Source organism: Anser cygnoides, chromosome 20 (genome assembly GCF_040182565.1).
Source record: "Anser cygnoides isolate HZ-2024a breed goose chromosome 20, Taihu_goose_T2T_genome, whole genome shotgun sequence".
NCBI classification, from domain to species: domain Eukaryota; kingdom Metazoa; phylum Chordata; class Aves; order Anseriformes; family Anatidae; genus Anser; species Anser cygnoides.
In genome coordinates, this window is record NC_089892.1 from 8,191,994 (window position 1) to 8,261,900 (window position 69,907).

Sequence of the window (69,907 nt, forward strand, 5' to 3'; positions counted from 1 at the left end):
ATCAATGTGTAACTTTTCAGTTTAGTTACTTAAACTAAATTGCATCTCATCCCTGGCAAATTAAAAAGGTAGTCGGCAAACCCTCCAAAGAAGAGCCATGATAGAATTCAATTTGTGCCGACTCCAATCTGGCAAGGATTTATGGCCATGCTCAATCCGACACAATGCACTTTATTCTTTTTATAGTGCAGCCTGAATGCAATAGTGTAACAGTCACGTTAGAGGGAGTCAAGCAGAAGCTAAAGAAGAGGAAGAGATTTTATGGGTACAATAAGATTTATGAAGAGAGACGTTTCTCTGGAGCAGGAAGCGAGGGAATTTCCAAAATACCAGAATAGCCCTATTCTTCCCCAGATGTATTCAGTGGTGCGAGGAGTCTACCACATGCTTTTTATCATGAAATAGAAAGGAGCATAAAGTGGGATTCTGGTGCAGGAGGTGTCCAGAGGTCCAGGCACCTTCATTCACCGTAATTACCTATGAGACGTGTAAAGCACTTGGAGACTCTCGGATGTAAATACACGTGGGGTAATGGGCCTCTGCTAACAACTGTACATGAGAGCTCTTCACCCCCTCCAAAAAGCAGAGCAGCCTCGTGAGACCTCCATCACAGTGCGTCAGCACAACCACAAAGCCACCGCTGGTTCAAAGTATGATTCTAATCCTATAGAGAAATCCCAGGTAGCAAGGCATCTTCCATGTCCCCTTGAACAGTCCCGAGGCTCCCAGCCCTATTGTGTGCCCCTCTGAGTGGGCACAGATCCGTTGGGGTGTCTGGGTTGCAGAGGATGTCACACTCCTGTTCATCCCTTACTGTCATGCTCCTTCTCCTGCCACCAGTGCTGCAGCTCCACTGGCTCCAGCTGCGATTAATTGGAAGATCTCCCACTGATTCCTGATTAGCTGCTTTTGATTAGGGTTTAATGACTTCACTCAGCCCCTAATTCACAGGGACGAGCTTCAAAATGCCTGCAAACTGCTCAAACAGAATTACATTTTCTCCCACCCTGGAGTCACCACTTAAACTCTGTACACACAAGCCCTGCTTCCCTGACCCTGCATAACCTGCCTCCTCCTCCTCCTCCTCCTCCTCCTCCTCCTCCTCCTCCTCCTCCTCCTTCTCTTCCACCTTCTCTTTCTCCTCCTCTCTGCAGCACCGGGCAAGCCAGCAGCCAGAGACACTGGCCTGTGACTTGTGGCTCCTGATTGCTAGGGAAGGAGCTGGAGGAAAACTTGTTCCAGAAGTGCAGCTACAGGGATGAAAGCCACCCTGGGACCCAGGGAACCAATAACATTCAGCATTTTGGATGTAGCTAAGGCTCCTGGATCAACATGCCTGGAACACTCAGGCTGGAGTCAGCACCACGAGGCCCTTGGGTGGCTGTCCTAAGGCATACCGGGGTGTTCAGGGACAGCCAGGACAGACCCATGTCGGACTTCAGATCTCACAGAGTTCAAGAACCGGTGTGATGTAGCCCTCAGTGGAGAACAGTGTTGGCACTGCACATTGGGGGCTGGAAATCTCTTTCCTAACTGTGTCCAGGTCCAGGATTTAGGGCTGAGGCAGTCTCAGTGTCTGTACAGTCCTGAATCCTGGAGAGCCTGGGCTTGCCCTCCCTCCCCGACACCACCGCTTCCCTCTTCCACCCCAAAACTCTCATTCAGTGCCCAAAAAAAGCGAGCAGGCGGAGGTGAGAGACTTTGCCCTGGCAGAGAACCGAAGTAAACCCAAATACAGGGTGCCCGACTGCTCCAGCCATGTCCCTGGGAGCTCAGTGCCCACGCTGCTCCTCCTGGGCTCCGGCATCTGCTGCTCAGCCCGACCTTGGAGGCTGCGCCGAAGGTCGTGCCACACCGCCTGCCTTGTCGTCAGCCAGGAGGGGTTGTAAGCACTGGTTTCAGAGGCTGCCGTGCTTTTTGAAGATCTGAAAATGCATTTATCTTCCCGAGACATGCATTAATCTATCAACCACAGGTGAAGATAAGGGGATGAAAAGAGGCTTGGGGAGGGAGGGAAAAATAAAATAAAATAAAATAAAATAAAATAAAATAAAATAAAATAAAATAAAATAAAATAAAATAAAATAAAATAAAATAAAATAAAATAAAATACAGGAGCCATTTTCATCAGTAAGAAGAGGTTCATGGGCTCTTTCACGGTGCCTGAGGCACGATGTCCCATCAAGCAGCTGCCTTATCACAGCTCCCCTCCGCACCAGACTCGCCCTGACGGTGCGAGGTGACAGCTCGCGAAGTGGCCGGGTCCCTCGCAGTGCCCCGAGCCCCACAGCTGATCTCTTTAATCGCCACATCTCAGTGACAAGCTGAAAAAGCAACTCGGCTCCCAGCGAGACAAACCCGAAGCAGGTTGTTTGTTGTCTCGGTGGGCGGCTTGGACTCTGTGCCTGGGCACAACCAGGAGGGGCCAGAGCCTGGAGCTCCAGCAAGCTGCTCCTGGAGGAACCCCTTGGGGCTCTGCAGCCAGACCCCGGGTCCTGCAGGGGGCAGAGGTATTTAATAGAAAATACATCTGGGTTATGATCCCAGCACCAGGCCCAGCCTGCCGAGCTGCACCGAGCAGATCAGCCCCTCTGCTCCAAGCCTCAGTTTCCCCACCTGGAGAGGAACAGAGCTGACACCGTCCTTCATAAAGGAAGTTGTTGATAAATGACATTTTTTTCGGTGGTTTTCTTATTATTCCCTTCAGTCTGTTCCTCCTCTGGCCTCCCTGCTGAATTGCCTGCCCTTCACGGCAAAAGCCTTGTGGATTCAGATGCTAAGGGGCTGCTAGCTAGAGAAAAAAAATCCCATTGCCGGAGGGCACAAAATTACTCATTTTGGAGGAAGGTGCACAAAATGACAGGAGGGGAAGTGGAGCCAGCCAGCCACCTAACCCATGGGAGGGAGTCCCCTAAATTTTCGTGAAGTGGGGAGGAAGGAGGGCTCCTTCACCATGCAGCATGCTGGTGATTTCACCAGCAGCATAAAGCCATTTCGGGGCTGCGTGTTTTGGGGAACATCAGCTTCGTACCGGCAGGCTCGGGGGGTGCCACCACCTCTGCACGCCCAGCCGACGTCTCCACAACCGAGCATCCCTGGGCTGCGGGGCTGCCGGTCTCTGTTGCAGCTGAAGGCTGAGGAGAAATTTGGCGAGGGAAGGGTCGGGGGAAAATGCTGCCGAACTAATAAACAGCTTTGAAGAAGATGGGGAATTGACTCAGGTCCACATTAAAGGGCAATGAAATGAATGCTGAGATGAAGGCGCCTGCTTTTTCAAATGTATCAAGCCGATAAATAAATAAAGTTAAAAGAATGACTTGCAATCACATTTGAAAGGAAAAAAAGTAAATAAATAGAGAGAGCGGGGGGGAGAGCTGTAAAAAAAAAAAAAAACCACAGGCGGCACCGACAAACCCAGCCGCTCTCGAGCATCGCACTTGTCTGCCGGGGCGCTCCTGCCGGGGAGCGAAGCAGCCGCCAGCCAGCGCAGAGCTGCGGGTCCCAGGAAGATCAAGTGAACGTGTTCTTAATGCCGCAATTAAGGTTCACTCTGTTCGGCTTTAAAAAACGATTTAGCCCTGCTAAGCTGCACCAGGTCAGAAGCAGGGATAGATGGCAAGTCTCATTTGAAAGCCAAACACATATGTTCCCATCATTAGCAGTCCCTTCCCATTAATGAGAATAATATTGTTGGCTTATAATGTTGCTTTCATTTAACAACTGGAGAAGAATGAAATCCTTTCCTCTGTGCTTGGTCTGGTGCCAGGAGCTGCCTGTAAAATCCAGATAAGCGTTCTTAGCCCAAACTTCCGATAAGGGAATTACCAGGTAAACTTTAAACTTTGGCAAAGGAGGAGGCGAGGGGGAGAGGGGAAGCGTTTGTTATCTCCTCACAGGTGTCAGCTTGCCAGGCTGAATCTCACTAGACCCGGCTGCCATGCTCCCTGCATCCTCATCCCCATTATCTGTCCATCCTGAGAAATTGGCCTTTTCCATGGCGTGGGCTAAGGCCTCATCTCCTTAAGGATCTTCCTTTTTCCTTTCCTTTCTATTTTCTGTCCTCCCTAGAGGCCACCATCCTTACTATTCCTAACTTAACACTTCTCTTAAGTGGAAATTATTTCCCATCAAATCTTTTGGGGTTCTTTCAGCTAGTTTTTAAAAATAACTTTGCCTAGATCATCCACAATTTCAACCAAAGCTAAAAATTACTGCACTGACTCCAGACCCACCTCCTCTTGCAAATGCTGTTGAGAAGAGCAACCTGTCGTGGTCAGGAGGAGATGCCTGGGAGCTGACCTGGATGAAATGCCCGCTGGGGAAGAAGCCCCTCGCCCAGCCCTGTCCACTTTGCCTGGGATCAAGCTAATGATATACTAAAGCTGATCCACAGGAGGTAAGAAATCCTGGGAAATTGGAAACTTGGAAAAGGAGCATAATAAAGAAATGAGTCAGTTCCTACTAACAGTTCAAGCTGTACATCCAGTGGACATTCGGTTTAGGAGTGATAAATTTCCTTCATCTTTGCTACTGTTTGGCCTGACAGGTTAACTTCTGGGATTTTTCTTCCTGTTCTCCTCTACAACTAGATATTATTCTCATTCCATTCCTGGAGAACCTATGCCCAGGGGAGATTACATGAACAGCTCGTGATCACAGAGCAAATTAAGGTCAGAAGAAGAGCAAAGATCAGAGCATCATGTCATCTCTTTGTCTAGCACCGAATCCTTGGAGTGGCTCCCAGCCAAGTCACTCTGGGCTTAAAAATAAACTGGGGATACAATCAGCTGGTGGGCAAGGAAATTTCTAGGATCTTCCTGACACTGACCGTATTATTTTGCCAGTGCATCCCCACTACCTTCTGGCATTGCAAGAGGAGAGTAAGGCACAGGGGCAGACCCCTTTGCTCCTTCCTGCCTTCAGGTCCCAGCACTTCCCTCCAGTAGCTGCTGCCTGAGCCAAGCAACCCAGCTTTGATAAAGCAAGGGAAAGCTCCAGGCAGCTCAAATAGGAACACCAGAGGTTCTCAGAGGCTAAAAAGAATTTGATTGGTTTGCCTAACATTGCTGTTTCTGGATGTTTATATCCTGAGAGGGAGCACCAAAATAATACGTCAGAGGCCGTTCACAACAAATTTCCTGCCAGTGCTCGAGCAGGCAAGCTGGGAAACCCAGAGCTTTGGTATGAGCAACAGCATTAAGGCACCAGTCTCAGTTTTAGGACTGATTAGGACCTCTAAGTCCTCAAGGAAAGGCTGAAATCATTGTCACCCTTGGATCTAACTCCTCAAGATGTATATTCTCCTTTTTTTGGACTTCTCAGCCTTATATTGTCCCCAGACTTCTGTCCTCTGCACTGCCCGTCATTGTGTACGCTTGTCCAAGAAATTCACTATTTCTGGAACAAGAGCTGGGCAGGAATATCTTGTTAAGACATTTATTTCAGTTTGAAAAAGGCTGATTCATCTCAATTGAAATGCTTCACAGAAAGAGAGCCAGTTTGATGAATTTCTTCTGTCGGGAAAAAAATTGAGATGAAGAAAACCTGTTTTAACTTTTTATTCAAAGTGACTTTGTTTTGAAATTTAAGCTGATTATAATAAAAACATTTTTTAAAATGAAAAAGAGGTCACACATGAAACACTTTGATATCATCAAAATGAGGTATTGCAGGCAGTTTTTGTTTTTTTTTTTTTGTCAGTTCATGAAAGTCTTAGAGATTTTGACTTTTCATCCAGGACAAGGAATTTTAAGCCTCCATGTTTCTTTCTGAGATGAGAAATCATTTATTGCTCATTTCTAATAGAAAAACAGAACCAGTCTTTCAGTTTCTACTTGTGCTTTGAACTGAGACTGAGAGTTAACTAGAGTGATCCAAAGTTGTTAAAAAACAAGAGGAAAGCTTTCATATTTCAGACTTCAATCTTTCTCTGCTCCCAGCGGCCAAAGAAAATGCCATTAGCCTTGGAGGTACTTTTGGTAAATAAAGGAAAGGGGAAAAAGAAAAAAAAATAAAAGAAGACAGACAAGAGAATACTCTTTATCCTTCATTTTTCTCTCGTATATGTATTATAAACCATTTTCTCAAAGCTGTGAAAGTGTCTCGCTTCAGTCCGCAGCCTCAAGGGAGCCGGCGTTTTCAAAGCCACGTTATGAAAGGGGCTGCTGCCTTTAAAGCCCATCTCGAACATAATTTGCTAATACGGGGCCTTTCAGAGGGGTCTGCAAACGCGGTGCTCCCTGCAGAGACCCCTTCAGCTCCTCCTCGTGTGGTTGTGAGAGTCTGCGGGACGCAGCCCGGCTCCGTGCAGGCTGGAGACCTCCGACACTATTTGCACATCAGTACCCGGAAGGAGGGAACAAATCCGTGTTTATCACATCTCCCAGGCTTTGAGCTTCTTTGCTGCTTCGCTGTTTGAAAATATTTGCGAGGAGGGGTTGCTGTCGGGAGGCAGATAGATGCCAGGGCCAGAACGGCTGTCCCACACCAAAGGGATCAGGGATTTGAGGAACTCAGGGGTGGCTTTGGCTCTTACAAAGCCAGAGCTCCTGCCTTTTTCTTAGAGTTTTGCTGTCAAGACCACGGTGAGAGGTGTGGGAACTCTGCAAAAGCTGCTGTTATATGGGAGCTGATTTGGAAAGAGGCGATTTTGGGAAATGTTGCCTGTAAACGAAGTCACGTGAAGAGTCCTCGTTTGACTCTCTAAATTACTCAGGGGCAGGTGAATCAATGCACACAGCTGAGATGAACTTTCACGTTGTACTTTGCCATCTCCCTGCCCCAGGGGCCCGTTTTGGCTCCCCCTCTGAGGTTTCTTTAACCCTGCCCCTTGCCACATCAGGGTTCCCCTTGCTTCCAAACAGGTACCTGCTAAACCCAGAGGAAAAAAAGAAACGACAGCACCAAACAAGGCACAAATCAGCATCAGCTAGACTGCTAGAAAATGCCACTATTTTGGGGTAAGCATGTCGCCAAAGGACGGCAGCGATGACCCTGGTGTCCTTCCCCATGCAACCCAGAGGCTCGGCCATGCTGCAGCACTGCAGGACCAGGACCAGCAGGACCAGAGCTGACAAGGGAATTCAGCACCACGGTGCCAACCTCTGTGCTTCTTCCCGTGAGAATACACCCGAACCTCAGCCTCTGCCGTGAGGCTGCTTGGGTACTCGCATGATTTGGTGTGCCCATGTCTCAGGTCTCTTCAGGACCGAGCCCCTGGTGGACCTCTGATGACGGCATATATTTTTAAATCGGTTTTAAATTTCTGCCAATCATGCTATCCGATCGAACATCAGTCTGAGAAGTGCATTCCCCTTGGGGAAGTACATCCTCCATGACTGTTCTGCTGAACCATCTGCTGCCTAATGTCTGCCTTGATAGGTAATGAAAAGCAGCTCCAGGAGGGATGGGAGCGCGTTTGGGACCTAAGGCATCATGAATCTGGGGAGTGCGTTGCTGACAAATTACACACAAACATACACACCTTGAGGATTTCTGACAATGTTTGTGCACCGTGCCCTTGGAAAGTCATCTGTCTGCCAAAATCAGAAACTCAGTCTCCATGCTGAGGACATGCAAAATCGCACACTGTGTGGGCTGGAGACTAAGAGAAGGAGAGAAAGGGAGAAAGGAGAAAGGGAGAAAGGGAGAAAGGGAGAAAGGGAGAAAGGGAGAGGAGAGGAGAGGAGAGGAGAGGAGAGGAGAGGAGAGGAGAGGAGAGGAGAGGAGAGGAGAGGAGAGGAGAGGAGAGGAGAGGAGAGGAGAGGAGAGGAGAGGAGAGGAGAGGAGAGGAGAGGAGAGGAGAGGAGAGGGAGAGAGGAGAGGAGAGGAGAGGAGAGGAGAGGAGAGGAGAGGAGAGGAGAGGAGAGGAGAGGAGAGGAGAGGAGAGGAGAGGAAGGAAAGGAAAGGAAAGGAAAGGAAAGGAAAGGAAAGGAAAGGAAAGGAAAGGAAAGGAAAGGAAAGGAAAGGAAAGGAAAGGAAAGGAAAGGAAAGGAAAGGAAAGGAAAGGAAAGGAAAGGAAAGGAAAGGAAAGGAAAGGAAAGGAAAGGAAAGGAAAGGAAAGGAAAGGAAAGGAAAGGAAAGGAAAGGAAAGGAAAGGAAAGGAAAGGAAAGGAAAGGAAAGGAAAGGAAAGGAAAGGAAAGGAAAGGAAAGGAAAGGAAAGGAAAGGAAAGGAAAGGAAAGGAAAGGAAAGGAAAGGAAAGGAAAGGAAAGGAAAGGAAAGGAAAGGAAAGGAAAGGAAAGGAAAGGAAAGGAAATTGGAGAAAAAAATTTCTAACAGAAAAAATCTGTTGTGTGAATAATTATGAAATGTGGCAAGTTTTACATTAAAATAAATTTGTTTCCTGAAGTGTAAAAATAAAATGAAAAAACTGATTCTGAGCAGTTTCACCCATTCAATGTTAGTAATTTTTTCCTCTTAACAAAGAAGTTTCTGCAGCAGGTGTCCTGGTCTCCTGCAGGTCCCCCTAGGCGAGACCCACCTGGGCGCACATCTCAGTAGCAGTGATAACTAGGATCCCTCTCCTAGAGCTGGTCACAAGCACGTAAAGTGCCATTAGGTAGCAGCATTGCAGGGACAAGCACGTGTTCTGCTGGAAAGCAACATTCACTGCAAAGGCTGCCGCATTCCCAGCCTGGGAGAACCCCTGGGCCGTGTTTCAAGGGAAGGTCGGAGTCACCCCCTTGTGCCATGATGCAGGGAGCACAGGGCAAGGGGCCAAGGCTGCGTGCTGCGTGGGAGAGCTCAGTAAATGAGCACCACGAGAGAAACATAACAAGATAGTTTGAATGCTTCCAAATAAATGGCTCCCAGAGCGAGGCATCTGCTTCTGGCTCTCCCTGCTGAGTTCCTTAAAATGCTGGCGATGGTACTCGGGTTTGAAGTCACGGGGAGTTTTGCAACCACGCTGAGTACAGCCTGAGGTTCCACCCTTTCTGAGAAGGGGCTTGCAATAGCCAGCCACCGCAGCTGGGAGGACAGCATGGGGGAGAAGGGAAACCACAGGCCATGCTTGCTCAGTGGGGTAGGAAGTCGGTTAATGGTGGGGCTGGTTTTACTGGTTGGAAAATGGATTTGCTTTCAGTGAGCTGCCTGTGGCAGTGCCACCCGAATCCATTTTGGGTTGAAGAAGCAACACAGATATGCTTCTGCTCCGAAAGGAAAAATGCATAAAGAGCATCTCAGTCAGAGCACAACAATTCTACTTCAATTGGCAGAAAAAAGTAAACTTTTTCTTGCCAATATGGCAAAGGTTCCACTGAAAATTATGCTAGTCGTGGTGGTGGAGGCTGTTCACATCACAGGAGACATTTCCTGCTGCCAGGGAAGCATCTGCTGGCAGCTCTAAACCAGCTGGGTCCAGAAACATGACTGTGGCCACCTGGGAGCTGGGTGGCAGAGGCAGGACGGCCCTGTCCCACACCATCCATGCACTGCATCCACTTCCTTGGTTTTCCTATGAGCCTCCATAACAGAGCTGCCGCAAAACACTGCTGATTTTGAGCCCACAGGGAGCCGCAGCCCCTTTCATGAGCAAAGACAACCTGCACGGAGGCAAGGCAGCTCTGGTGCTAGCAAGGCTCCTGCAGTGCAGTGCTCGGGTGGTATTTCTGCAGATATTTACAGTTGCTCTCCCAGGGTGTCTAATAGTCCCATCTGGAAACATCAAAGCTCAGAGGGGGCTCGGAGTGGTTGTGGCAATTCCAAGCAGCAGGAGATGGATGTATGGGGCTTCATAAAAGCCATTGCGAGGATATGACACAGGCAGCCCTCATCTCCTGCAGCACTGGAAGGAGGGAAAGGACACAGCATGGCTCCTGGAAGGGCACGCAAGCCTGGATTGCCTGCAGTGTGCTTTAGATTTGGTGTGTGCACCTCCCCTGCACGTGCGTGTGCACACCTATGTGTGCGTGCAGGCCCTGGGCAGAGCAGCTCCATCTGATTCTCCTGAGTCCCTGCAAGGGACTGGAAGCAGCCTGCAGGTCTCCTATTTGCTGGGCAGGTTCAGGTTTAGGGAACAAGCTCAGAAATCCCTAGCACAGCAGTGCACCTCAGGCATCGCAGGGGTTGCCTTCCTGCTGCTGGTGCCAAGGGGAGGTGAAGGACGTGTTCGTTCCTGCTGCTGTGGGCTCCAGGAGGCTTCAAACTTTGCTGTTATCCCCTGGGAGAGGCACAGGAATGGGGTGGCAATGCCGCAACCGCTCTGCTCTGCTTCCTAAGGAGCTCCTACTTACATCAGGGTGACCCTTGCTACATCGATCAAGTATTTCACATCCCTGTCAAGCAAAACCGTCTCTGTCAGCAGCCTCTCCCATCATATCCAAGAGTACCTGTGTTATCATGCAGCCTCACATCCTCGTTATGCACAAGTGGATACCTCGGTACCTCGAGGCAGATTTAACAGACAGTCTCAGCTGTTTAACTTCCACCACAAGCCACTGCCCGACTCTTTGCTCGTACCCTTGTACCACAACCAGAGCACATGATGGTCTCTGGAAACCTCAAGTGCATTTTGCAGCACAAGAAGGGTGACTCTGCCCATGCCCAGCCAGATCTCACCTTCCTGGGACTTGCCAGATCAGATCGACCTTGCAGCCATCCTCTGAGGGGTCAGGGTGACTCATGCACAATTCGCAGAATTTTGCTGGGATGGATGGAAAAAAGGAAAGCCAGCTTTCTGCAGAACTGGCAGCCATCCTAAGACACAGGTTTTATCATCTGTGTTGGAGAGGGTCTAGTCCTTGCTGCTGTGCAGACACCAAAGCTGTGACCATGGGGCTCTGTCAGGGCTCTCTTGCACAAACTAGCGCAGAAACTTGTAAAGTAAGGGCTGGTGGGCACAGGCAGCTCCCTGCTCTGAGAAACAGGCTTAGGGGGTTTGAAGTTTTAGGAGTACCACGAGACGAGTCTGAGCTGAAAAATTCCACCACCCTTTCATCTCCTTATTTTGCTTTGCAATCAGTCTAATCCGGAGGCAAATTATAATTAATAAAAGGAAGGGAGATGAAGGTGGCCTTTGCTTTTAGGCAGAGTATGTGATAGGGAGCACCCTGGTGAGCATGCTTAGGAGAAAGAAGAAGCTGTGCTTCCCAGGGAGAAAATTGCAAGTGTTCGTTTAGGATAAGACAGCCAAGCAAAGCACAGACTCCAAGTGGTCAGTGCTCCATCATGTTACCCCAGGAAGCTTACTCTTTGTGGGGTCCTTGCCATGTGATTTCAGAGAGCAAAGGAGACAGAACCCCCGAGACAGAGGACGGGGGGCAAGGACTCTGCCCTTGTGCTTCAGTTTCCCCAGTCCTGTTGTTATCAGCCAAGGATATTGCAAGGATATTGTGAAGGTGAATGCAATATTAGCTAAGAAAGGTTCCTTGGAGGGAAAGGAATATGGACAAAAATAATACCAAAAAAAAAAAAAAAAAAAAAGAGCAGAAATAGCATTATTATGAGCAAAGCAAAACAGGCCATGCTATTCTGGGCTGTGCATGCAAACGTCCTGCACTGCCAAGCTGGGCACTGTGTGTCTGTGTTTGGGACGCAGCAGCAAGAGTGGGAGCAGTAGCATCCTTCCCCTGCAAGAAGGACGGAGGTCCTGCAGGTGGAAAGTCACAGGGGTACAGCTCTGAGAGTCAGGGGAAAGAGCCTGGTGCTGCTGTGGCCACACGGATAGAAGTGTGAGACTCGTACAGCTCATCTGCATTGCAAAGGACTGTCAGGATAGCAGTGCTGATAACCTCGTCTGGCAGGGACAAAAAAACCTGGCAAAAAAAAAAAAAAAAAAGCTCAATTTGGTGAAATGCATGATGCATCACCTGTCCTCCATATCTGGCAGTAGTGAAAGCAATGAAAGAGCCTTCCTCTCCTGCCAGCCACCCGTGCTGCTTCTTGCCTTCCCCATCCAGCACCTGCAGCCAGTCCCAGCACTGCCAGGACTTTGGCTCCTCTCGCAGAGCACCTGCCAGCACCAGAGCCTCCTTAGGAGCTGGGAGCATCCAAGACCCATTGTGTTATGAAGCAGCTTGGACAGTGAACTTAAGACACCTGGAAATCTTCTCTTTCTGTCACCCAAAGCAGTCAGCTGGGAAGGGATGCAAATTTTGTGCTAGCAAAGGATAAAGGGAGGCCACACAGCCCTTGCTAGCAGAGCTGGGCTGCTCTATCAGGAGGTGGCTCGCTCCCTTCCAGCACCAGTGATGCTCACCAGGCTGAGCCAGAGCCAAGCAGGGGTGATCCCCAGGGAAAACCTGCAGCCCCACACTGCCTTTGGTAGCTCCGAAAAGCACTCGGGACTTGTGGCTTGTTTCTCGATGCAAAATAAAATTAAAAAAAAAAATTGTCAGCAAATTGGAGGGGCTCCAGGAAAAGGAGATAAAGATGATTAAGGGTTTAGAAGGATTGACCTATGAGGAAAGATTAAAGGAACTAATTATGTACAGCTCAGATAAAGGATGAGTAAAGAGGTGATTTAATAACGGCCTGCAAATACTCAGGAAGGTGTCAACAGTAAGGAAGGGGGAGGAATTATTTAGAGTCCTTCACTGAGGAACAACACGAGTGATGGAATGAAAGGGGAAGGTTACATGAGACAACAGCACAATGCAGACAAAAAGATTTCCTCAGGGAGCAGCAAACAAGTTAGGAGCACAGACCACTGGAAACATCTTGGCTTTTCACCCCTGCGTGACCTAAGAAAGCATTTCCAAATGTATTTAGGTGCTTAAAGGCATGGGGAAGAGCTTTAATAACATTTTCAGGCACATCTAAGCAGGTTATGCACCAGATTTTGACGGGAGTCAGGCATCAGTTTCATCAGATGCTTACATCTTTGCAAAAATCAGCCTGAAGTTTTGGCTCCAGGTCTCCCCAGAAATTCCCCGGCAGGAGGAGATCACAGCTGAATCCCCTGGTGCCGGGGCAGCGCAGAAGTGGATGGGCTGATGTGCAGGAGGACGTTCTGTAGGAAACCGTCTTGCCTTGTCAGGGCATTATGCATTGATCTGCACAGTCGATTTGAAAGTCAATGAGATTTAGACTCCCATGCCCATTAAAATAAAAATTTAAAAATGCCTTTGGCACTCAAGCACCTTGGTCAGTTAAGTAGGTCTTTGATGCAGAGCATCTCTGGGTTACCAGTGCCCAAGGTGAAGGCAGTCACAGGGAAGAGGTCTCCCCAGAGCAGCACGTTCTCCCCTGAGCTCCACTTGAGTGGGTCACCAGGACTCCAGGGAAATGTTTCTCCGTGCCGCAGGTAAGTCACCTGCTGGTGTCCTGGGGATAGGGGACATGCTTCCCCTAGTAAGGGGTAGGAACACTCGGCTGTCCTTTGGGATGGAGGCGGGTGGGAAGATGTTAAAGAACAAGCAGCACTGGCAACGCAAATTGAAAGCCAAGAGGTTGCCAGGATGAACCCCCCAACAGATAATAAAGAGCTACAAGACCTACGGAACCTATAGAGAGGAAATGGTAAGTGTGGACTTCAAAGAGGATTTCTACTGCAAGCTTTCTTCTTGGTGCCCCATGCAGACCTTACCCAAGACTTCAAGACCAAGAAGATCTCTAAGGAGCTCCGCCAGCGCAGCCTCCTCAGCGGGGCTCCAGTGTCACTGACATGACCGGTGCATGGAGGTTCACCATTTTACCTGTGGCTATCCACTTGGCCTTATGGCACCTGCCTAAGGTGCAAGGTCTCCCAGGGGTTACTGCGCCCCCACCACACACCCTGCAGTTGCCTGGTGGGAACCCAGCCCTGAGCTGAGGACACAGTGAACTCCACATCTCTGCCCCGAGCCCAGAAGCACAGAAAGTTGTGAAGCACACTTGCTTTCTCACTGTTCCCAAATACACATGCAAATTTTTTTTTAAAGAGGAAAAAAAAAAAAAGAAACAGAATTACCAAAGTGCAAGCCTACCCGATAACCAGCTATTTGACTGTCACAGCTATCACAGCAAGTTTAGATGCTGTATGAAAATTTTGAACACAGTAATAATAGAAGGCAGGGTGAGAGGAGAGAGGTTGTGACTTGTTCGTGTTATCACCCTGAAGGATTCTTCAGGGCAAATATTCCAGAGACAGTTTTCATTAAACCACAAACTTGGCAATTTAGCCTAAAATATATATGTGTATTTTCAAGTAATTGCTTAAAAAAGGAGAGATATTTCAGAGGCCAGTTTAACCCTTTCACAGCACTCGAGTCCACTTGAAATGATATGAAAGAGGAAAGTTAAATACAAAGATAAATGTATAAATGGCCAGAGTTGCTATGGAAATGTAAGAGGATGGAAATTGAAAGTCAATAGAGGACTAACTTACTGTTCAATTTTAAAAATAGTCTTTCTATACAGAAATGGAACATTTTTCAAATCTCTGTTGGCCTGTATTATACAAAATGGGAAGTGGTTTTGTGGCTGGGTACATCTATTTAATGCTGCGTGCTCAATCTGCAGACTGTATGGCCAATGGCACACGCTAAGCAGGACCCATTCCTGGGTTATTGCAAATCTCCACCACGGCCCTGGTGATAAATGTCAGCCCTGAAAAGCACAGGTATGTGGGTCAAAGTCTGGGGGATATAATGTCAAATAATTTGCAGGGATTCCAGGTCAGCTCTGTTTACTTTTTTAAGGCAGTTTCCCAAGGAAACCAGGCTTATGGGATTGGGCTAGCTGGCCCACAGGAACTGCATAAAAGTTTTCTAAACCTGCTGGCCTGCGATCAGAGGTGATGAAAGAATAGAGGTCTTAGAGGAATAAAGTTCCAGCGTACTTCGCAAGGAAGGGTGGACTCAAATTAGCAATTCTTCCCATCATCCTCCCACTTCTCACCCCATTCCCAGGCTGTGTTAGGGGCTCAGCCACCCTATCCAACACCAGAGACCCCACATGGGAGACGACCGTAGGAAAGCAGGCTTCCTGTTCCACTGCTCGCAGGATGATGTGTTTTATTAAGATAAATGTAATGCACTTCTCTGGTTGCATTAGGAGAGGGAGAGAGAATTATGTTTGAATAGCATAAAGCTCTGTCCATGAGCAGCATACCAAGTGGGAAGGGGGCTTTGGCCTACACCGCCTGCACACGTCCTCCCTCTCCATTGCTGGTGGATTTGTTCTCCTACAAAATGCCCCAAACTCAAGGTCATCACGTCTCACTTCTCAAGGGCATGACTCTTTGAGCCTTGTTGCCTTCTCTGTCCATTTGCTGTGGTTTTCCCACCTCTTTCTCAGCCGGCCCAATGCAGAGCCCTGGGCAGGAGAGCAGAGCTGCTCCAGGACCCCCTTCCTGCCCACATTGCCCGTGGAACAAGCCCTGGCATCCCTTTTGCAGCCAAAGCACGAGTTTCCAACAGCTGGAGGCATCTCACTGACTTAAGCACAGAGAAGCGGAAAAAAAAAAAAAGCAGACACAGGAGTTGCTGAAATTCAGCTTTGCAGGCGAAGAGCTGGCTCAAGTTTCAGGCTTGGCAAAATAATTCTGTTGCTTCCTTTTTCAGCCGCATTCCCCAAGTCTAGCTCCGTCTTCTACAAGGAGTTTGAAAGCAATCCATGGCACCAGCAGGATTCTCACCAGCCCCATCTCCCAGCCCGCTAGAAACAGGCCTTTAAAAATAGTTGCGTGTCACTGGGTGGGATTTTCTTCTGCAGGTGCTGTGCAATACAGAGCGAGATGAGATTCTAATCATAGCTCTCTCACAGAGGGAAGGGTTCAGAGTTTAGCTGCGCGGCAGCAGCCTCATTTTCACAGCAATATCACTATATTCCCTGGGTGTCAGGGGAGCACATATTGCTGTCATTTCCCCACGCTGTGTTTGGATATCAGATGCAAAGAGCAGCAACGACGCGCGCAGCTATCCCCAGCCCATCGCGCCATGCCGGAGGAGAGCAGCCCGTGTGTTGGACCCGAGCACCTGCTCTGAGCTCGGCTCCAGCAGTGCTGGCCAGGTGGGTGCTGCTGGAGGAGGGGGTGACAGAGGTGTCCCCACTGTCCCCCTGGGGCTGGGCAGGAAAGCTGGGGCTCGAGGCTGTGGTCCCCAGCGCACACATCCCACCATGCACCACACAGCTCAGCACTCACCACCGAGGGGTGTGTTTCTTCCTCTCTTTCAGCAACGTGCTGGCCTGTTAGAAATTCCCCATGCTGTAAGACACACGGTTTTCCCCCATATTAGTCAGAACCACCACATTTCTCCATACAGCAAGTCACCACTGGCCTGCTCAAGGTGTGCGACCTGCTTGGCTTGAGTGCTTGTTTTCTCTAGCTGGCTGCATCGCAGGGAGCCGGCAGCTGTTCCCAGTGGACAGGCTCTGCCCCTCCTGCCAGGTCCCTTCACAAAACTGCTGACAGTCCCTGGGAGCACAGGGCCCCCCTGGAGCCTCAGCACCTGGATCATCTCCTCCTGGGAGCCTCGAGACGTGGGGGGGTTCTGACAAGGTCTCCCAGCCTGGTCCAGCGACCGTGCCCACCATCTGCTAAGGTTCAGTGGCAGAAGTGCAGGTGGGAATTGCACCGCCACCACACAGCACAGACCATAGCTCCTTCTCCTTTTTTCCTCTTTATTTGGCACTGTCTCCACCAAGCCATGCCTGCTGGCTCGTGCAGGCTCATATAGGCAGGGCTGCGGTAGCTCTGCAGTAGTGCTGTCGTCCCTATTTCTCCGTTGCTGTGTTTTCAGAAGTTTGAGTCTAGCCACCTACGGTACCCTTGAGGTGCACAAGGCATCACCAGCTTATTTATGGTTAAAGAATATTTTCTGATGGAGATCCAAGCCAAAAGACCACTCCAAGGACTCGGTCTGCCACAAACAAACCCTGGGGGAATCCTGAGCTGTCCTTCTGGCCCAGCATTCATCTTCTTTGGGTGTTGTCCTGTTGTTCCTCCCTCTCTGATGTACAGTCCCTTCTTATATCCCAGATTTTATCAGGATGTTTAATTTTTAGACATTTCCTGCAATATTAAAGTAAATAGGCTCTATGCTTTGCTTTAAATACAGGGAAGAAGACAGCGGGAATCAGCCTGGGTGGAGTGTGCTTGCCTTCGATCCAGAAGCCTGGCATGACCTCGGGAAGGATGTGAGCATTTGGGGCTGCCCAGACCCATTCCCGTTCAGCTTGGAGCACCCCTCCAGCCAGCACTTGCCCTGGGGGCCCGGCGAAGCTACTCAGGTGAATATTTGCCAGCTCACTGCAGAGCCCCGTAGATCAAAATCATGGTGGCAGAGGTGATGTTCGTCACCTGGACTCGAGCAGTCACAGCCTCACCCCCGAAGGGAAGTTCTCAGAAGCAAACACAGATTACTGACTGCATAACTATACCCACAGCCCCATGTTACCCATATCTTATCCACAGCCAGAAAACCATAGATGACAGCAAAGTCACCCTGGCATGACCACAGTGCTGGGACCTACCCTTAGACACACACCTCCGCACAGACAGATATTAAATCAGATGTACGGCAGGGCTGGCAAATACCAGCAGCGAAGCTATTAAACCCTCTTTGCAGCCCCATATGCATTCGCTTCATGCATTTAATCCTGACAGCCCTAGTAAATTCCTCCTGAAAAGAAAAGAAAACCCTTGTTTCCCCTCCCCCTGAGCTACCACTTCTTGTTAAATGTCATTAAAAGTAGAACCCACAATAACATCAGTCCTTGCTGAAGGTTGAAACTACCTTGACTGCAATCCTGGTGTGGCACTGAAGGAAAAAAACAAATAAATAAAGGAAAAAAAACCAGATACTTCCTTCCACTTCTCTGCCAGCTCCACTTTGCATCAAAATCTCCTTTGTATGTCACACAGTTATTAAAGTTGTGGATTGCGGCTTGCAGCGTGTGTGCGTGAATGCGAGTGTGTCTGTGCCTGTGTCTCAGAAACTGGGTCACCCGGAGAGCGCTCCATGAAAACTCTGCCCTGACAAACCCAGGCTGGCAACACTCAAAGATACCCCTTACAATGTTTTTTTTATGCCTCCCATCATGCTTTGAAAGGAGAAAATAATACTACTTTCTGCTGTATTTTTGTATCTTTTATTCAGCAGCTTCCTGAAGGTAAATAACCTCTGGCAGGCAAATCTAAGGGGATGCTCCTATCTCGCTCGCCGTCTCCTCACACCAAAATCATGATATGCTTTGCTTTCATGAGGCTCTTTATAAAACATTCAATTTTTCCATGAGAAGCAGCTATCACGGAGGGTAAGCAGCTCCCCAGGTCTGGCTGTAGCTCCACTCCCAGCAGCTTCGCCCCCCCTCATAGCCCCAAACTCCCAGGGAAGGAGAAAGCGGGGCCCCTGGGGCAGCTCCCGAAGGGTGTCCCTGTCCCGTGCTAACATGCCCAGCTCTAACATGCCCAGCTCGTGCAGTTTCTGCCTGAGGCTGTGTCGATTCATGCCACCCCCCTGCCACAGCTGCTGAGGTTTGGGGACCAGCGGAGCGTGGCATGGGGCTGGCCCGGCGCAGCACCGGGCTGCTGAGGGGAACCCAGACTTGCTGGGTCTGTGCAGGTCAGAAGGACGAGGAGCAGAGAGGGGGAAGACCCTGGGTTTTCTTATTAGCAGCTTATTTCTATACAGAGTCAGAGAGGGGATGGCAGAAAGAGCTACGTTGGCAGGGAGGGCTTTAACTGGAGGGCAGAACTGCATGGAGCGTCCTGGGGGACCAAATGCTGCTTTCTTTCGTCACTGTCACTGCACTTATTTCCCATTAAGAAAGCCAAATGTAAGCGTCTGTGAGGAGAACTGGTGACAGGAAAGTGAAGGATCTTGCTCCAGGCATATGTTTGCTGGCAGGGGGAGAGAGCCATGGAGCACCCCAGAAACCCCAGGATGGTGGAAATGGGGCTGAGGAGCAGAAAGTGGGGTTTTTGTAGGCCCTGGTCCGGGTCGCACCTACCCGGGTGCTCCTGCTCTGTAAATCCCACCGCACAGGGATGTCTTAATGAACTCATTAACTTAACGAACAGAGAGAACAAGGCAGGGGGGATACAGCAGGCAGCGCTTCTCATGTTGGGGCACTCGGCAGCACCTGCGGCAGGCGGGGATCGCAGCAGGCCCCTCTTGGGCCCAGCACATCCCCCGGTTAATGCATTCAGCAGCGGGTCCAGGGGATCTGGGAGGAATGAATTGTCAAAGGCAAGCAATGGCAGGGGAATTACTGCTAATCCTTCGTGCTGGCCCAGGCACTCCAAAGGATTTAAAGACTGTTTAAAAAAAGTTAAAAAAAAGAAGACCCCTCCCAACCGTCCTTCTTTCACATATTTCGGTCACTCACTGGTAGCTGAAAGAGAGCAAACAGAAACATGGAGGAGAGGAAAAGGATGAGAGAAAGGGAAAAGAAGAGATAAACACTGGAGATTAGATCTTGAGAAAAGTCTGTTTTATCCTCTCTGGGAGTGTAGGCTGCAATTAAATCTTTTTTGCCTAACAATACCCCATTGTTATTTACACAGCACTCGAGACACCAGCCCTCTCTTATCGCTGAGCTGCCTGCAGTATCCGAAACCCTCTGGCTGGAGGGATACAGCCCCAAAACTTAGAGGGGGTGAGCTTTGCTTCAGCTGAGGAGCTGCCCCACCGCCCTTAATGCCTTAGAACAGAGGTTTTGGGAAGTGTGGGGCTGTGCGCTGCCTCCCCGCCACACACCTGAGCTGCAGCCATGGCCGAGGCTCTGCTTTCATCCCCTTCCAACCCTCTCCTCCCCACCAAGAGCTCTCCAACCACCTGGTCCTGCTCACCAGCAGAACAAGGCTGGCATCACCCATGGGATGCGCATCTCCATCCCTCCGGCACAGACCCAGGTCCCAAACCAGCACCCACCCTATATTGTGGGCCACAGGGCTGCCGCAAGGCCAGGAGACTTTAATACCGTTGCTAAGGCTGAAGGGGCCAACGGATGTGATCTGGGCAGCCAGTAAATACAGACATGCTTTCAGATGCAGATGTTTCGTCTGCTAAAAAGGGAGGCTTCAGGGGGAAACAATGCAATGCAAGAAAACTGGTTGAGGGAAGTGCAGTCATGCTTGTCTGAAATGGCACCGAGTGAGAGTAATAGCTCAAATCACACTTTTTGCAGACCAAAGTTGTAGGGAGCATTGCAGAACAGGTTTAGAGTTCCCCCAATGAACACGTGAAGGCATGCACATAACAGATTTCAAGGCCACAGTACCAGCTGCTTTTAAATATATTTAAATGATGCCTCAGCCCCTCTCCCCTACGTGGGTGGGAGCCTCTGGGAGGTGCCCATACAGGGAAGAGATGAAGAGGATCATTAAAATGAGATTTCCATTCTGGATGTCCCATGCTGACATTTTGAGAGGGCAAACCAGGCTCTGTAGCATGGCAGCTGCAGGGTGAGGATCTCACAGGTCCCAAGTCTGGGCTTCCCCTGGCAGGACTCGCTGAACTGAGCACACTCACCTCTCAGGAGCAATGCAGAGCACAACACTGCTGCCTTAGTCACTCTCCGAATAGGCACCAGTATGCAAAAACTTGACTGAAAACCAGCTTCTCAGAGGCACTGATTTCACATCATTTTCCTATCACTATTACGCATAAAGGGGGCACCTAAAAACAGGCTTACTGCAGAGCTTCTGCTTTCGAGGTGCTTTAGGCTGTCAGTGCTGGAAACCCTGGGGCTAAGCCACCTCCAGCGACTGAGCTGCTAATATGCAGCCACCTTCCCTGAGATGCTGCACCAAGCCCTTTCCTATTCCCTCTATTATTTTCTCTTGTTTTTAAAGGCTTTTGCCAGAGCTGCACCCAATTACACGATGTTTCCCTCTCTGCACGCAGCAGCGCGGGGAGATCGGGGCTGGCTGCTCGGTGACTTTGCCCTCTGCACAGCCTTGGTGTTGAGGAAGGTCAGCACCCCTTTGCAGACATTCTGCAAATCGTGCCTTGCCGTCACTTGTCCCAGCTCTCCGCCTGAGCTGCGACGGCAAAGAACAACTTGTTAAGGAATTGTTTCTTTCCCACCCTGTTCAACTGCTCGCAGTCTCAGGCAGTTCATATTGATTGCCTGCACTTACTTGAGATGTTTTGCAAAAAGCACTTAGCGAAATTCATTCTGGGGATTTGTCAGTGGTTTTTTATGGCCCATACGACATACGTGATACAGCCAGGTGAAGGTTTAACTTTCAGAAGGTCAGCATACGAGCTCTCATGGAGGTGGAATTTCCGTTTTGTAAAAAGTTCTGCTTCTCAGCACGGTACAAAGCTGAAAAATCATGAGTTTTGTGTTTTTTAATTTTGTGTAGGTGGAAGCATTTTTGTATTTTGCTTTTGTTTTGGAAGGTTAGTCAGATTATACAAACTGAAAGAAATTTCAGAACTAAAATTTATTGTGACACACAACAGCCTGAGACTAAACCAGCATTTTAAAAAGTGATGTTATGGAGCAACTTAACTTTTTTTTGGAAATCTTTTTTTTCCAATCTCTCCAAAACATTGTTAAAATCGCTGTTTCCATGGGAAGTGACTGTTCCAAGATTACAACCCCATGCAATACTGAGCCAGAAACCCTGCTATGACTATTTCTGTTCCATAGATTCTCTGCACTACCTCATTAAATTACATAAACCACCTACAAAATAGCATTTCCCAAAGGACAAGCACTCTTCCAGAAAAGTTTCAACCTGTTCTTGTCAAATATCAGTCAGTCCAGAGAAACCAGCTGCTTTTTCTTGTTGTGTTGTGTGTGTTTTTTTAAACTGACACTAGAAATCTGTGCTAATACTTGGGGAGGCCAAGGGAGCCTTCATGCAGTGCTGTTCCTGCAGCCAGCCAGAGCCAGGCAGGCAGAAATGCCAGTGGCTCTCTTTTCCATTTTTACATAATGTCCCTGCTACAGTGTGGAGACCACAAATGCAATCATGCTAACAAGGGTTTGCTCAGTTCAGAGCCCTCGCTGCAAACTACATCTTAGCGATGATGCTGGCACATCGTGATGCCTTCCTCGGAGACATCAATCTCTGCCACACAAGTAGGACCGGAGCTCCGTCTGTACTGGCGCTTCGCTTGGGTCAAATTAAGCACATATTGAAATCAGGGCACATCCCTGTTACAGATGAGATGAAATTATCTTGGCTGCAACAGCCCTTTGGAGCTTCATCTCCATCTGTTTTTATGACCTGGGCCACATAGATGCTTTAATAACTGGAACATGCTCTGCTATTTACATGAGAGATGAATGCAGACCTGCACGGATGTTTGGTTGCTTGCTCATTTATTCACCCACATGAGTAAATAATAATATTAAAGCTACCTGCTGCACAGTGAACACTTTCAAACAAAAATGCATACCAACATGTTTGGAGACACGAGTGTTCTTTTGGAAATTTGCTTCCTATAACAAGGGCAAATATATACGTGTGTGATCTACAATATTTTTTCTTTGACCTAGCACTGTTTTGGTTTGAGAGGAGGATTTGCTCTTCTTTTAGTGGGAAAAGAAAGTTGTTCTGAGTCTTCTAAAACCAAATCTAATTTTTCCCTGCTAGATAAATAGTGAAAATACAATTGTTCACAGCCTTGAAAACACAATTGTTCACAGCATTTTCCCTCCTCAGCTCATAAACCACGGAGTACTTTCGGTGGCAGACAGTCACTGCCAGGTCAGGCTGGGCAGAGGGAGGGCTGGGAGCATCTCACCCAGCAAAGCCTGTGGCCGCACAGGTGGAAAACTGCAGCACACAGCCCTGCCTGGCACCCAGGTCCCATCGAGGGGTGTTCGTGTCCTCAGCCAGCCTGTCCTGCTGAGCATTGTGCCTTGCAGAAAAAAAAAAAAATCCTGCTTCTTATGCAGGTCTTGACAATAAAATAAATCAGCTTGTATCTTCAAAGCACCAGCTACTGCTAAGGCTAAGGGAAATATCTAAATGCATCGAGGGAAAGAGGAATGGTGTTGACTGGGCTCGCAGAGGATGAACATCATCCATTTCCCTCGCTTTCTGAATGCTCCAGTCTCTGTCTCACCATCTCCCTCCCCTCGCACCTTCCAGGAGCTGTGATGGCTTTGTGCTTTGTCTTGGGTGGCAGGAAGGCCCGGGGCAATTCACATATCTGCCTCTGCTGCGGAGACTCTGAGCGTGTGTGAAGAGGACGAGGATGACAAGTGACTGGTTTCTGATTAAACTGTACAGGTGGGAGCCTCCTCTCATCATCACCCCTGCTCTCCTCCTGAAGTTGCTTTGATATTCAACAAACACTCGCTTTTTAAACAATACTGTCCTAAACCCTTATTATAATGCCCAGAACCACTTGCAGACTTTCTGAAACCCATTATTATAATTACAATCAAGAATCATAGGAGGCTGTGCTTTGTGCCAGAAATACATATACACTGAATTGTTTGCAGAGGAGCCGCAGAGAGAAAGAGTGAGGGAGAAATGTCGCTTCCGTGCTGCTCAATTCAGGAGCAGTAACTCCCACCCCATTTCATTTTCCCTCATTCGTTTTCCAATTTAACTTGTGGCTGCTGAGGTATGGGCTAATATTTGCTTTGTCCTCCGTGCACTCCTGTGGCCTCGATGCAGGGAACCTTGAGCTGTGCCCACGTCTCCTGTGCCTTTGCCTGCCCCAGGTGGGCTCCCACCAGACCCCAAACCCTGCTCTGGGTGAGGATCTGGGGTGCTGCTCTGGGCACCGTGGTCATGGCAGATGCAAGGAGCATCGTGCTTCCGATATGGCTGCAACAATGCTCAGCAGACACAAAACAAGCCATCTGGGCAAGCAAACGCAGCATCCAGCTTAGTTTTATTAAAGCTTTGCCTCATGGGTCACAAAAGACCTTAGAGAGGGCTGTAGGTTTTTTGGTAGCGTTATCCCGATCTACGGCTGACAGAGCTCATGGAGTGGGGACTGTGATTCGGCTTTTGCCAGCATGAACCCTGAAATTAGCTCTCCCTTTTTTGCAAATAGTGTCTGAAGTCAGTCTCGCCTATCACTGGCTTCCATGGCAATGTCGCTGGCTGGTGCTGAGAAAAGTGAGATGGATCAGGCCCTTCTGAATAAATATCAGATCTGATTCACCACTCAATTGCTTCTGTTTTACCTCTGTAGAACGTCATTGATTATAGAAGGATTTGCAAGTTTAAAACTAGACTAATTCAGTGATTAATCCCAACCAAAGCCTTCTGTAAATAGAGACCAATACTCCAGCAGCATTCAATATTCAACACATCAATAGAGTTCTCAGCAATATGACTGAATGGCATTTAGAGTTCCCCTCCCTGTATTCAGGGTAGTGCTGGGATACATTTAGTTTAGCTAACCCAGGCTTTTCACCTCTTTCTCTTCTCCCTGGGAAATGCCAGGCACGTTCTCAGTGAAACAAAAGCAAAACTCTCCCTTCCGGCCTCCGACCCGTTACTGCAGCAGCCGAACCCTTCAGATGCCCAACGGGACCAGAGGATGCCATAGGGTGGTGGGGGAAGGAAGAGGGGCTCGTGGCTAGGTCTGACCATATCTAAGGCCCATTTCATCCCATGGGCTGGAGACTCCTCTGGCACCTTACACCAGTGAATTAAGGCTTGTACATATGGTAGAAAAGCTTATTCTACAATTGTCTGGCTCTAAAGAAACATTGGACCAGGAGAAGCAGCTGTGGCAAAGAAATATCTTGACTTTAAAGATTTTAAGCATTTCTGCAGCTTCTTCTGGTCCCACTAACCTTCAGATCCCACACAAAAATCCCAAACCACTCCCCCAAACGCTACATAGTCTGGACATAAATAAGAGTTGCAGGTCATGGAAATATCTGGGGGTTTCAATATTTGGTCTTGGTACAAATAAAATTTAATCAAACATTTTGGGGAAATTTCCCACCACTAACAACCCCTACACACATTGATGACATAACTGCTCAGCTTTACCGAGTGGTTGCCAGATGGTCTGTGGATGTAGGGCAGCCCATTTCCCTCTGTAGGGATTTTCCCCTGGGCAAGCCTTCCTAGGAAGCATGATTCAGTATTTTCAGGATCCAAATCTTGTTTCTCTTTCCTGTTCCTTTGCTCTCCCCAGGAAGTCCTAGGTCCACTCAAAGTGACAGACCCTGAAGTTCCACTGAGTCTCCCCTGGACCCAAATCCTCTTTCAGAGGCAGACAAATGGTGGTAAGATCCATCCATTCTTACATCCATTCACCAGCCTATGAGACTGCGAGAATTGCTGGACCAGCTTCAGCTGACAGCTACAGACAATCACAGAGCTCAGGCATCTGCAGCTCTTCTAGCTGCTGTCACTCCTTAGCTTGCAAGTTCCCATGAGGAAGGGCTCATGGATTTTTCTGTAGTGCTTTTACAGTGCCTCCATCCACCTCCTCCAGCTCTGAACAGCCACAGAAGAGCCAGCTTCTGAGCGCCAGCCATCATCAGCCAAGGCCAGGATGGAAGACAAGACGGAAGTGATCTTTCTCTTCACATGAGCTTTTCCTCCTCGTGATTCCATTTTTTGCCCTGTAGCAGGACTCCTGTGAGCTGCCTCCAGAAGATATGCTTGCTTATCTCCTTGTCTTTCCACTCTAGGTAGGTGTTCCTCCGGAGGTATCGGGACAGCCCCAGCTTCTGCCTCAGCAAGGTCTTATTCACTTCTTCGAGTACAATCATGATGATTCCAGCCTTGTCTTCAACCAGCTGCCAGGACTGGGCAATGTCAAACTCAAAGCTACACCACTTACTCTCCAGAAAGTTGGTGGAGATGACTGCAATGACATTTCTGCTACTTAGAAAACCTTCTTGGATGATGTTGGTGACAATGGGTACCCCTGGTAGGAAATCCCTGTAGTAAAGACAAAGTTGGAAGGGAGGTTTTCCTCCTTCTAAGGGTTCAACCAGCTCTTTTATCACCCATTCTTGGTCTTTGCTGGAGTGGATAACAAAGGCATCATAGGTGGGTCCCCTTTCTGCAGAGTGTTTACATCCACTGAGCAGCACCAAGATGTAGTAGAGCTGGAAGTAGTACTTGTAAATCAGGAATATGAACACCACTGCAGCAAGCAATATGACCACTGAGCATGCCACTGTGCTTGGGTTGGGACGGCAGGAGGACATGTAGAAGCTTGACAGGCTCAAGTTCTTCACGTATGCAGGTGTGTGGCATACCATTAAATGCTTGTTCTGCAGCAGGTCCTCCTTTTCTTTGATCCATTTCATAAAGTTCAGATAACTGCAAGAGCATTCAAACAAGTTGTGAGAGAGATCTAGGTAGACCAGACTAGCAGGCAGGATTTCCAGGGCTGAGTCCAACAGGACACTCAGCTGGTTGTGGCTGAAATCCAGGGCTGTGAGAGCTTGGAGTGGCTTGTAGACTACAGGATCAAAGGTCAGGAGCTTATTGTTGCTGATGTTCAGCTCTTTTAGTTCAGAGAGAGCATTAAATGTGCTTTGATCCACCTGTACTAATTTGCAATTTGAAATATCTAAGGTGTGGAGGTGGCTCAAGTTTTTGAAGTTATTGGACAATTTATTGTTCTCAAAGGAGTTGCCTGCCATCTTGAGCACTTGCAGAGAGTTCAGGCCATGAAATACATGATCGGATTTAACATGAGTTTTGGTATAGGAAATATCAAGGTAAATGAGTTTCTGAAGGGATAGAAAGACAGGGTAGGTGCCATGGTCATCTAACTTTGTGTGCTGAAGGTCCAAGTATAAGAGATTCTTCACGTTGGTGAAGTCTCCAGTCAAACTGATGTCAGAATTGAAGCTTAGGTTCAAGTGTCTCAAGTTTGCAGACCCAGGAAACTGAGGAGAACAGCATGAAGTGAAGGAGAGCCGATTCTCACTCAAATCTATGACCTCCAGGTAAGTTAGATTCTTAAATTTCTGCCGGAAGCTATTAAGGTGTTTGCTCTGGGTAATACGAAGCACTCTCAGCTCCTTAAAGAGGGACAGCTTCACAGCAGGCACTTCCTTAAACTTGCATTTCTTGCATTCCAGATGTTTCACTTGAGGAAACATAGGAACCTCTGACAGCTCTTCAAGATTGACGTTCACCAGCCGAATACTGGAGACGTTGCCTATACAGTTAAAAAGGGTGTCCGTGTTATTCTCAAAATTCCTGAAACAGATTAAGACAAACTCCTGCATCTGTACCTGGCAGAGTCCACTCAAGAGTCCATTCTGAAAATCTTCCAGTTTCTGATTGTCCCTGAATTCTCCAACTATTAGTCTGTTGACCTGTAGCCCTGCCAGGCCATGAAGAGAAGTGTGCATGTCATGGAAGTTCTCAAAAGAGGACCTCAGAACTAGTTCACCAAGATGAATCTTTGCAAAGGACCCCGGCTGGATGTATTTTATATTATTCAGAGAGAGCACCAAGGTGAGGTTGAGCCTGTTTACTTCACACAGGGCATCAAGGTCTCCTTTGGAGATATACGTAATCTTATTGGAGAAAAAGCTCAGGTGCCTGAGAGAGGTCAGGTTGGAAAAATAATTGGGGAGCTTCAATGAAGCAATGTTGTTGTGGCCCAAATTCAGCTCCTGTAGGGTATGCAAGTGTCCAATTGGTAGGTCAGTCAGAGAGGATATGCTGGTTTCCACCAATACTAGTTTTTTCAGAGATGTTAAACCATAGAAGGTTGCTGACCCCAGGTACCGGAGGGAATTGGCAGTTAAAATTAAGGTGGAAAGTTCATGAAGATCTACAAAAGAGTTATCTTCTATTGTATGGATGTGGCACCTGGTGGGCAAGAAAAGAGGATAAGTGTAGATGAATGAATAAACGTACTCTTGTACTCTACGTTCACTAACACTACTGCACTAAGTGCTAATGCAATGTTCTCAGACTCAACATCTTGCTGGGGCTTAGCTTGGTTTTGCTGTGCTCCTGAACCCAGCCCCTCCTTCCTCAATCTGCAGGTGAACACAGTCATTTCCCAGGAAGGCGCACCATTAACCAGCCATGCAAAAGGAACCCTCCCATAGCAGGAGAACTTCTCTCTCCTCCTCATCCTAAATCTGAATTTCAGTTGCAAAGCAAGAGACCTGGAGCCATGGCCAAAATTCAGGCAGGCAGCAGGACAGAAGCATTTTAGTTTTCTTTTTAGGCCAAAGTAAGGCTCTGATGCTCATCATGGATGGCAGAGCCAACCAGATAGAGGACTCCTTTACATCTTGCACTCTCACAGCTTCCAGACTCTCTCAGCAACAGCTGGACAGTCCCCCGGCACAGGACTGATGCAGCAGTTGCAAAGCTCACAACCCAGCAGTTTTGCTGATATCTGAGAGGGAACAGACCCCTGGTCATGTTGGTTCTAAAAGAGAAAAGGGAGAGTGAAGAGGAGTGTGGCTGCCTAAAGGTGGTTTCACACAAGAAGACCCAAGTTTGAGACCCAAACCCATTCTGTAACGAACTCGAGCAGAATGAGCTTTACAACCCAGTCAGTGCCTTACAGCAAACCTGCTCTGCCACTCAGCTACTTCAGAGCTGTAACTGTGATGGGACTGAGTGACATTTTTCAGTGAAACAATTTACTCGTAGAAACTATTGTCTCAAGTCAATGGAAATTATACATCAATTCAAATTTGCTAATAAGCCTCCCTCATCTCCTCCCCCAGATATGTGAGTAGAAAGGAAAAGAGATATGTTGATATTTTAAAACAACCTTTTAGAAAATGAATGTAATTTTTTTTTTTTTTTAGATGTGATTAGAAAAACAGTTTCCCCAAGATCCAAGATGTTCCATGTTCCACTTTGGAGTTTTTGTAACAGTGAAAAGTCTGGCATTTTTCTTGTTCAGAAAGAAGTAAAACATCCTCCTCCCTCTCACATCGTGTCCTACAAGATCAGACTGACAAGCCCAGCTCTGAGAGAGTGTGCCCTCAGTAACTGGACTAAAAGCTGTACTTCATTGCCATGGGCTTGTGCAGAGAGACAGACAGAGGGATAAAGTCAAGACCAAAACAATAAACAGCCAAAATCAACAAGACCCCAAAATCTGGAACTGTTGAGACCCAGCTGGTGAAGTCAGATTGACCAGTAACCACATAAAAAAGGCTCATTACCTTGAAAGATCCAGAAGCTGCAGTTCAGGGACTGATGAAAAATAATTTGAGCTCAGTGATTTCAGATTGTTGAAGCTGAGGTCCAGCTCCTGGGTGGTGTTTGGGACTTCAGGGGGAACTCCAGAGATATTCAGCCCCATGCATCTGAAAGCTTTGCTAGGGATGACCTGTAACAGTGGCAGATCCATTCACAGTCAACACCCACTCTTCATAAAATGTCAGAAAATTATACTGTCAGGAAAGCAGGAGCAGAGCGACTACCACATAGTTCATTTCTAAGTGAATTTTGAAGTTCAGTTCTAAATGAGCTGCCCTGAGCTTCAGGAAATAATCTCATATATCCTAAGCATCTCTCCCACCTCTGGTAGAACCAGTCCTGCTCCCCAGGAAGAGCTACATTTCTTGCTGATTGAAGCAGGTGCAAAACCACAGGACAGTGTTCCTTGAGGCTATGGATGAACCAGCAGCAACCTCTGAAAGAGCCAGCGAAACAAACTCAGGGGATGTATGGTGTGCCCCGGATCAGTGCTCAGCTTTGACACATTGCAGAGAAGCAGGCAGCTCTAACAGAAATTAGTCTGTGAGTAGTAAGTAAAGTTTGCAAAAGGCAGTTCATCAGTGCCAGGTATTTGGGGTACCGGTGAAGTCACTCTACAGCACAAATCAGGCTAAAATATCATAATTTGCAGAATTTTTAGACAAGGCTTGGATCTCTTCCTGAAGGGACACATAATCTATTAGTTTAGCTGTAGTGTAGTAACCTCAGAGGTGCAGAAAGCCAAGAAGAAGAAATGATTCGTGCTGCTTGTTCTGGTTCTCAGGTGTTTTTGAGACCAGCGTTTACTTCAAATATTTCAATTGCCTTGGTAACAGCCTTGGAAGAAAGATGAGCTTCTGTAAGAAAACTAACACACGACAGATCTGATGCACAAATCTCCCAAGCAGAGGGGAAAGTTGCACCAGAGAAGCAGAAGGATTTCGTGCTCATGCAGAGATCACGTACCTCCAAACAGGGACTGAGGAGGCAGACTGCCAGCTGCGACAGGATGAGCGCCAGCCGCAGCAGCTCCCCGAACGTCCACGGGAGGAGAGCTGCTCTCCTGGGCATCTTCAGGAGGCCAGGCGTGCAGAAGAAAGCACCAAGGGTGTCACGCAAGGACCTGGAGCGAGAAACCTCCTGAAATGCTGAGCGCTGCCTCCCACCGCTCCTGCTTCTCACCGCATGTCACTGCGAGCTGCAGAGAACAAGGGGAAGTGAAACTGGTGACTGCCCAGTTTCTAGACATGCTTGGAGTGACTTGTGCTTCTTGCAACTCTGTGTTTAAAAAAGGAAGAAAAAAAGGAAGTAACAAAAGGTGTAATTTGGACTAGAAATTAAAGAGCAATATGTGTTGTACCAGTGTGTCACTTGACTCGATTACCTCAGATTAGCTCAGGCTAAATTGGTGGAAAAAAAAGGGAAACTTTTGTGAAATTGTGAGTCCAATTTCCAGAAGGCCAGGTTTCACATCCCATAATGTGAATGCACTGTGTAGAGCAAATGAGTCTCTGCATTCATCCCCCTGCCATACTCCCAGGGCAAGTGCTCACCTTGGGCAAATATTTTCCTGAGCCCAGTAACTATTATGTTACTGGTTTAGCTAAGGCTGAGATCTCATGAACACACACTTAGGATTTACTGGGCCTCAGTATTGCATCATCGCAGGAAAAGGCTGCACGGGGCCATGCACGAGGGGCGAGCAGAGGAGATCCGACCACGCAGCAGTCGGAGCCCCAGACACTGCTCAGCCCGCAGTGCCGTGCTGGGCACCCTGCACCCCTGCCCTTGGCTGGGACAAGCTGGGAGAGCTGGGGTTGGGGTTTGAAGCCTTGCTACAAAATCCATGTGGAGGGCCATCTCAACACCATCCTTAACTCACAGTGCAGACACAGCTGTTGTTTCTGGGGGAGGCTTTGAAAAAGCCAAGTGTTGGTAATACCAATTCAATTCAGCTGTGAGCTTTCTAATAAAGCTCCTTGCCTTCATTTACTCTGACAAATGGTGGTGTTTTATTGTATCTACTCATGTCTTTCTGTAGATAAATAAGAGTTGTTACCGGGGATCTAGCTGTAGGGTTGTGGAATATCATTAACGCAGAAAAACGGCAAAAATGGGAGATGAGGATAGGATACTAGTCTAGAAGTAGATGGAACAGGGAGCGACTACACATGAAAGTCTGTGAATATTGATAGTAAATATAAACTGAAACACCAGGCCAGTGAGCAATCCACTTACAGAGAAAAAGATAAAATCTCAGGGAGGGGGGATGGACACAGGACTTCTTTGGCAAGGTCAGTAGAGGGCCACTGAGGGATGGGGAAATCCTAAAATAATGGATGATCTCTGTGATAAAAAACACATCAGCACAATGGAAGCTAAAACTGACACCCTGATGTGCAGCCAGATAGCGCCCATTAAGCCAGCAGACAAAAAGTTTGTTGAAATTGGGCAAGTTCTACAAAATCCTTGTTCTGAAAAGCCTCTTGTGATTGCAGGTATTTCCTTTTACAGACGGAATCAAAAGTGAATGGAAACAATTGCTGACTGCTTCTGTGCCTGGATTAAGGAAATTGGCAGAGCATCATGTGTCTGCAGAAAGGACAAATGAGCATGTCCTTTAGTATTCAATATGCAGAATGAAGCAATCCACATTTAATTTTTATCTAAAGCTGAGATGAGCCTGAAGTATGCTCTAGAAATTACCATGTCAATGGAGACTCACTGAAGATGTTGGAGAGTTTGGGAGCGTCACAAAATCCATCCAACAGCCATGCTTAGGAGTCAAGTGGAAAGTACAACTTGAAGGACATTCAAAGAACGTGCTGCTTTTATCACAGGGGACAGTTTCACAATGCATATCATCATTGGTTCAAGGACAAATCCTACAGAAATTGCAAGAGATGGGGCACAGGCTGAAAACTTGCAAGCTAGCAAATCAAACCCAGCCACCAGTTTAGAAAGTCAATGCCAGTTAACTTCATATTCTTCAGCTTGCATACAATGTGCAATGACTGTAGAAAGCCATAATGTCTCTGTAATTGCCTCTTTCAGTTCACAAGAAACAAAAGTATTATTTGGAATCCTTTAAAGTGACAAGAATAACATCTAAAATATAACATGATTCACTGTGCTGGCAATTTTCTAGTAGGATCATCAAAGATCTTTCAGGAAGGAGGTGTTACAGAAATCTCAGTGTTTCTAAAAACACCTGCCAGGATAATCTTTGTTCTCCTGAACATTATTATAATATAAGTAACACAACAGCAGACAGCATATACGCAACCCCTGTCATCTGAAGCAAAGTATTACCCAGCATAAGATGGCCACAACATAGTTGTACTGACAAAACGTGTTGTACTATTGCATATATTTAAACCCCAAAAAAAAGAAAAAAAAAAAAAGGAACTCCAGCTGAACACAAAAGTTAGCTAAACTCTTGGACAAGACAACTGCTGACATCCTGCATACATTTCATTGAAAGAACTGGTGTGTAGACAATATACGAACATCTGCAAACCAACCCAGCAACTTGCTAAGGAGGCAAAGGCAGACAGAGAACTTCAGTGTTTGTTCAGTATGAGGTTAGCTGGAGCAAATGTAGCTGCATAATGTCCCAGCCATGAGAACAAATAGGGCAGTCTGTATCTATGGTGATTTCGAGGTCACGTCTAACCCAGTATCACATGTAGATCAACGACTATTGCCCACAAGAGAGGCTGTACTTGGCTCAGCAGTCAGGCTAAACAGGTCCCCAAGTCTATCTGCAAATGGGGGTTGAGGAACATAGCAAGAACTGTTTCAAGAATGAGCAAAGCAGGTTTTATTTTGAGTGAAAGGACCATGTGTAATAACTATTTGGCTGTGAGTCAGGGATCAGATAGGTGAGAGCATCCATGAAATGCTGGTACTTACACAACACAGTATTTGCAGAGCTAGAGATGGGGAGCACCATGAGAACTTCCAAACATAGTTGAGAAGGTCAGGCACGCTGTACCACCCGATGCTGTATTGCTTTCAGATGGGTCGCAGCACTGGCCATATGTACCTTCCTAACTAGCAGTGTATCAGTTAATACAGCTCAGCTTAGCAGTCACTTGGGGTGAATTAAGCTTAACTCTCATCATGTTGCAGCTGTGATCTAGGTTCAGGGTGCATAGACAGTTACTGAATGCTTAAGGTTCAGCTGACACGTGGTCCCTCCTTTTACTTCGCAGCTGAGTCATCTGTCCAAGCCTGAAAGGTTGTCTGAGTAAATAGGAAAAGAAAATGTCTCAAAAAAGTAACAGCATGTTGAATTTTCCCAGCTATTCTGCTGGGAAAAACAATTTTTATAAATCACAATGAAAAAAAAAAATATCTGAAAATGGCTTTAAGATGCTCTTGCTGCAAATATCACAAACACGTTGCTTCCTGGAAATGGTGAGTCACCGCCTCACACAGCAGTCCCCGGCCGACCTGGCAGACGCTGTATAGTGACGGTGCTGATCCTCCCGCTGTGCCTGGGCTGGTGGAGGAGCTGAGAAACTGATGTCATCAGAAAGGGTCCTCATTACACTGCCTTGATGCCTGTAACTCTCACCTGTGAAGCTCTGCCATGTGAAGTGGGTGTAATCATTTCACATCTGATGGAAGATCAGACCTCTTGCCTTTGCTTCTGGATCTTGTAGCATTGGAGAAGATAACTGTTCAGACTGAGGGAGAAACTCTGCATTGAGTTTGGGGTGGTAGAAAGCTTTGCCGCTGTCTGTTGAGCAATGAATGACTCTAGTTACAGATCATTTACATCATTACATCTAATCACATCATAGAAACTGCTGGTTTTGAAGCACAGAGAATCAGTAATGCAGATTGCTTGTTGTGCCTGTGTCTCTAAGTGGCAGGTAAGCACATGAAGGTAGAATCAGAGCCAGTCTGCACAAGCTATGTAGCACTGACCAAGCCCCAGCCAACTGCAAATGGTGCCACTCAAAACAAAGCACAATCAGCACAGCTGAGCTCTTTCCCACTGCAGAAAAGGACAGGTAGGAGTGTACACAAGGGAAAGAAACAAATCCAAAAGCTACTGTCCGAGTTAGTTTGATCAAAAGCATCCGAGCCTACATGGAAGTAGGTAATGTGTGTCATCAGATGGGTTATTCCCCAAAGCCAAGGTCATATGAATACTCCAGAACTATGCAAAAGCTATTAGGGAAGAACTGTGTCAGGTGTTCAGGGACGAATATACGACTAGAGGAAGTGATTAATCAGTGTCAAGGCAGTCACTATCTGTGGCAGGTACTCCATATGGACTACGTCAGGTCATATAGGAGCCCTACATTTTACTGAAGTCAGTGTTTAGTCTAAATGGTTTCACATGGATTTCACACGGATGGTGGAGGCATCTGGATTTGCTCGCCAAGTGCTGGTGGACAGGCAGCGCGTGATGGGGGAGCTCCCTTGTCCTGTGGGAGAGGCAGGCTGGCACCACGCAGCCCCGCAGCTCCCTGCCCTTCTGCCTCGGATGAACCATGGTCACTCCTCAGCTGCCCACAGAGCCGGGGATTCACTGTCACCACTGACAAGAGGATGTTCACGGTGCCTTGGCATGAAATGCACCGTGCTGGGAAGCAGTATAATTGCCTTTCTGCAGCCCTGAGGAGGGTGCAGGCTTTTGCTACTCTAGCAACAATAGGACTCATTTTCCTTTTCTTTCCCCCTTCATTACATCCTTATTACGGTGTCCAGTAGCCTAATTTACATATGTTTTGTATTACAGTGGCTTTGCTTTATCCTTCTTATTTCACCTCCTTTTCCCCAGTTCTCTTGGTAATAATGAGTCTGTGGTAGGACGTGGATTTATTCGGACTGCCAGGCACGAAATGTGGGTAGGACATGGAGGACTGCAGATCTCAGGCTTTCTAAACTGGACACAAGACAGGTAGATTTGGGTGTTCAGTGCCACTGCCGGAGCACGGTTAAAAACAAAACCTCTCCTAACACTCCGTGAAAGACTGATCAAGAGGCAGCTCTAATGAACCGTAGTCACCTGGAGAGATTACAGAACCCTGTTTTGAGGGAAAACCAGGCAGCTCTTAGACACAAGAGCAAAAATGCGTGTAACAGACCTGCTTGCTGCAAGCACGAAGAGCACTGCCACAGGCAGTGACCAGCGCTAAGACTCTTGAGCCTCGTGTTTATGGTTTCACTACCATGACTTGCCACTACATGACAGGAAAATGTTGCAATGACTGCGTCGGAAAGTGCAGACGCAGCTCCTGCAAGCTGTGGCAAAGTTCTTGTGTGAGTTACCTCGAGAGAAAATGTAAGCTACCTCCTGGGGTTAGCTGGTAGCATGCCTTATACATCAGCTTTCAGACATTAAAATTTTTATGCCATTTTACTCCAACAGGAGAAGAACACAGAGTATTAATTATCCACATAGTTGAGAGCCCACTGCCTTTGCTTACAAAGCAGTAACTTCTGAAACACTGCTTGAGCCAGATCCACATACGTATTTGTATCCATGTAGGAACACTGTATTTTTGGAACAAAGCAGAATCTGTGTGGCTATTATGTGCTAAGTAGACAGTAAAGACTTACTTGCATGCAGACCATAACCCGAAGCCAGTGTTTAGCCAATGAAGAGGAACTTACTGAAACAGCTTTCTCCTCCCAAGATCAGTTCAGTTCTGTCTGCACGTGCAAGACCAGGTTCCCCTTTTAGCCTTCAGGTGACCTTCCTCAAACTGAGCTGGACTGGGGCCTCCTGTTCCTCCACCAGGCTCCTGGGGCAAGGCAGCTTTGGGGGATATTTGTCAGCATTTCTTTGGCCAAGAACTGCATGCACTGACCAGGGCAAAACCATTTCAGCTCTAGTGGAGCAGGAACCAAGCTGGACAAAAGGCAATAGCAGCAGGAACAACATGAAGGAGATTAACTCTTTGCAGATCATGAGAAGACATTATCAAAAGCCTTCAGGAGAGACGCCTGAGATACTGAAAGATAAGTTGCCCAGGAAAAGAAGTGCCAAGAATAGCATGGGAAGTACCCTGAAAGCCTGAGCACAGTGAAAGCAGGGGGAGGAAGGAAATGGGAAGGAAAGCAGAAGCTTCGTTTCCTATAGAAATAGTTAGCAGTTATAATGCTCCCACACCCCAAATGCTGCTGCTGTAAGACACGTACAGCTTGATCTAAGTTGAACCAACCCCACTCTTAGAGCTTGTCTTTAAACAGCTATGCAGAAGGAACCTTCTTCTCAGTGAGCACCTGGCTGAAGAGGCTGCAACAAAGGGGTCCTAGCAACATCGTCATCAGTTTAACATCATGCTGTAGGTTCTTTCTCCAGGTAGAGGCAACATTTTGGTAAAGCATCAACTGAGGTTATCCCACAGTGATAAAAGGCCAAAAAGAAAGCAGTAAAGAATGGGAAATATGACATAGCTGCTTCCTGGAAGGAAGCCGTAGAGGGTGAGAAGATGTGGCCACAGAGGTGGTCATGAGACCATCTCACCGCAGACTCTCACCGCCTGTGAGATGTGGAGTTGAGCCAGCCACAAATAGGTGAGTTCTTAAGGGTGTTTCTTAAATGTGGAAGCTCTTTAGCACACAAAGTAGACTTGGCAGGGTGGCTCCATGCTCAGAACAAACTGGAAGAGACATGCAAAGCTCGGGTCAGAATGCCGGGAGGGAAAAAAAAAAGGAGACTGCATGGGGTCATGGAGCAATAAAAAGATATCAGAGGCAATTCTAAGGTAGTTCTCACCTGTCTGCATGGGGAATATCCCTCCCACAAGACAGTGCCAACCCCTTGAAACCAGAAGTGCATTTATTCTCAAACAGAACAATAAAAGAAACAACTCCTGCAGACATTAACATTTGCCAACAATCAGCGAGATACTGAAATTTCTGAGTGTTCAGTCCTTTTCCATAGCGATGGGTAGGTATGACTCTCTCTCACTCCAATCTGTGTAGGAAGCAGTTTGAAATCTCAAGGTAGGCACTGCGCTCTCACCACTCCCCTTCTCAGGGGCTGCAGACCAGCTTAGTGTCTCAGTCTGGTGCTTTTCACAAATAACCTGGTGAGCAAAGGATAACTGTTTACAAACCAGGAAGAGATTACTCAAGGAAGAAGGGTTGTGTAATACTGCTCATCCTCCAGTGCAGCAGACAGCAGTGGAAGCCAGAGGCTAACAGGAAAGCGCAAGTGCTCTGAATTTGGAGGATTCAACTCCCATCCCATGTGGGACAGGACACGCTGTCACATGCTCAAAACAACCTGGAACAAAGGTAAAGTCCAGCTGGGATCACCAGGGTTGTCTGGATGGGGACAGCAAGCATCATGGCCTTCTCTCAGTGGTTCTGGGCCTGAAAGGCAGGGCTGGCTAGGTCAGCAATCACTCCCCACTCAATCATCTTCAGCAGCCAGTTCCTCTCAGCTGTGAGATTATGCTGAATGAGCTGCAAGGACAAGAGAGCCAAAGTTACTGATTATTCCTTACAGTGCCTCTCATCCACCCCAAAATGCACTGGATCCTGCCTGACCCAACATGCAGCCCCCTGCAGGACTTTCACTGCACAGGACCCTCCTCCCCGAACTAGGCCAGATGACAGGCACCACAAAGGAGCCAGCATCTGTTCTCAAGCTGCTCTCTGGGAACAAAGCATGTTCCCCAGGATGCCCCAGCAGGAATTTCCACAAGAAACACCAGTGACAGCTACCAGAGCTCACAGCTCCTTTAGTCCCGGCTTTTGCCAGCAGGATTCCCTATGAAGAACACCTCAGTTTGAAGGGGAAGCATTTTCTACCTCTTCTTTCCGTGAGCGACCTGTATTGTAATAATGTATTGGTGTAGTATTGTCATGGTTGCCGGGGTAACCAAAGCCTGCAATATTGACCTCCTGGCATATATGGAGGGCTAAGTTCAAAGCAATGATTCCCGTGGTGGCATATCTCTGGGAAGGGAAAAGAGAGAACATCTGTTTAGCATTTCAAACTCATACTATTACAAAACCGATACTAGCAACACCTTTTCAGCTGGGACCAATAGTTTCCACATACTCCACGTAGCAAGAAAATATGTAAATGAAGTAGGACAAATGCCTGGACAACACTCCCCGAACTCAAACAAGGAACATCTTTTGAGAAGGTGCTGCAGAAGATAAGGGCTCAGGAGTGTAAAACCTCTGAAATGATAAAACACGGAGCTCCATGGAAATCAAAAAGCTTTTGGATGGAAGGAATCAGCACACTTTTTAATAAGGCCACATCCGTTACAGAGCCTGGACAAAGTCCCTGCATCTCTTTCTTTTCCATGTGCCTCTGTGTGTGTGTTCCCTGCTGGGGGCCCTCGTGTGAAACCTCACTTCTAATCCATGCATTAAATTCCCGTCCCTGGCCTGTGTGCTACAAAACTGCCCTCTGCTCACACAAACCTAACATGACCATGTACAAACCGCGACATTAAAAGCCTTGTGGCTGTGCAGAACAGCCACCACGCTTGTGAGCAGCTGAACACGCTGCCTGGTTCCCCAAGCTCACCCTAGCACTTAGCACCCCTCATCTGGATTGTCCCACTTTGCACTTTCCTAACAGTTTAACAGGGAAATGTACTTTTTTGCAGCATTGCTTCAGCAGTCAGGAGACTTGGTCTCTAATCTCAGCCCAGCCAAGAGTCAGCGCACGACCTTGGACAAGGTTATTTCACCACACCAGACCTTCAAGCTTCTCCTGCATTTGTTGCAGATTATAAACATCCTGGTGGTGCCCAGCAGGCTTAAAGTTAATTAAAGATTCCACAGCACCATCACAAAGATCATCAGGACTGAAGACAAAGTATCATTAGATTCATTAATGAAGTAATCCTCCATCGTGCAGCGAAGGGGAAATTTGTGTTCCAGAAGCAGTGGGCATAACAGCCAGCCTCAGGCCAGAGATCTGTAAGAACTGAATGTTTTAAGGAAAGCCAACCAAAATTCCTCACATTTTATGCTAGCTAATTATCAGTAATGGTCTAGACAGGGAAAGCAAAGGAACATGTATGAAAGGCCTTGTATGACAAAGCTGCTAGTCGCTAGAGAAGCAGGTATCCTGAGGTCTACAACTATGGCCAGAAATTCAACTCTGAAGAGTCACTTGTATGCAAAATGGCAAGGGATTACCGGGCAGATTGGAATTAGAGTAATGCTGCACAGTTGTGACAGGTGGGGAAAAGTCTTCCTTTTCCTTGTACAAACAGGGCTCAAAACTTGAAACACCATGCTATAGGGAAAGACTGCATTTACTAGGGGAAGGGACTGGCTGACCCAGTGACTAGGTTTTCCTTCCCCTTGTGTGGCGCTGAAGCAGTAAGGTATTAGGGAAGACACGGAACACTGACGGTCATCTGTTTGCTCTCCAGCATGATATCATACCCTACTTGATGCATTCAGCTGCAGCAGTTTGTACGTTGCTTCGTAGGTGACATATGGGTTGAGAATACGTAGCTGAGAGATGTTCCCATTCCACTGCTGGGGGGGCTGCCGCCAAAATCCCACCTTTGTCTGTAGGAGAAAGGCAGAGAGGTCTTTATGGCACGTCCATGGACATCAGACCATGCCAGGAGAAAGTTAGCTGTGGTCTGTTGCTCTGGCTCGATGCTCAGAGGACTGAGAATTTGGAGGAACAAAGTTATCTCCTGGTCTTTTCCACTCATTCCAATGCACCCATATGCAATCTAGCTGTGACTGGGGTCTTTCTAATTAGTGAAAAATTAGGTCTCAGGTGCCTTGTGCAGCTCATTAAATATTTGAAAGATACATGATTATTAGAGCTATTGAATATGTCACTACAAATAACCTTGTTTCAACCTCCCCTCATTAAAGACTTCTCACCTTGTTCCTTGTTTTCAGCAACACTTCCCTCAGCCAGAGGAAATCCAGAGGCTTGAATGGGACAAACACCATCAGTGTATCATTGTCATTGTTTTCTAAAGGGTTGGGCAGAGCAGATTCAGGGAAGAAGAGACGGATGCTGGTTCTCTCACCCACATCTTTCTTGTACTCTTTTACTGGAGCATCATTTAATCTGAGAATCAAAGCCAGAAGGGCAGGATTGGTCCAATTTCATTATCGCCTGTTCCCAATCATGGATGCAGCTGTGTGCTGTCAGATGCCAGACTGGCCATATGAACGCACGTGAGGTACCACCACACATTATGGCCCAACCCAGCAGTCTGGTTGCACAGAATGGGCCTCCCCACCTCACATCCCAATAGTTCCTCCTTTGCAAGAAAAAGATGGCAATGGCAAGCAACCACTATTTTTCAGATAGGGACATGAAACACATTAAATGATTTGCTTAAGACAGACTAAATCTGCATGTAAAGTTGCAATGCAGACAAAGATTGGGATTGCCTACGACTGCACTGAGCTGGAGGTGGCCGTCCAGTCCCAGGTACAACACCTGTGAGTTAGCAGTACAGTTTCTGGCTCCTGCGGTGTCTGTGCTTAGCCATAAACTCAAAAAAAGTTATTTGATTACCTGAGCTGCTGGACCCCTAAATGTTTCCCAGGCAAGAAAGTTACATATATGATGTCAGTCCTCAAGCTCTGCTTAATTGTTAAGGTTTTAGTAAGGATTCAGTACCTGATGATAACATGGTGAGAGTCAATCAAATTCCCAAAGCGCTGTCCATGGATGGAGTAGCCATTGCCAACCACAATGCACCTTTGGCACCATAAGCTGGCAGAAGAATAGATTGCAAGAGATAAAATCCTCTGACTAGCATCTCCACCAGGTTAAATCAGCAACCCTGAGGGCCTTTTTGATGTCCTCAAGTAACTCCTGGGGTGACATCAGAGGAGAAAATCCCTGACTAGTAGGACTCTGGCTGTTTCTAGTCAGTGTATCCACACCGGATAGCTGGTATGCTGGGGTTTACCCAGTAGACCAGTAACTATGAGGGTGGACCTCTGCTTGTGGCATGCAGTGCACTGGGGAGAGGGAGAACGAGACATCACAGAAAAATTCATCTAATTAACTAGAGGAAAGAAGGACCCAAGTGAAAGTGCTTGCCAAGAGCTGCCATGGACAGCTTACTTTGCTTCCAGCTCCCCCTGAATGTGGGCAGGCAGAACTGAGGGATTCACCCAGCTTTCCAGTCTGTCATGCTTGGGATGGATTTAAAGCAAGAGAAAATAGATGGGACAGGGCAACACTGAGAACAGAACACAGGGTATGACAGAAGTTAAAGGGAGGGAGCTGGGAGCTAGCAGCTTAAGTTCATCAGTAGAAGAACTGCTTGAAAGGGTACATTTAAAAGGGAGAGAAAGAGAAGCCTACTGAGAGAGGAGATGAAGAGTAGCAGGAGTGAGAGGCAGAAAGGACTGTGAAGTTGAGCACTAAGAGAGAGAACTTCGAAAAGCTACAGAAACCAGGGCTCTCAACCCATCTATCACTTCTCCGACAGACCTGCTCCCCCAACACCCATCTCCAGCCCAGCCATCGTACCGGCCAAAGGATCCAGGCAACTCCTGCTCTGGAAGAAGCTGCAATGTGCTAAAAGCAGAGAGAACTAGAAGAGAAGAAGTTGAAGAGTCATCTTCAGGGGAAAATCGTGGCCCCACCACTGACAACAGGCTAACTCTCCTTTTTCTTTTGGGGTTTCATTCCCATGTAAAATGCCAGGACAGTTTACACGGGACAGCCTACTTAAACACTGCTCGTCACCTCCACCTGCCCAACACTGTCCACACTAGGCATTTTTGCCACATGAAGGACATGCACGTTATGATCAGCACTACCAGCAATTGAAGCTGGTCTGTAGTACCTCACACTGAATAAGGCAACAGGTACCAGCCCACTCAGTATCCTCTTTCCAATGGCATTTAATAACTTCTGCAGTGGCTCCTACTCTACCCACAAGAGCATTTCTCTCAGCTTTCCACTTCCCATCCCTCCCTGCACAGCTAGAGCCTGTAGTTAAAGCACTGCTCTCCTTCTTTCATGACTACTATGATGGACTACGACCTTTTCTCAAAGGCACCCTGTCCAGTCAGCCCAGATTGACCCTGGTGCATGCTGGCACCCAGTATTTCTATCTCCTCTGCAGCACTCGAGGCTGCCAGGGAGAGGGAGGATCTCCAGCCACACCATGTCCATCCACAACAGGGCAGAGCACTGCAATACCTGAACTCTGCAGCCCAAAAGGAAGTTCATGGAACCACAGAACTTCTTCAGCCTTCTGTCTAAAAGGCCTGTCCATGAGTGAGTATAAGGATTTGCTGGTCAGGAAAGGCTTCCAGTGAGATTCAGACCTAACAAGAGAGAATCAGAGACGCAGCAGTTCATGGACAAGTGGAGCAGTCACAGCAGTGTCAGACACAAGGACTAGGGCAGCTGAAGCAGGCTGAATAATGAAGAGCTTCGGAAAGCTGCTGAACTGTCCTGAAGTACTTCCCAGAAAGGACCAACATTTTTAAAATCCAGTCCCTATTGCTCACTGTTTCTAACCCATCTTCTGAGCAGCAGCGACAGAAAAATTTCATTTCCTCTCCAGTTCTGCCCCCCCAGCTTCTCTCTTTTTTCAGTCATTTCTCTCTCTGTACTAGTTTGAGGAATGCTTACTCATTGTTTCATTGTTTATCCAGAGGAGAAAGGGAGAGAATTCCAGTTACGTTCCCAATTTCATTTACTCATTCACTTCATGACAAAGCTCAAAACGCCCATGACAAAGCCTGACTGCACACTGACCAATTTAACAGCTCGCACCTCTTCCTCTCTGCTTGGACATTTTACTCACACTTTCTGCATTGCATCATCCTGCTGGCCTGTTGACTCACTTGTTATGGGGCCAAGGTGCAATTGTGCAAGAGTTAGCTGAGCTTAGTTCTATTTCCTTCCTGCATATCTGCACACAAACCCCAGAATGCCAGTCTCCACCGAGCAGTAGCCACCGAGACACTGACTGATCTCTCATCAAAATTCCCCACACAAATGAGATACAGCTAACAAACCTCCCAAGAAAAGGCTTTCTCCACATGAAGCGTCTCTGGCAAGCACCAACATGCCTCCTGTAAAAGAAACAAGGTTAATTTCCTACCAGCCCTTCCTGAAGGCTCTCAAACCTTAGATTGTGGCCTGAGAACCAGCGGTAGTTCAGGAGGTCTCTTAAAGATGTCTACAAATGGAGGGTTTTGAGCTCCTGACCATGTTGTCCCATCTCCCAGCTCCTGACCACTGCTGTCCATGAACAGGCCCCCTCCAAAGAGCATGTAAAGGCTTCCTTGTCTGCTCAACAGAAACACACAGGAATTTAGATGGAAAAAGACATCTGCCAAATAATAATGCCAAAGTTAAGTCAAGCTGCTCACGGCCTTGAGCACCTTGAGTTTTAGGAAATCGTTGGCCTCAGGTGAGCCTTGTTCTTTACTCCACATGGAGGCACACAACGAAGAGCACTGTGGGACAGCCACAAGTTCCTCCAGCGGTGACCACCAACACTGGGGAATCCCTGCTGTGGTCTAGCTATCTCCAGGCTCACCAATGTTGTTTCATCCTGCTACTTTTCCATCTGCCCTGTCCTTCCAGGCAGAACACAGTCCTCCAAGTCCCCAAGGATTCAAACCTTACTGGGGGAGCTGTTTCTTAGCCCAGGTTTTACCCTGGCAGCTACTTTCCACAATAAAGAACTGTGTCCCACAGTTACCCCAGACCGCAGCAGCACTGAGGTCAGAAAATGGAAGAAGTTAACTTACCCAACATGACTTTCAAGTGTGTTCATCACATAGTACAGCTCCTTCATGCACAGACCTGCAGAAGGAGAGGCAGACACAGGTAGATCAGCTGCACAGCCACAGCACGACAGCTACAACCAGCCCACCATGCAGCCCACGGGACCTCTCCCCCCACAACAGCATCTCCTGAGTCCCTGCAGCCATCAGACCTGCAGCTGAGCAGACCAGACCCTGTTTCAGAGTTTGGAGCCTCCAAGTGGCTGCATTTGATTTAGGCCCTTGCTAGCAAGAATTAATGGGCCTTCTGGTAGTGAACCCGAGGACCACGAGCACATTGAAGCAGCTCCTGCTGCACAAAGCAATCCATTATGCCCCAGACAGGCAGCACAATGCAGCCACAACTCACACCATGATGCTTGGGTACAAAATCCAGAAAGCTGAGGAAAGCAAAGGCTCACAGCAGTAAGAAGAAATGCACATGCAGGAGAAATCCTCCAGTCCCAACCAGGGCTGCTTCCAGTGCTGAAATCAGCAGGCCCATGCCAGACAAAAGATTAGCTGAGAGCAGTTTAGTAACATGGACCACAGCTTGTCTGAGCTGCTCTTCACCTTAAGCAAGGCACTGTGCTGATTCAGAGCACAAGCTTGGCTTCCCCTGGATGAATTTGGGATTCATGCTTGCCCTGCATGTGGATGCAGCAGGGAAAGACTTCTCCATCATGTGCACCCTTCTAGTGGCATGACCCAAAGCAGGAAATGTGAGAGAATTGACACTTCAGACATTGCCGCAGCTCTATGGAGCTGAGGAAGGGGAAGGATTTGCCCCTGATTTAGGAGAGGCCCAGAGGTCTGTCCCCTCACCCAGCCCATCAGAGTGCCCAGCTCCACCTGCTGGCTTCATGGAGCTGCTGGTGTGCTGGTGCTGGCATTTTCCAGCATTAGTTGTTTTTGCTGTTTCTTTGTGTTTTGTTTGTTTATTAACCATTAGTAAAGAGGCCACTCAGATTGGAGATAAAGACTTTTAATTTGACTTTCCTCAGCACTTCCCACATCGTACAACAAAATAGTCGTTACATTATGAGGGCTCTTTCTTTTTTATGAAAATGACAATGGTCGCATCTTGGCCATTAAGCAGCAGTGATTTTTTTCTGTGACAAACAACTGGCCTTTCAATGACAGTATGAAATTAGAATTGGTTTTCATTCTCTTGGAGCGAGATCACAAGCAGTTACGTACACTCGTACAGACATTGTACCAGTGGGTCTCTCCTGGACCTCCTGCACATACCACACTGAGGCTTTCATCAGCCGATTAATTTCTGGGTTGCTACACACAAACACACAATGCAGGCAAACACCCACCTCTGGACCCTAATCCTGCAAAGATTGCAGTGGCATTTATCAGAGGGTGACTGCTAGACCTCCCCTCTGTCCCAGGAATCTCATTCGATTATCACAGAAGCATGTTAACCCTGCTTTAGCCTCCCGCAGCCCTCTGCACACGTACCAGACAGGAGGCTTGCCTTGCTCTGACGTTTTTAAATATTAACAAATATTAATACAGGGGAGAATTCATGAAGTTAACACCTAGCTGTTCTACACTTGTGCAAAACAACAGAAGGATTTCTGTACTTTGGGAAAAAAGTCACCTTTCAGATGCTTTTCTGCTCACCACACCCCGAGACATCCAAGATGACTTGATAAAATTCACCCAAAACAGGCACACCTAAAAAATCTCTTGGAAAAAAACAAGTTTGCTAGTGACAAATATGAGTGGAAGGCTCATGCACAGGAGAGCAGAGCTGTTGCAGGGGGAGCTGCACGTGGCGGGGCCGTTTGCAGGACAAGGCCCAGCATTTGGGAATACAAGCGATGGAGCTATGTGCAGTGAAAGCAGGGCACCACGACCGGTGCCTGTGCTCCTGTTGCTGATCCCTATGCACTGGGAATGCATTTAAGTCCACAGATCCCCCTCATCTCAGTCTGTGGGGACACGGGGCAGTGTTTGTTGGATTTATGGAAATGTGTCTCCTTCCCTGCTATCTTCTGGCTTATTCCATTTTGGGGGTCTCTCCAGTGAAGACATCCATGGCCAGGAGGGGACCCTCCCTCTATACAGTCCCAGCCCTGCAAGGCATAGGGCAGGGGGACACAGCGGTGAGTGATGGCTGGGAAACAGCAAGGTTCAGCACGGATTGAGGTTTTCTTACCCACGCACAACAATATCACCAGCCTTTTCCACTGAAAAAGGGCAAGGACAAGTCTTCCCGCTACAGATCTGGCATTCATGCTGTCTCCATGCACACCCTGCAAAAAAGTAGAGACAACATCAGTCAGACGGGGCTGAGGAGCTTTCATCTGGCGCTTCTGCAGAGACAGGCAGGCTGCGTGCCTGTCCCGTAAGCCTAGACTTTCCGACGCTGTGCCTCTGTCCACACAGCACTGGTGCTCCCCATGCTCTGCCTGCTGGCCTCAAGGCCCCTGCAAACACTGATCAGGATCAGTGCAGCTCATCCCTCCGCCTGCACAGGATCTGGCATCACAGCTGCGTGCCCAGTAAGCAGGCGGTGGAGGCACCTAACCACTTTCCCAGGGGTGTTCCCTTCTCACGGCCCCACAGTTTGTTCCACTGACAAAGGAAAAGAGAGCCCACAAAGTGCTGCTTTGACTGCCAATAAAGTCCTGTGATCAATCCTCCTATGCTGTGGAGTTTGTAGTGTTTACGTGTCTGGGTTTGACTGACAGCCTTAATTATACAGGGACAGCACCGCAGCTCACATAGACAATTGCTGGTTCGGGCTGGTGAAAAACAGGAATAATGTGCTCCTCTCTTGGAGGGATGGTGCAGAAAGTGAGCGCTCAGCTTACCCATCTGATGGTGATCATCTAATTATCCTCAATGAGCTGGATACAAATCCGAGCTCAGCAGCAGGGAAGCAGTCTGCGATGCTCTCAGTCCACCTTCTTCCCCCCATCCCCTGGCCTGGAAAAAGACCTTTGCAAGGCTGATTAATCCAACCAAGCAGACCCTTCTGCTGGCTGCCACTCATCTGGAGCAAGGCTGCCCTCTGAAACCCAGGGCTGGCAGCTGCTGCTCTCCTGGACGATGTCAAGGAGGTCTGGGTGGTCCCCCAGCTACGGGCAGCACGTGAAGTGCATCAGAGCTGGCCGTAAATAGCAAGCCCTGGCAGCCTGCTGTGCTTTGGGACAGCAGGGTCTTTTTTTTGGGTGGATGGATGCCTGTTAGGGGAAGGAGATTGGGAGTGTTTCCCAGAAAGACCTTAAGACAGGGGTGTGGAGAGAGCTAGCTCATCTTTTCTGGCTGCAGACCTACTGTGGAGGTGGGAGTGGGCTGAATGTGTGCCCTTTGCAGGCTGATGCTTTTGCTTAAAAATATAAGGAAGGCAAGAGGTCTCTCACCCCATTTCCCTGCAGGCAAACGTTGCAGACTTACACGGTGCTCTCGGTTATAAATATGGTCACCTTTTCTCCTGCTCTGTCAAACTTTGCAGTCGAAACTACATGCAGTACTTTCACCTCTAACTAGACTCAAGGAGCAAATCTGCAGGTCTGAGCAACAATTTTGTACTTGCAGCTTCCCATCCCTCTCATTTGTCCTCAGAGTTAAAACCAGCCTGGTATATAGGCATCTCTTGCTGCTTTCTTCTGCTGTGGTTTCCCCAGTGCATGCTGAAGCCAAGGGAGGACCAGCAGGTACAAAGAGTCCCATAACGAACTACAGCAACCACATAGGATTTATGTAAGCCTTCACTCTAAAGTGAAGGAAAAACCCATGTCCAAGGCAGTTACGATGGCAAAAGAACATCCCCTGTCCCTCCTGTTCTCAAGACACGATCGCTGACACCAAGCCCTGCAGACAGATCAGAGCAGGAGCTGCAGGAGGCTGAGAATGAGCAGTTTGAGAACAGCTCTTACTGCCTGACAGAAAGGCAACAGCTTCTGCACCCAGCCCGGCTTCCAGCAGTACCCCCTCTGCAAAACAGCCCCCAAAGCCTGTGTGCATACACCCTTGTTTCTGCAAGATGCCTCCTGCCTGCCAGGAGGCTTCATTTGCCCGTTTCTACTTCTCTCAAGCCTTTCAGGTTTCTTTTCACAGAGATGTTTTCTTTTTCTGTGTGATTTTTTTTTCCTGCTTTCCATTCTAATTAAGGTATTTGTCTCCACAGCAGGAAATGCAAACTGCTGCAGACAATCTCGATATGTATTTTAGAGGAGGAAAAAATATTTAGAAAAGCTATTAACTTCAGATATGCACACAAGCAATCACTAATCATGTCCCTAGAAACCAGAAAAATCAAGAAAAAAAAAGGAAAAGAAAGATGCTCCTGTTCTAAAACTAGAAAAAAAATGATGATCGAGTTTTTAATTCTGTGCCTAGAAATGAAGGGTCAGATTTTTGGCAAAGAAAAAACCATTCCTGTTAGCTAAAAGCAGGAGCTTTTCCCTAAGAAACTCCAGGAGTTGAGGAGTTGCTGAGTTCTTTTAAAAATCTGCTGCTCAATATTATCGCTGGAGATGGGCTGACTGCTAAGCACTAGTGAAAACCTCGTTTTGTCTAAGTGTAAAGAGCTGAGCGCTGCGGAAACTGCATCTGGATTATGTGTGCTGATTGAATCACAGGGTCAGAAATCAGCCCTTAACGCCTGCTCCACACACTGCCCTCGCCACACACATGATCTGAAGGGGAAGGAACCGATTTACTACTCCCTGCCTCAGCTTCTCCACTTGCAAAACGGAATTACCAGAATTCTCTACCTCTCAAAGGGGCTACAAGCCCGAAATCGTTGGCACAGAGCAGCTCCGATGAGTCACTGCAGCAGGCCAAGAATAACACAAAAATACCTAAAGAGATGAGGCATTTTCTATTCTTCAGAGAGCGATTGATTAGTTGAGCTATACTGGGATTTTTGTCCATCAGAGATTGCAAACTTGAAAAAAAAAATGGCCTAGAAAACGAGAGTGCATTCTCGCTGATTCTCTTTCCCTCTTCCCACACCACTCCCAGCCTCTGCCTCCCCTGCTCCTAATTTTTTTTTTTTTAAATCTACTTCTCTAAATGTTGTTTCTCTCACATCAGCCCAGCAGGAGAGGCAGAAATCAAATTATAACCACTGAAATACCCATCAGCGCTTAGTGCCAGGGGGGTGGGTGGAGACAGTGGAACATTTTGCTTCAGGTTTCAGAAAAAAATCTATCTTTATTAAAATAAACAGGCACAAAAGGAGAACGAGAAAGAAAATCAATCAGCTGCATTTAAAACAGGGAGATATCAAGCAAAGAGTGCTCCATCCAGAGAGATGGACACAAGCTGCAGAAACCAAGCCCCTCCACCCCTCTCCTTACTTGGAAGAGTGTTTTTCTCCTCTGCTCCTGATTTTGTGCTTTCTCTCATGGACGTATGTCTTGTTACTTATGGAGAAGTCCTAAAGAGAACTTTTTCCTATGGGGATGACAACAGGAGGAAAAGCAGAGCCATCCACCTTGTGTCCACCACATAATTCAAGCCAACCTCTATGAAGATCACACTTTCATATACCTACACAATCTGGCAATAATTTGGGCAGAACTTGCTGCATTTATACATTTTCAGTTCACCTACAAAGAACAGCTAACTACCACGATTGTCACATCCAAATATTTTAAGCAGAGTTTCTCTCCTGCAGGGATTATTTCAGGAAAAAAGCATGTGCTACATGGAAATGCTGTTGCAGCCTTTCTGTTCGTCTCTGCAGCTCTCCCCGGTTTTTGGCTAGAGGATCAGTCGCTTCAGGAGCCAGCAAACTAACAAATGCGCTCGCCCTCTTCCAAGCCCCAGGTGCCAGCCAGCAGGATATTATCATGCAAGACCTGCACCGGGGCTCGCTTCCGACCAGCGCGTATCTGAAGACCATCTCTCTGCCTGCGTGAGCTCAGGAGGCGAAGCCAGATGTGGCAGCGACAGGATCCGAGCGAGCTGAGGGCCGGGGCAGTGCCCCTCAGTGCACCCGGGTGAATGCATTTGGTGCATGCTGGCATACAGGTGCTGCTGCCCAAATTAGCCCTACATCTGTCTTGCCACCTGGTCAAGCACAGCTGGTCTCTCTGGGGAAGATTTAGGTGGGTCTCCGCAGAGAGGGGGAATGGCCTCAGGCATGCCAAGACCAGGGACTACCCCCTGTACGGCTGTGAGGAGCCACTGCACAAATCCACCCTGCATTTTGGGAGGTGCCAGCTCACAAATGTGCTCAGGCCCACGACGCAGCGCCGCACGCACTCAGCTCCTCCTGTCCCAGGGAGATGGGCGATGCCATGGAGGCAGCCAGCAGCTCGGCTGCAAGGCTTTGCCCTAGCTGGGGACAGCAGTGGGCATCATCGCCCCCCAAACCCCCCTCCTCACCTGGTCCCTGGAAAGCCACCGCACTTGCAGTAGCTTTGCCTCCTCGGAGGGGTTAAAAGCCCAGCTGAGCTGCAGAAGAGGCCGAGGCTGTTTTGCGCTCCTGCAGTGCCATCATGTGCTTCAGGTATGCACTGCAGCATCTCCTGTGTGCCAAAACTCACAGAGGCCAAGGAGGCAGAGGAACCTGTGAGCAAAACCCTGGGTGTCCCTGGGGGTGGCACATCCCAGCTCCCAGCACTGACCGCCCAGGAGCAGGATGGCCTGTGGCCACCACCTCCACATGTGCGTGGGCACCAAGAAGTGTTCACAGGAGAGCCCTGCGCCGGGATGCTCTGTGGACCAACACTGTGCAACCGTTCCACGTGCCGCAGAAAGTCAGCTCAATGGCTGCGTCGGAGCTCAGCCTGAGACCAGGAGGTGCCACAGCTGCCACAGCCTTACTTCAGCTTGCCACTGCTTCAGGTGACCTTAAAGGGAGGACTTTGTAAAGTGGGGAAGGAGGGACTTGGAGGACCCCCAGATGCATTAACTGGGGATTTTGCAGGGCACACCTCACCAGTGCAGTGCACCCACCCCAAACAGGCTCTCGTTCCCTGCAGTCATCCATGCACAGGGACAGGAGAGCAGCCACATCCACCCTACATCAACTTGGGCTTCATTTTTCTGCTGCTGTCTTTGCATTACTTTTCAGGGGCTGTACAGAAAACCTACAGAGAATTGCATGGGGCTGGGGAGGAGGGAGGCAGACAGGACCTGCTCCCGTTCCCAGGGAGGTCTCTGAGCCCCAGCATGGCTGTGCTACAGAGCCTGGGTGCAGTGCTGAAGTGTGGGTGAAAGCTCCAGACCAAATGTTTCAGCAATCTCAGTGCCCTTTAGCACAGGCCTGAAATCAGCCCAACATCTCACAAGGCTACCAAGATCTCAGAGGGGAATAGCAAAGGAACTACCAGCAAAAGAAGCATGGAGTGGGAAATGGGGATTTTACCCCCCTTTTTCACCTGGGAAATTCCCCACCCTAGAGATGTCCCAGCAGGGCCATCTCTCTGCTTAAAAAGCCCTTTTCCAGCTGTGGCGGGTCCTCAGCCGCTGTCAGCGGGCACTGTGCCACGCTGTTAAGCGAGTCCATGGGAGAGAGTGCTCATTAACAACGCCAGCAAATGGCATCATGATGCTTTGACAGCACCTAGGGTGAGAGCTGCAAAGTGCCCCCGATCAGTGACGGCAGCAGCAAGCAACATGCACAGCATGGTGTCCGGCCACCTCAGGGGACCTGGGAAGAGGACATCCAGCAGCAGAGCCGGGGATGGAGGAGCTGTGCACAGTGTGGGGAGGGCAGAGCACATGGCTGGCAGCACTGGGGCCACTGGCATCTCTGTGTGTTTAGCTTGCTCTGGTCTGCTTTCTCATTCAGAAAAGGCACTTTGGGGTGCTGCAGCCTTGTCTCTGTGGAACCAGACCACTTTGCATCCCTCTGTGGCCGGCATGGGTCCTGTCTCCCCACATGGATATTGCTGTCACTGCTCCTTCCCGTTCCCCTCCAGGGCACAATTCCAAACGCAACCCTCCTTCAGCCCTCATGTTTTCTCCCATTGATCTGATGTCAGTTTGCCAGCCCAAAGCTTTAGCAATTCACACTGCTCTCTGCAGCTTTCTTCCCCCCCCCCAAGCCTTAGAACAGCAGCAAGATGCACAGACAGGCCCTGGAGCCTAACCAAGACCCAACTTACTGTGCAAGGAAAAATACGAACTGCTGCATGGGAAAAATGAGCTACCCCAAGTGCTCCAGGCAGAAGCCCTGCAGGGCAGGAGGAAGAGGAAGGATCCACACGAACTGTCAGGCCCAGGGCGAGAGGCTGGCTCTCAGAGCCCCGGGGTATGCACATGCCTTCCCACATCTCCCCTGCCTGCAGCGCAACCTGACATGGCTGATGCAAGCAGAGGGGATGATGTGCACACCACAAGGCCCCAGTTCACCCTCCAGCGCCCTCACAGCTCTCTCTGCCTGCCAGTCCACACCACGTCCTGGGGCAGAGACTGTCCCAGCTAAGTTCCTGGGAAGACAGACCAGAAGGAAAGGACTGGAGAGAGAAGAGAGGAAAAGCCTTTCACAGCTCCTTGTGCCCCACACAGCAGGCTGCAGCCAGGTCCAGACTTGCACTTGGGGCCAAAAAGCAGACACATTGATCAGCTTCACTGCAGGGACAGGCACAGTGGCAGCAAAGGGCACTCCTGGCTTCACTGCCTTTGTTTCTGGCTCTTGCACTCACAGGAAAAAGAAAAATAAAATAGAGTAAAATAGAGTAAAATAAAATAAAATAAAGTAAAATAGAATAAAATAAAATAAAATAAAATAAAATAAAATAAAATAAAATAAAATAAAATAAAATAAAATAAAATAAAATAAAATAAAATAAAATATAAAATACCAAAACAAAACAAAATGAATCACCAGAGGTGAGGAAAATGAAGCAGCCTGACAGCAGACAAGATAAGCAATGGGGAACACACCGCTGGCTAGCCATGCTGGGATCTGGGTTATAAAACCAACTGCTATAATAACCATGGCCTGAAATAGCTTTTCTGTGGGGAAAAGGAGGAAAATAAGGCCTGGTGTTACATGGGGATAGGGGCTACTGTCAGTGTGACAGAGGAGCTCGGCCCCTGGAGCGTCCCCACTCCAGAGCACTTTGCAGTGGGGTACAAGGGGCAGTAACAGCCGGGCCTTGGGCTTTGGGGTGACATGGGGAGAAACCTGAGAGCAGAGGGCATTTTAAACACCATATGGCTGTTTGTCTCCCTGGGAAATGGGCACACTCTCGCCCTCCTGCTTGCTCCAGCCGTCTGTGACAAACACCCCCACCCACCCCTCAGACAAGGGGCGCCGGGGTCTGGTGGTGCCCACTCTGAGGGGCTGCCCCCCTTCTTCACCGCAGCCCAGTCCCCAGGGATGCGGGGCCACTCGTACCATACCTGCCAAAGGTCCTGGCCCTGCTTTCTCCTCGCCCCCGCAACCTGGCAGTCACACAGCAGGCCTCCCTACCGAAGTGCTGGCCTGCCCCGCTGTGATCTCCTTGCCTCCGCTTCCCTCGCAGCAAGCGAACCCTTGGGCCGTGGCCTCCCGAGGGAGGGCGTTACATTTGCTTGCCCCTTGTGCTGCAGGCGGGACAGCAGGAACTTGAAAACTTTGGGGTTGGGGGGGGGGACTTTTGGCACATTGCCAGCCCTACCTCCCTCCCCAGCCAGCTCCCATCCAGGCTGTGTGGCTTTCACCGCCCCAAAATGACAGCCTGCCGCAGGCCGGCCTGTGCAAGGCCGTGGTGGCAGTTCTCAGCCCTGTGCTGCGCAGGCCGAGCTCTATGTTCCCTGCCCACCTCCGGCACTGCAGGCCCTGGGGCCACGTCCCTGTCCCCAGCATGGGTTGCAGCACAGGAGTTTGTACCTACACAGGTCCTCTGGAAGCAAGTTGCAGCCCCGGAGAGGCCAGGGAAATTCATCCCACTCCTTCCCCTGCTTTCAGCCCCTGCCTCCAGTGCCAGCCATTTTGTATGACTCGCAAACTGGCCGCTTTGTGACTCCAGGCATCTTGATAAAATCCCTGGAAGTGATAAAGTTTGCCATCCAAGGCAAACAGGGGAGGGAATTTGCTTTCTCTGGTAAGCTGTGTTTTTTTTTTTCTTTTTTTTTTTTTCAGACTGTGTATCTGCTGCGGCCTCAGCCAAATTTCCCCGGGAAGCAAGGAGGTAAAGGTGTGATTCACCACCCACCACAAGCATGAGCCAGCGCTTAGTTTTATAAAACCCAGTGGAGAAGCGGAGAGCTGAAATGGGATGGCAGTAGAGAGCTGGAGGGGACAGTGTTCCCTTGGAGAAACTCAGCCAAAACCCTCCTGTCAAAGCTTTTCCACAGAAATTTTGATTTCTTAAGAAAGCTAACAAAGAACCAAAGTATTTAAGCTGAAACTGTTATAAATAGCTCTGGAAATGTGTCTACCTCAGTGCCCAATATTCCTGTTTTTCTCAAACACTATAGATCTCTACATTCACTATAATACATGGCTTTGGCTAGCCATGTTCCGTTATTACTTTTTAATGAAAAAAATATATTTGGGAGAAAGCAGGTTCTTTTCAATCAAACAATAAAACAAAGAATCTGCCTAAACTAGATTTTGACAAAAATTCTACTCAGAGGAAATTTATGCCAGTGCAAATGGATGTAAAAAGTTATTAGAGTGGAATCATAATATTTTCCTTGCATTTTATGGTGGCCTAAATGACATCAAAAACATAAGCAAAATTAGAGATATCCATATGTTTTCATTTCTTTCCTCTTTGCATTTCATTACCTCTCCTAGCCTGCTCCATCTGGAGGAAGGTTTCCTGCTAGGCACTCCTGGCAAGGAGTCAAGGGCAAGGGATGCCCTCAGGCCAGTCCTCAGGGCCGATTCTGGGCAATAAGACGGAAAGAAAAGCAGGGTCTATTTAACCTCATGGTCTTTGCTAAAGCTTGATAGAAAAGCACTGTGGTAGAAAGGGTACCGAGACTGTCCATCCCAAGAACACTCTTAATGTGTCCTCTACTGCTGCAAGCCAAAAACTTCCTACGACTAACTATTCTCTCGGTACCTTCTCTACTTAAGCATATGCTTAATTTGAAATCACGTTGACAACGGTAGGATGCAAGCAGTTTTGCTTAGATGCTCTCCTGATGTGGGTGTCTAGCTACCCATCAGCCCTATCCCTCTTCCTTCCCCCGCTTTGAGTCACACTTCCCAATTTTTTGCTGGCGGTGGTGTCTATTTTGGTAGATGGGAAAGAGATTCCTCTTCAGACTTACTGTGCTGCAATCAGCTACCACCTAGTAAAAGTTGCTGGATTGCTGCTTTCTAATTACCCCTTGCATACCCAAAAAGCCTGCAGCCGGTGGCACAGCGGGAACAGGCTGGTTTTCAGGTTGTCCCCATGCCTGGAAGGGCAGCAGGCAGCCCGTCTCTGCTCAGCATCCAGTCCTCCTGTAAGGGCCAAGCTTGTTGCAGTGTTTTGGCCCAGAGGCAGATAAAAACACAGCTTTGATTAGAGATAAGGGGATGTTTTCCATTCAAAACATTCAAAGAGATATTAGGCAGGATCAATGGAGCAAACTTCTCTTTAAACACCATCTGTAGAAGACAGATCTAGAGTTAATGGGGAAAAGAGCTGTCTGACACAAAAGTAGAGGCCTTTGATTTCATCTTATCCCTGTGCCAAAGCAACCAGCCCTTAGGAGAGCAATGTGCTTTGGTGCATAGGAAAACATCCTTCTGTGGTTCAGAGACTTTGCACGGGAGCTGGGGGAAACCCTGCTTTGCCCTAGAGCAAACCCATGCCAGCAGGGATGGGGGAGGTCTGAAGCAGCAGTTTGCCATCACAGACCAGCTCCTGGCAACGACGACGGGCTCTGCTCTTAATTGCACTGACCCCTCTTGAAAGCAGGTTAAGCCCTTCCCCTACAAGTGGGAGCTTTTGTTTAGCATATTTACACAGGATGTCTGCAGGAGGGCTGAAACAAACCACTGGAGCAGACAGAGCTTGAAGGCTGTGCCAGAAATCTCTTGGTGAATTGAGCTTTTTTAGCTAAGAAGTTGCATGTCCCGTGCTACCTACTGGACATTGCCACCCAACTACAAATGTTCAATCCCACCGTGGATGCCTGCCGGAGCCCTTGCTCCCCACCCACTGCAAGGAGAGGCAGAGGAGGAAGCACGAAGGCTCCGCATGCAAGCTGCCAGCCACCCACTTGCGTCTGCCAAACTTCCCAGCGTGTTCCCCCAGTCCAGATGAATAGTGTAGGTTCGGTCACGCCACTGCGGAGCGTCACCACTTCAAATCATGAGACCAACTTAAAAATAATAAACCATGATAAATGCTCGCTTCCTTTTCTTTTCTTCAGGTTTTCAGATTTTTTCAGATTTTTTTTTTTTTTTGTGAGCCTTTAGAACTCTTTGGAGTTTTTTTTTTTTTCACATATATGATGGCTAAAAGTCTGTATTTACTTCAGTGAAACCTTGTGATTCTTGTAATTAAAATGTTTCAAGAACAGGACTTAGAAAGTTAATCAAACAAAGAAAACCATCAAAACAAATATCACTATGTTTGCAATAAAGCCCACTAGAACAGGCTACAGTAAAAGGAGGTTTTTGGCCAGGCAGTTTGCTTGCCTGTGTATTTAGAGGATTTACTCAGGTGCAAGAGGAATGGGAATAAATTGATGTGGGGACAGGGATGTATTTTTTAAGTTCTGTAAGTAATTCATATAACTTCAGCGGAGGAGCTTGGTTTCTGTGTCATGCCCTTTCCAGAGCAGCTGCATCAGACTGCCACCACCATCATTTTCCAACTTTGCAAAGAGAAATATATGGGTACCATAATATGGGTACGCACTCAGGCTCCCCTCCAAGCTCACAGCTGGGGGTATCAGAGGCAGAAGGTATCTTTGGGTACACTCCAGCTGCCATTCCTTGGGAAATCAGCCTATCTACTGCAAACTTCCCAGTTCTGATCTCTGTTAGCCCAGACATCTCTGTGCTGCTCCCTGTTTTGTGAGCCAAACATGTCCAAGGGATGGGAGGTGAAGAGAGAATGATTTTTCACTGTCTCTTTAATGCAAAATCTGGGAACATCGAGTTAAATTAGTAGGTGATATGCTGAAAACAAAATAAGATATACAGCTTCATACAGGAGAACTATGGGACTATTTGAGTGAAGATTTTATGGATGCTGAAAGTTTTCATGAGTTTTTAAAAAAATGACTAGGCAAGTTTGTGGAAGAAAATTCCAGTTGGAGCTAGAAACCACAAAGATCTCCCTGGACTGTAGATTGCTGGAGGCTGCTAGAGAAATAGCACTGTATGATTGACCTATTCCTGTACATTTCCTAAAGCATCCTCTGTTGGTCACTACTGGAGACAGAATACTTGGCTTGTGCTCTGGACCCAGCCTGGTCACTCCTTTATTTATACTGGTGTAACAGCACATGAGGGAGGAAAGATCTGTTCCACTGAGGATTTTGGTTTTTTTTCTATTTTATGAAAAGAGGCTCCTTTGAAGACTGAGTCTCATCAGGAATTGGTAGTGGGACTCTGGGATAGCAAGTCAAGGGTCCAGTGACTGTATGAGCAGGACACATCCCCAAAACAGCCAGTAGGGCTTTATTAATAGGCAGCACTGTCAGGTAGTTTGGGTGGAAAAACATTTCTGCTATCAGCTCCAAAGGCTTAGCCTGGCAGAGAGAGTGACTGCAGATTGTGAGTGTCTGTTTCCTTTTCTTTGTTTCCTTGTTGTCTTTTTTAAACAATCTGCCAATTCATCATTAAGAAATTAAATATTTTATAGCTGCTCTGATGCTGATGACAGGTGCCAGATTGATTGGTTCTGGCAGAGGAAATTTGCTGCTCTTTTCTTCCCTTTGCAGCAATAAGTTATGTGCACAGGGGTAGAAAGAGGGAAGAGATGAAGTCTCCAAGCTGTCCAGATCTGACCCAATAAAGAGTTTAAAAATAGGTACAATCTGGAAACATTTTGGTGCCAACAACAACAACAAAAAAAGCCCAGCTAGAGTGTCTGCGTTTGCTAGTCCTTTATGCAGCAGGTGGAAGGGGAGAGTCCTTGGCATGGCTAGCAGAGATATCAAGGTTGCCCTGACTTACAGAACCCCCAGGGCAGTGCTGCTTCAAACCAAAGGAATAATCACGTAACTGAGCCACTAGCCTTAGCACCAGAGACCTGGCACATCAGGGAGGCATCAGCTGCCGTGACCCAGAAGACCTCCCCTTCCCACGTGCAACCTGCCTGCTCTCCCCTTAGCCCCATCCTGACCAGCCCCCATCTCACATCCTGGGAGCAAGGGGATTTGGGAAGTCTGTGACCATCTCTGATCGCCTGCGCCTCCTCCTTCTCCACTGCCTTCCCCATAAGCCAAGTTCCCCCGGGGCAACCTGGTTTATGCAGCACTCGGCTGAGGAGACAGACGAGACACGTTCCCAGAGATGACACTAACAAGATTTACTACGTGACTAAGGCTTGCAATCGGTGGTGATAACTAGAGAATTACCCTGATAAATATTTGATATGATTTGGAGAGTAATAATAGATTTTTCTTGCCCACGATTTCCATCAGAAAGAAGCGAGGGGAAGGAGCTGCTGAAAAGGGGAACGGGACTGTGGCATCTGTCTTTCTGGCCGAGGTTACCTGTCTTCTGCAAGAGATCAGTGGGGAGTAGGGCAGGGGGGAGCGTGGAAGGGCAGAAGGTGACAGAGCATCCCTCAGCCCCACCGCATGCAAGCTGTGAGAGGCTTGAGTGTGAGACACGTGGATGATGGTGGGGGAAGGAGGACAGAAAAAGAGGTCAGAGAAAGAAGATAGGATGTAAAGATCCTGGGCAGCAATGGAAAAAAAGGCTGGGCTGACGATGGGGAGGGAGGGCTGGGATGCACACAGTTTCCTCCTTGCTGTTGGACATGAAAAGACACAAGAGCTGGCTGCTGCTGCAAAGGCAGTGTCCTTTTGCAAACCATCTCAGGATGCACATCCACAGGCAGGTGTAGGCAGGCTGCCTGTATCTCCACCAGCCACTGCTGGGCCAGGGGGAGGGCTTGTGCCTGTGTTATTAACCCTGCTCCCAGCCTACAGGGCAGAAACCTGCTTGTAAGCTGAACCTTTCCTTTGATGAGAGCACCCCAACACTCCTAAATCCCAACAGGACTTCAATTGATCAGAACGAAAATATGTTAGTAACATGTAGTGGAGAGCAGCAAACATCTCTGTCAGAGGTCAGAGCACCCAGAGACACACAACATGACCCTGAGGACTGTGAAAGCAAATCTTCTCCTCTCCCACTGGTGCAGGACAGTCTCAGAGACCCCTCAGTACTTCCTATCATTTGGTGCCTTCATTTCTTTCCAGTGCTTCATCCTCCTGATCTAGCCAGCCCCTTTGGAGCAGAGGCTTGACAATACCTGGCACAGCTGTGCCCGAGTCCTCCATTTCCAACAGGACATAAATCAGTATTCCTGGTTTCCAGAGAAGCTGTTGCTAGTGGAAGCAGCAGAAACTCTCTGCCTCCGGAACAGAGGGCCTCCTTTTGCTTTGGTGCTCAATTTGGGGCCTCTGACAGTAAGTGTTCATCTCATTCTTTATTCCCGTCCTTATTTTCCACTCAAGTCATTATTCAGGCTGCATTCAGTGGCATTGGCTGAAGGAGATTTTAAGCTAATGCAGAGAAAGCAAGTGAGAACAAAGATCATAGCAAGGAAAGTGGTACTTTGGCATGTTCACATAACAGCTACTCCGTCAGGTGGAACATGACATTTATTGTAGGAATCTCTTCATAAACCCTAATACACAGTCAATTATATACTCTTAAGATTTTTGTTCCATGTCATTCATCTAAAGAAGTGTCAGATGGAGAAAGGCAATAATCCACAGAGACCCCAATTCATTTTATCCATACTCTCAGGAATATTTATTAATAGCAGAGCTGTCAGTTAATTGCACGTGTCCTGTTACAGGAGATCAATCACATGCAGAGGAGCTCAAAACCAGCTTAGTGTCATTTTACACAGAACTGTTTAGTCAGGGCTGCATTTGTGTCCTTCCTGGACTCAAACAATATTTGCGAGGGTTAAGGTTTGCCTTGGGTGAACTGTCCTGGAAACATTGCTTCCCTCCCTGAGCACGCTGCTAACTCTGGTCTGTCTGCAGCAGCCAGTGGTAAACCTTTGGGTTGTGGTGTAGACACAATCCGAGGGGCCAGAGCTCGCAATATTGATATGCGCAGCCTTGATGTTAGCCATATTAAAGGGTAACAAGAAGAAAAGACCAAAGGGCTTTTCCTCTGCAAGAGGCTGTGGACAATCTAGTTGTCTCTTTCTCAAGCCAGAGGGAAGAGGAGAAAAGGGAATGTGCAGCACATAACAAACAAAACTAACTGCTCAGCTATTGATAAATCACCCATCTTTTATTTAGGAACACATAAAGTTCCTAGGCAGGGACAGGGATCTTGTTGCATGTTTTCATTACGCCCAGTAATATTCATGGGCTCTTGAAATGAACAACAACTTCCATCATCACATCGTAAAGGTTAATCTCCCCTTCCAGCAATCATCTTCATAAGAATGACGAGTTTAATTTTAAGGGGTAGATCCTAGACAATAAAGCTACAACTTACACTACTGGGATGAAGGCAGACTCAGACACACAAGGCTGTCTCCGATGATGGATTCATTCAAATCCAGAGAGCTGGAGTTGAAAGAAAAATTCAATAAAGCCTGCTTGATTTTTTTCCTTTTCTGCCCATTAACTTGTCACCAGATGCCTTAATTAGATATTGTTATTAACAAGAATGTAACACAGAAATTAAACTTACTCCACGCTTTATCTCATTTGGCCAGTAAGGCAATTTTCCCCAACTGTGTGCTTTTGAGGGCGTTGGATCTGCTTTGTCTGTTCTCTTCATCTCTGGAACAGCTCCAGATCTGGGCCCAATTCAGCTGTGTGTTTGGGCCTGAACCTCTCTCTAAACATGTGGGGTAGTGAGATAGGCATTTCACTGGGTTCAGACAGTTAGCAAAGACTTTTGTGTCTCATCCTGAAACCAAGACATCCAAAATTACACCTAAAATGTGCGCAAATGTGTGTGGGTTTGGGAGACTTTTATGTTCTGCCACTTAAATAGACTTCTAGAAAGGCTGCCAGCTGCCCTCCTGCCCTGGCCTTTCTCCACAGAGCCACTTCCATCTGTCCATGCTTTGAAAAGGTCGTGGTGCCATTGCCCAGAAGTGCTGGGCATTGACCTTTTCTGGAAGGAACAAATACTGACACTCAGAGGTTCACCGTCAACCTGCCAAAGTGGTGATCCCAGAGGAAGGGAGGGGGCTCAGCACAGATGGGGAAATTAAGCCTGACACTCTACATACGTGTCTGAAAGAGGACTTGGTCCTTAGCAGAGGTGTCTTCCCCATATAGACCCTCTCTAAGGAGGTGTCCTGAGCTGGCAGGGCCAGGAGGGGTGATACAAGTCACTGAGCTGTGTGCTGGCCGGGGACACCTCGGGCAGGGCAGGGGAAGGATGCTCCTGTCATTCAGACACTGCGCTTGGATAGCCTGACTCTCACATCATGTTGAATAAAGTATTACATGCTAAAAACTCCTGAATACTTTTTACAGCTGTAAACCTTGACTTTGGGCCCATTGCTTTCAATCCCTGCGCCTCAGTTTCCTGCTCTGACAATCAGGGATTATGGCATTTCTTAGGGTGGATGGCAAGAGTGGATTGAGGAGAGGTAGCACAGGAGCACAGGTGTCACTTGCTGCCCTAACTGCTCATCTCCATCCCCTCTGAGGCTAAATCATCATCCCCCAGGCCAAATCCTGAACACCAGCCTCCCTCCTGTGCTGTGTGTGTAAAGAACTTGGGTCTGAAGAGCCAGGATCTGCACAGAAGGAAAATAACAATGACAACTATAGTTTAGCCAAGTTCCTAACATACATCATGTACATCAAACGGACAAGCTGCTTCAGCACGCATGTAATAGCGATGGTACAGACGGACAGGTAGAGCCCATGTCCACAGCACAATGCAGTCGCCCACTCTACTGCAGACTGGTGTGTTGGCATTTTTTAAGAGGCAACAAGTCACTGACAACCCTGAATGCACAGCTCCTGCTTCTTCCTTCCCTAGGGCCCTGCAGATTCCCCAATGTCTGGCTACTGCTAATGCAAAAATCACACTAGGGGACAAAACTTTATAAAAAAAAATCTGAAACATGAAGAATGCCAACTTCTACATGAAATTATAACATGTGCTGCTGGTCCAAAGCTGAGCAGAAACCCTGCCAGATCACCAAAGCCTTCCCCTCTCTCCCTCCCACCCCCTTCCAAGGGTGTAACACCTTGATTGCTCAAATCTGACTGTTTCCCAATCTTCATTCATCTCACATTGACCTCCCAGCATGGCAGGCAGCAATAATCAAAGCTGCGACACGTGTGATAGCCCCGTGCCAGACAAGGCATTAATGGTTCCTTTAAATTTAAGCCCAGTTCATACCCACCCAGTAAATAGCCTTCTCAGCAAGGTCCTCAAATCTATAGCTGGTTCATCAGAAAGCACTTGTCCTAGTTTCACAAAAGGCCTGAAAATGAGGCAAATATAAAGCAAAAGAAAAAAAAAAAAAGTGCTGGTTAAAATGAGTCTAATGCAGGAGCAACAGACAGGAGGGAAAACATGCTCGGCACAAATTGTATCAGCAAACCTGATTCCAAATGGCAGCTTAACATCTTTAGGCATCCTTAGTCAGCAAAATGGAGATGTGTATGTCTAATACATTGATGTAAGCTAGGAAGAAAGAAATGCTAACCAAAGGAGTAAAAATATGATAGTGCAGGATAGCAAGCAGGACCAAGAGCCTGGTCAGATAGCTCGGGTTCTTACACCATGTTAACTCTCCTGCTGATCTGTTTTCCCTGATTTTGTTACCTGACCTGGCTGCGTTAGAGCTGAGATGTTCCCACATGGGCTGCAATCGTAACTTCAGTTTCTCACATTGATGTACTGGCTTTCTGGCAGGAGCCTGAAGGGACTGGCAGGGGCATCAGCACTGAGAAAGCTGGCCAGAGTACTGGGAAGAACTCAAGGGAGAAGTGCCCTGCCTGGGAACACTCGAGTGTCAGGGACCTCCTGGGCTGGCAAGGCCACTCCTTGTCATTGCAGGTGTGAAAGGAAAAGCTCAGACCCCAAAACTTTTCCTTTTGTCCCTGCAGCTTCCACCAGCAGGCAGGGAACCTTCTTTCCTAGTTCTCGTCTGACCATGCTCCTGCCATGGGTGCCTCAGCACCATTATGCCCTCAGCTCACAGAGCTCTTATACCTCTCTGGAGCTTCACCCGTATCAACCTGTGTTTTACTGAATTAAACATGCTCTTCGTGACTCTTCTGCTCCCCTCTCTGTGATCTGCTTTCCATTTCTAGATCAGCTTCCAGCCTTCCTCTGCATTCCTGCAAGGTTAAGCTTATCTTGACCTTAAAAACCAAGACCCACAGTCAGTGACATCATTTTTAACCTTTATTTGCTGAAATACCCCTTCTGATACATCCGAGGATATCGTTTGCCTTTCTGTGGCTGACGTCTCAGTTAGTCTGCAGCCACTTAGAGCACACAGATCTTCTCCTTGATCATTTGCTGCCCACCATCTTCCGTATTATATCTGAGGCTATTGCAAGTCCTCAGATTCATGGCCTGTCATCTCAAACTTTTTGCTTTCTGTCTCATTTCTGTTATTCTTATTCTCAAGGTCATTTAGTTCTTACAGACTTGTGTTCTCATTTTCCTCTGCATCAACAAAACTTCCAGTTCTGTGTCACTGGGGGATTTCAGCTTCAGGATTGTGCTCTCATTGCCGAGATGATACACAAGAAGAAAAGAAGATCAGTTCCAAAGGTGTTCTGTGAGAAACTCTTCTAGTAAATGCCCTCCAGAGGGTTGCACCTCACCTTACAGTTTACTAATCCTCATTTCCTCCAGCTTCAGTAATAATTTCCCACATGGCACCTATCAGATACCTTACTGAAGTCTAGATAAAGGAGATCGGCAGCATTTCCTTTGTCTAGAAAATCAAGTATCTTATCAAAACAAAGCTATCGTGTTCGTCTGACACAATCTGCATTTTGTAAACTCATGTTGCATCTTATCTCATTTCCTCTTTATCTCCAGGTATTTAATTGCTCTTTCCTTCAAAATTCACTTTGAAATCTTGAGCCAAGGTTAGACTAAGAGGCTTCTAGTTAACTGGATAACTTCTTCTCCACAACTTACTACTTCTATTCTTCTCTTCTCGCATGGCATGACCCCTACAAGCTCTTACTAATGGTCCTTTCTGCTGGACCAACACTTCAGCTTGTTGATTCTTTCTGACCTACAGCTCCGTGTTGTAGGAGCTGAGTTGTTCCAGGTGTGGTCCAGTGTTAAAGCCTGGTGGGGGGCACACTGCAGGAGAAGGGATTTGCCCAGTTAACCCTGGGATGTGGTGGACAGAGGTCTGCAGGAGAAGTATTTTGGGACCTGGGCTCTGCTGAGATCCAGCATAAAAGTGCATAGAGAGGAGGCTGGCTCTGCTGCTCATGAAAACAGGCGGCACAGGGCTTTAACGAGGTGCGACCGGGCTGTTTTGTTTGTGAGCAGCTTTTGAAATTTTAGACTTATTAGCGACGGTTGTCAAAGTGCTGCTTGCAAAGTTCCCCGCGTCGCAGGCGACTGCCAGAGCTTTAATGTTAATTGGACAGATTGTCTCTGGTTTTGAAGAGAAAGCTGTGATTAATGAAACAACTGTTAACGAGGCTGGAGGGAAGCAGACCCTTCACCCGACTTCTTTGGAGGGGAGGTAAACAACAACTTGCTCTGGCTGCCCTTAGGAAGTAGCTGATGGAGGGACCTCCTCAAGAGGAAGGCCAAAACCACGTTGCAGAGATGAATTCAGGGAATTCATGGGAGATATGAAACACCTTCCTGCCTTCAGGTGGAGGCAGGACATCCACACTCTTCTGCATGTCAGTTCCTGGGCAAATCTTCTCAGGTTTATCTGAGATTCAGACCTGACAAGGAAAAGAACACGAAATCTCTGCTCACCAACCCTCCAGCACTACCACTCCTGAATTTCAGACCTGCTTCCTGCAGATTTCTGGAGATGTCCAGAGCTTAAAACAGATGGCATCTTTGCCCTCTGATATACAGCCTTTCCTCTCATCCAGGAACACAGCCTCTTAACACATACAGGTTAAAATATTTCCTGTTGGTTTCAGAAGGGAAGCACAGAATTGTGCGTGGGATTATCCAGCTCTCCCCCAGCTTTTGTTTCAGCCTCTCTTCTGCAGAAGGAGGAGGCTGGAGTGTTTGGTGCCCGAGCCTTACTGGGGTCTTCCTGCATCTCTGTGGAGCCACCCAACCCCTTTACCAGCACGTACATCTTAATTTTGTTCTCCCTGTAGCTAGCAGCAAAACTCCAGCCTGACTTCAAGGGGACAAAGATCAGGCCTCAAATGTCTGCCTCGAGCAGTGAACTCCGAGTCCTCCCCCTTCTCGTGATGTGCTCGCACTCTGAGGTCTCCGGTCATTACTCTCCTTGCTGCCTCATTACCACAATGTGCCATTAAAGTTTCGCTCACTTGAAAATGATCTCTTATTATCTCTCCATGGAAATTGCCCCGGCAACAAGCTTTCTTCAATATCTATCAAGCCAAAGAAAGCCATTAGAGAAATTACAGTGAGCTGCACAGACGCTCACGCCCCTTCCCTGGCAGGTAGGCTCCCCTGGCACCCGGTGCCACGTCCTCACGCTGCTCTGGCTCCATCATGAGGCCAGCAGAAGAGCAGCCAGGTGTTCCTGACCACGTCCCTGTGGGGCTGGGGTGGAGGGGACCTGGAGCCCAGGCCATCTGCGGGCACCACGCGAGGCATGGCCTCTCCCCAGGGAAAGGAGGATGTGCTGGGAGCCTGCACCACGAGTGTGGTTTAATAGCTAAACAACTGGGGAACGGCCTTGACTGTGTGTACAAATGCGGGTAAAGGTTCCCAAATAAGCCTTTTTGGTTGCCTTCATTCTGGGATGTCTCCCTTGGGATGCCCAGAGAGCCTCCCCTCTGCCATCTGGATGCCCACCGTGCTGTTTGTCTGCCTGCATCGCACCAGGCTGCCTTTCCAGGCCAAGGAGAAAAGGGGCACATCAAGGGCACGATTCATTTCACCTCTGTCAGGCTTCAGCACGGGATGAATTGCACACCAGAGGTATCTGTTTCTCTCCGATGTCTACAGAAGTCAGAATAGCTCACTCTGCTGTAGGTGTCTGTGTTGCCAGGTGAAGTGAGGTCTGCATACGATATCCTGGGTTAGGGACTCTGAAGAGATGAGGAACACCAGCTGATTGCCCATTTACAAATACAACCCAGACCTGAGCAGAGGGAGGGCTTTGGCTCGTGTTATCCTAGGTATTTGACGGGGAAATATCAGGCTTCATCAGACTACTTGAAGCTGTATTTGGTATTTAAAATGTTACAAAGTCCTCTGAACTCGGATGGGGTGGCAGCAGACCAGGTCCCAGGTCCCCCTTTAATCTGTACTCCCTCCCACGACTCCAAGCCACGGTGAAGGCACATGGTTATTATTTTTATTTCTATTCCTCTCCCTTGGCAGAACAACAGTGCTGGCTTGTCTGCCACCTTCAGCAACAGTGAAAGAACAAAAAGCTCAAGGCATTTTCAGAACAACAAGCGAGAAACAAACTGCTAGAAACACTCCACAGGAGCAGGGCCCTGCTCTGCCCTCTCTATCACCAAACTCTGCAGGCTGCACTTCTGCACTTAGGGAAAGGTTTGATTTGCTGCTTGCAGCCCTGAAAATGGTGAAAGGAAAAAGAAGAAGGGCATTTCTTCCTTGCCAGTCAGAAGCCTGTCTTCAGTCAGATTTTTATAGTAGGAGCTGCGTCCTGGTACCTGCTTGCCAAGCACTGGCCAGTGTAAGTACAGTGTGTCTGCACTGCAAGGGTCACATCCTGCCTGCAGCTAAGGCATACTAGAAGGGAGGATGGCAAGAGGTTATCTGCCAGGCTAGTGACAAGAGCACTGACTCTGAGCGATCATTATGCTGGAAGCGTAGACGGATCCCCGTGGGGGTTGCATGTTGGATATCTGCTTTCTTCTAGTCAGTATTGTAGTGCCTTCTGGTGTTACACAGCCCGCCGCTGTGCACGCATTCCCTTACCTCTCTGCACGTCTCTTATCGTGAAAGTTTGTGACTGCTCGGAAATACCCAGAGCTTTCTCGTCCCTTTTGCCACCAGCTTTTGCAAATATAGGCCGCTGGGCTCTGCATTAAGCAAGGGCTGAGGCACAATTATTGGAGCAACTTGCTCCAGGGAGATATTCTGTATCCTGCTTGCTGTTTTTCCAGATCTTACCCTCACCATATCGTCACCCATGTCGGACATCCACCCTGGTACTTCCAGCTTTGCCCTGCACTGGAGCAGCTGCTCTGCTCAGAGATGGGCTCTGACTCTCAGCCGAGTTCCCCAAGGGCTATAATTACATCAGTACTGAAAAACAGCTCAGGTTCCTTGACTCCAACTTATTCCGACTGTACAGCTTGCCAAACTGCCTTGGCAAAGTGGTGTTATGGCTTAGCCCAGGGGTGGGGGGGAGAGTGTAAAAGAGAGGGAAAAAAGGGAGATTGAAAGAGAAACAAGACATCAAATAAAAGAAAAAAAATCAGTGATGCTGGTGCTGAAAAATATGGGGAGATATGGGCAAAAAGAAGGAAGCTGTGGGAATGTCTCTTGTTCATGGTCACAGCTGCTAGGGGACAGCAGGTTTCTTGATAGTGCTTCTCAAAGCCTGCCTGGTGTGTAGGTACCTAGAGAGGCTCGCTTTTGGTGCTGGAGCTGACTGCACAGAGGTGGAAGGTGGATGCAGGGCGAGTGTTGAGAAAATATGTTTGCATTTACCTTCGCAGAAGGCCTGCAGCCCCAACAAATCTCATCTTTGTGGTTTCCCTTGCCAATGCCACTAAGATGAATTCATACCAAAACGCAGAAAGGCCAATCTCACGCAGGATTTGCTGAGCACAAACCAGAAAGAGGGTTTCTGGAGGCACAAGCGGTGTTTATGGGCCTTGCTTTGGACTTCACAGCCTGCTCAGCTGTAAGGAAGAGATGTGGCCAGAGATTTTTGCTGCCTTACTTGGTCATAAAACAGCCGATTAAGTTTGAAACTCCCACGAGAGGAGTTCATTTATTTTAGCTGGACCCCATATGTGCTTCTTTCTCCAGCTGGCAGCCAGCCAGGTCTGCTGGAGCAGCCTTGGCCTTTCTTGTACCTGGAGAAGCTTGCAAGCACTCGGTTGGTTTCCACTTACACTCTGTAATGGAACTAGAAGTCAGAACTCCTGGGATCTTTTCCTGCCTGTACTTCAGCCCTGAGGTACAACTTCAAATAAATCACTTCCCTTCCCTGTGCCTGCCACCTGTGAAACATGGCTAATGATGCTCTCCTGCCTTTCAAGATCACTCCGAGAATCTCTGTAGTTGCAGGGTTATATTGTTGTAGCAACCATTCTGGACTTTCCCGATTCAAAAAAAAGATTTTCTGAGATCTGATTGTGTCGAAGGGGGGTGTTTGCTGATCTGAGGCAGAGCAGTGGCCAGAGGGGAAGAGATCAAGGGATGGGATATGAGAAGCTGGGATCAGCAAAGATTGTAGCACCCCAGGAACATGATGATGAACAAATGGAAACATCAAATTTGATTAAAATTATGTCAGGAAAAGTCTTTCCAACAGTCTTTCCAACAAAAGGATGGGGTCATTTTTTGCTTGCTGAAACCAATTGGGAGTTCTGGTTTTGATACTCTGGAGTGATGAAACAACCTGGGCTCTTGGCTTGTGAAGGTAGTCCAGCAATGTTTTCATCCCAAAGAAAACTTTATTGATTGGACCACATTAGATCATCAATATTATGATAGCAAAGGGACCTTCAAACATTCCTAAAGACATGGGCATATTGACTGGACAGTCACAGTACAACGCTACTACTTCAGGGAAGGGAAAGAAATTTGAGCTATGGGAATTGGGATTTAAATCATTTGCGTCAGGTGAAGAGCCACTGCCCATGGCTCCCAGCTGTTGAAGAAAAAGTCCAGCCAAATTTAGCCTGGATGTACTTAGACTGTACCACTGTATGTTTTGGGTCATTTCGCACTGGGGAAGATGTCAACGTTTAATTGAGATTAAAAAATTGAAGGGAAACAAAGGCTATTGAAGGCCTAAATGGGGTTTGTCTATGACCACCCCGTGTGGCCAGAATTCTCAGAGGATACTTAGCCTGGGGAGGAATGTTAATGGCAGGAGTATTTCAGAATTATAAGAAGTATAGTGAAAAGCAATTTCTTGCTCTCCTTGCCTTATCCCATAATATGAAAACTATGGTGTTATTCCATTAGATTAATGGTTAGGTAAATTTAATGCAGGTTAAAAGAAAAAGAAAAAAAAACACACACCTGGTGTCCTGTGTAGTCAGCTCATGTAATTCAGTACTGCGGGAGGTCAGAGAGTGATATGCTGGAGCCAGAGTTAAAAAAGAGCTCAGTAATTTTACAGCCATTAAGAGCATGTCATTATACGTGTGAATGGGGGAACAGAAATCTCCAACTTCAGAATGCAGAGAAAGAACAGCCTTAGGAAAGAAATTTCCCAATCTTCTCCCATCACCTTTCACAGTACCAGGGAGTTATATTAGACTGGGTTACTGCTATTACCCCTGGAATTGCCTGCTAGCAGACGCCGTAATGTATGCAGCTGTTTGCTGGTGCAGTGAGGCACAGCAATGAACATGGTCTCGTTCAGATTACTGAACAACATTATGCTTCCTCGCAGGATCTGAGAGCCCACTGTAGTGTTAGTTGACAGGATTCTGCCCGCACCCTGAAATGCAGCAGCCACTGTGTCCCCCACCAGCAGGTTTCCTCCGTCCCTGGTGGGGATCACGCCAGGAGACACAAGAAGGGAGTGAATGTGGTTTTGGTGGCACTTGGTGCTCTGCGGCTGGTATTTCATCTTCGTAGAGGCTCTTTTGCAGTTGACGTTGAAGACTGGGCCTCATGGTTTGAGACACAAGTGATGGCTATCCAGCAGGGCACTTTTCCCAGGGGTGGTCACTGCCATGTCAGACAACATTTAGTGAGCTTCCTAAAAGCAGGATGGAGGCAACTGTATTTCTGTGGAGGCAAACAGCA

General features: G+C 47.9%; 2 protein-coding genes across 12 annotated transcripts; both read right to left on the minus strand.

Annotated features, from left to right (window-relative positions):
- Positions 1-21,299: 21,299 nt before the first annotated feature.
- On the minus strand, positions 21,300-33,796 carry TLR4 (toll like receptor 4). 2 transcript variants are annotated; one of them, XM_066980717.1, is made up of 6 exons: positions 33,599-33,796; positions 32,932-33,264; positions 31,723-31,901; positions 29,983-30,214; positions 28,980-29,146; positions 21,300-27,654 (listed from the first exon to the last, which is right to left on the minus strand). In XM_066980717.1, exons 4-6 carry the CDS (start codon positions 30,085-30,087, stop codon positions 25,395-25,397), a joined length of 2,532 nt encoding a protein of 843 aa, XP_066836818.1. In that variant the 5' UTR covers positions 30,088-30,214; positions 31,723-31,901; positions 32,932-33,264; positions 33,599-33,796; the 3' UTR covers positions 21,300-25,394. The 2 variants fall into 2 exon arrangements, with proteins under 2 accessions (XP_066836818.1, XP_047911457.2); XM_048055500.2 differs by lacking the exons at positions 32,932-33,264; positions 33,599-33,796 and having other exon boundaries at positions 31,723-32,641.
- Positions 33,797-36,805: 3,009 nt separating this feature from the next.
- LOC106037145 (CMP-N-acetylneuraminate-beta-galactosamide-alpha-2,3-sialyltransferase 4-like) lies at positions 36,806-54,028 on the minus strand. Of its 10 annotated transcripts, none has more exons than XR_007160280.2 (13): positions 53,550-54,015; positions 45,920-46,016; positions 43,732-43,786; positions 43,184-43,264; positions 42,991-43,047; positions 42,164-42,291; positions 41,486-41,549; positions 40,622-40,717; positions 39,868-40,060; positions 39,409-39,537; positions 37,804-37,950; positions 37,274-37,455; positions 36,806-37,073 (listed from the first exon to the last, which is right to left on the minus strand). XR_007160280.2 is itself a non-coding variant. In XM_066980720.1 (13 exons), exons 4-13 carry the CDS (start codon positions 43,776-43,778, stop codon positions 37,348-37,350), a joined length of 1,050 nt encoding a protein of 349 aa, XP_066836821.1. In that variant the 5' UTR covers positions 43,779-43,786; positions 45,359-45,446; positions 45,920-46,016; positions 53,550-54,013; the 3' UTR covers positions 36,806-37,347. The 10 variants fall into 10 exon arrangements, 8 of the variants coding, with proteins under 8 accessions (XP_066836821.1, XP_047911470.2, XP_066836822.1 ...); XM_066980720.1 differs by adding an exon at positions 45,359-45,446 and having other exon boundaries at positions 36,806-37,455; positions 53,550-54,013; XR_007160281.2 differs by having other exon boundaries at positions 36,806-37,455; positions 37,717-37,950; positions 53,550-54,024.
- Positions 54,029-69,907: the final 15,879 nt, after the last annotated feature.

Excerpts from the sequence above, each read along its gene's own strand:
- TLR4 (XM_066980717.1), bottom strand. The coding sequence starts at position 30,087 with ATGCCCAGGAGAGCAGCTCTCCTCCCGTGGACGTTCGGGGAGCTGCTG. Across the intron at positions 29,147-29,982 it reads TCCTCAGTCCCTGTTTGGAG|GTCATCCCTAGCAAAGCTTT; the intron begins GTACGTGATCTC and ends CCACTGTTACAG. Across the intron at positions 27,655-28,979 it reads CAGCTTCTGGATCTTTCAAG|GTGCCACATCCATACAATAG; the intron begins GTAATGAGCCTT and ends CTTGCCCACCAG.
- LOC106037145 (XM_048055513.2), bottom strand. The coding sequence starts at position 53,879 with ATGCTTGTGGTGGGTGGTGAATCACACCTTTACCTCCTTGCTTCCCGG. Across the intron at positions 43,048-43,183 it reads CTGGGAGATGGGACAACATG|GAGGCATGTTGGTGCTTGCC; the intron begins GTCAGGAGCTCA and ends TTTCTTTTACAG. Across the intron at positions 37,951-39,408 it reads AGCTGAATGCATCAAGTAGG|AGATATGCCACCACGGGAAT; the intron begins GTATGATATCAT and ends TTCCCTTCCCAG.